Source organism: Paramormyrops kingsleyae, chromosome 14 (assembly GCF_048594095.1).
Source record: "Paramormyrops kingsleyae isolate MSU_618 chromosome 14, PKINGS_0.4, whole genome shotgun sequence".
Taxonomy (NCBI): Eukaryota; Metazoa; Chordata; class Actinopteri; order Osteoglossiformes; family Mormyridae; genus Paramormyrops; species Paramormyrops kingsleyae.
The window spans coordinates 15426725-15494747 of NC_132810.1; the positions used below are offsets into that span (position 1 = coordinate 15426725).

Consider the following 68023-nt stretch of genomic DNA (forward strand, 5'->3'; position numbering starts at 1 on the left):
CTGAGGCTGTGGGTGTTTAGGACCCGGCCGCTATTGCATGCGGGGGGGGGCTGACCATGAAGCCAGTGGTCTTCCTCCTCTGGCTTTGGATGACTCGTCTGAGGAAGTGGCACAGACCCTAAATAAACAAGCTGTATCATCCCTCCCCCCAGTTGACCCCATCACCTCCCCAGCTGTCTGCCGCCGGTCCCATTGCTGGCTGGGAACTCCGAGCCCATGAACCTCGCAGAGTGTCAGCTCTTGGAAGGCTCCGTAGGAGTGGCCCCCACCCCGCCCAGCTTGGTGGATAAATGGCCCACGGCCTTGGGCTGAGAAGTGGGAGGGGCTGAGGGTTTCAGAGCCTGCTTCTGCTTGTCTCTGACTTAGACACTGTCAGTATCAGTGGCCTATTTGGCTTGGGTGGCCTTGAAGGACCTGCCCATCTTTCCATGCGACTCGTAAGCAGCTGGGAGCGTCTGTGGCTTAGACGCCTCGTTAAGCTGCGTTCTCACGTACAGCCGTTTGAACCAAAAAGCTGCTTCTGGCTCTGATTTTCTCCAAACATACCTGTTAACACAGTGGAATATTGTACTAGAGCAGGTTGGCTTGCAGAGCAAAATGGGCCTTGTACCAACAGTCTGGTTCTGTTTGAAAACTTCTACCCCGCGGTGTTGAAATGTTACATATGACCTCAAGGATATTACACCACAGGCTGGGGTTCCAGTAATCTGACTTATGGACATAGCAAATGCTTTTGAGCGTGGGGTTGGGGTTATAGCCCCCCCAGTGAAACAGTGAAATCACTGACCCTGAAATGCAAGAAATGCGAGAGAGAAAGGCGAGTGCGATGATCTCGCTGGCCAGGATTAGGGATGATCATCACGGGTTACGGGGCAGTTATTCATCCTCAGGTGGGGCCAGGAGAAGAGGCCTCCCCGCAGATTTCTGTCAGTGCGGCCTGATCTATGCTCTGCGTGTTTATAGGACTTGGGGGCGGGGGGGGGGGGCATTTACTAAACATGACACTGTTGGCAACGACAACGTTTCAGGGCAGGATTCAGGTTTGCGTCAGCCTGGGCGCCCCTACACGCCGAGACAGGAAGTGATGCGTGAGTAAACTAGGGCAGCTCAGAGTGTGTGTGTGTGTGTGTGTGTGTGTGTGTGTGTGTGTGTGTGTGTGTGTGTGTGTTTAGGAGTGTGTGCTCAGCTGAATGTAAGCAGGAAGCTGCTGCAGTTTAAGCCATCTGGCACCGGTGGTCATGGGTACCACAGACAGACAACTCGTTTCTGCTTCGGGCCGGACCTCAGCCGGGGTGGTGACCGGCGGCCCATCCGAGCGTTGGCTGGCCATGACCGAACTGGCAAAGCCGGCTGTTTATTCCATGGAAGGGTCCTGCTATTTTAAATAAACCACTTTCATTCCCTTGGATTTCCCAATCGTGGGAACATCAGCCAGCCTTCCGATAAATCAACACTGAATCACACAACATCGCTTTCATCAATAACAACCTTACTGTTGGTTCTTCTGTGACTCGGAACCTCAGACCAGTTAATGATTTGAAAGGTGATTGTTAGTTGATCTCCTCACACTAAGACACGTCCATTTCCATTGCCCTGCATTCTTTTTGATTCTCTCTTCTGAAGCTGACTTATGGAGATGCATTGATACGTGCTGGTGACTTTCTGACCTGAGCATCCGCCAAACCGTGCTCCGTCGCCCCGAGTGACATTCCGTGCGACTGATGCAGCCGGGGATCGTATGGTGAAAATGGCTGCAGATATACATTTTCTGTGACACCTGATCTGCAGGCGTGTCTCACCTCACTGACTGTCCTACTTAGACACCGTGAGCTAAGGCAGCCTCGGGAAGGGGCCCAAGGATGTTTGGGTAGCCCGTTAATGCGACCACATCTAATGAGGACTTCTTGGTTTTTTCCCTCCCTCATCCTGAATGTGACTCATGTTTTGATTAATTGTGTAGCTGCTTTGTGGCCAGTGGCATGATTGTGACAATGACAGGTCCCTTCTTGCCCTGGAAGGTAACAGCAGGCTAATGATCCCATCATCTTCCAAACCCTAATCCTTAGCAGTCTTAGTTAATCTTCTGTAATATTTTGGCTGATTCATTTGAAGCATCAGCATCTATTAAACTCCAGCTGCTTCCCTGGTCGCCATGGCACTGAGTGGGTGCAGTTGGCATGGTCTGTTGCCCTGTGGTGCCGGTGGTGCCTGACCTGTCTTTGATCCAGAGCTCCACCTCTACAGCTGGATGGATTCAGGTATGGGACATTAATGGGTCTGTCACCCCCCCAGAAACTCAATCCACTGATATCCAGCTCGCGGGTAGCTGTCATGTGAATTTCTACTGGTTCAAAAGCACGTTCCCTGCCCCGGGGGGGGGGGGGGGGTCCGCTCACGCTCCGCACATCCAGATATGTGGTGTTTTTGTCCTTCAGACAGAGTACTGGCCAGGGTGTGTCTGTGTGGTGTCTATGGGGCGTGTGGGATGTGTGCAGTGTCTGTGGTGTGTTTATGGGATGTGAATGGTGCCTGTAGGGCATAGCTGGGATGTGTGCGGTGTCTGGAGGGTTTTTGTGGGATGTGTGTGGTGTCTGTGGGGCATGTGTGGGATGTATGCAGTGTGTTTGTGGGATGTGGGTGGTGCCTGTAGGGCATAGCTGGGATGTATGCGGTGTCTGCAGGGTTTTTTGTGGGATGTGTGTGGGATGTGTGCAGTGTCTGTGGTGTGTTTATGGGATGTGAATGGTGCCTGTGGTGCATAGCTGGGATGTGTGCGGTGTCTGGAGGGTTTTTGTGGGATGTGTGTGGTGTCTGTGGGGCATGTGTGGGATGTATGCAGTGTGTTTGTGGGATGTGGGTGGTGCCTGTAGGGCATAGCTGGGATGTATGCGGTGTCTGCAGGGTTTTTGTGGGATGTGTGTGTTTGTGGGATGTGGGTGGTGCCTGTAGGGCATAGCTGGGATGTGGGTGGTGTCTGCAGGGTTTTTTGTGGGATGTGTGTGGGATGTGTGCAGTGTCTGCGGTGTGTTTGCGGGATGTGGGTGGTGCCTGTGGGGCATAGCTGGGATGTGTGTGGTGCCTGTGGGGCATAGCTGGGATGTGTGCGGTGTCTGCAGGGTTTTTTGTGGGATGTGTGTAGGGTGTGTGCAGTGTCTGCGGTGTGTTTGCGGGATGTGGGTGGTGCCTGTGGGGCATAGCTGGGATGTGTGCGGTGTCTGGAAGGTTATTGTGGGATATGTGTGGTGTCTGTGGGACATAGCTGGGATGTGTGTGGTGTCTGCAGGGTTTTTGTGGGATGTGTGTGGTGTGTTTGTGGGATGTTTGCGGCCTGTCCAGCCTGTGAGTGCACAGGCAAGGTTGGGGTTGCTCCTCTGTTCATCTCCTGTTGCACTGTCTGCCAAAATTAATATATTGATGTATATAATACACATAAATGCTTGGTTGTGTAAAAGCATCTTGTATATCCAATTTCGTTTATCTGGTTTTTAACGCCCTATCCCACCTCTCTGCAAGGGCACAGCGTTTTATGCCATATCGATGGAAAAAAGCTGATGGAGTGAAGCTGGATCTGAGCTTTTAATGTACTAAACAACGAAAGCATAACCCCTGCAGATAGTGACTGTGAATCAGAACCGGCATGGCGATAGCTGGCTAGCCACACAGAGATGCTTCCTGCTTTAAAAAGGCTATTTATTCCATTTCACATCTTGTTCAGGCACCACCGGTGTCCAGCAGCCCAGTGTGTAGCGACACCCCGATTAACAGTTTCCATGACAAGCTATGGTGAGAAGACAACTTGAGCACTCAGTGGATTATAATGCTGTGGCTGAGTGGAAGGTTGCTGGTTCAAATCCCAGAGTTAATGGGGTGGTTTTACATGGGTCTCTGAAGAAGGCTATCGACTACTTTTGGTACTTTTTTTTGGATAAAATGACTGCTAAATAAATTAAATAATTTAAAAAATATATAAAAGTGAAAGTGTTGTCTCCCCTAACTGAAAACGGACGTGCCCGTTTTGCATGGGCAGTAATTACACCGTTCTCTCCCTCATTTTCAATTTAAAAAAATTGTAAAAAATAAAAAATCCCTTTTACATTTTGGGGGGTTTGCACCCGTTCCTTCGTAGGTTAACATTTTCCACGTTAAATGATTCATTTACATTTTACACGTTGTGAATAAGTGGAAGCGCCGGCTTTGATTACCAAAGAGCGGCTGAGGTCGGCGCACATGAAACTTAGACTCAAATCCGCCGCAAAGCGCGGACAGGGCAGCCCTGCAGAGTTCTCCCAAAGCCTTTCTGGGCGGATGTTTCCAAATTTGGGCGGAGGGTGGATCCTGTTAATCTACCTTGGCTAATTTCACGCCGATCGGGTAGAAGGAGGGGCCACCAGGGCCGCGGAGCTCATCTTTATTGCAGTCGCCGCCGATGCGCGGCTATTATATCGCGGCGAGGAGTCGTAGTCGATGCTGTGTGGATAAAAACGGATAAAAGCCTTATTTTTTAAATTAACTAAACGATAAAAGAATGCGATTTCTGCTGGCGTTGCTGCTCGCTGCTGTCTGGATCCCCGGCACACTTTCGGTGAGTTTAGACTTTCATTAAGTGCTTTTTCTGCGCCGGGGAGTCGCGACACAGTCCGATGAGACGAAGGGGAAAGTGCGCTCCGGTGCGGCGACTCCGGGATCCGGACCGAGAGCGGATCTGAGACTCTGGAATTATGCCTCCCTATTCACGATAATCTTCTAAATGATCGAAAGCGCTTTTAAATACATGTGCTGTGGTGTGTAAAACTGCCTTGTGCCCAGAGCGTAAAGTAGACACTAGAAGCGCACGGAAAGACACGATCCTGTAGTTCCGCCATATCCTTCGCGCTGGGAACTGGGCGAAGTTAGTTTTTCCTGGCTGTATGTATATCTGTGTAACTTCTTATGCCAGTTCTCTCTTCTTTTCAGCGGAAGGTCTGTCTTTTATTGCCTACTTATTGCCTTTCAAAAGCCACCCCTTAATTAAAGTTTTAAGTGCGGCACCCTGCCAGCGGCCAGTGCGTTTTTTATAACCCTTTAAATGCAATGACTATGAAAGTCTTCGTAACGATTCCTGGATGTAATTATCTGTAGCTTAACGTTAAAGCACATGCCTACATTAATTTAATTTTCAGTTTTTTTTAATGTTAGATCTTCTTAGTCTTGGTTTTCCGTCCCTATATGCGCGCCCGTAGCCATAATGAACTCGTCATAATGAGCTCGCCGTAATTAGCGCACGGTTTAAGCTTCTGGGCCATCCGCTGGACGCTTCCCGGAGCCGCAGCCGCAGTGTCATCGCTCAGGCATAGCCCCTTTGGACGCGAAGCGCGCTATAACCTTGGCTGGGAAGTTTATTTTAAAAAGGCAACTCGGCTACTGTGATTTCATAAATAATGGTTTGAATCGGCCAGGCCTTTTATAGGATTTCTGAAGCTCTCTGGCCGTTTCTTTCCGTCTCCAGCTGCCGTGAATGTTTGTTTTCAGTCTAGACTCAAGCCGCTGGAGTGGAAATTTGCTGCCTTCCTGCGATTTGTAAACGTCCAAATGTGCAGATCCCATCCACCTTCAATGCCGGGATAAGTGAGGTTCCTCTTCCTATCGTGCCGCCGACCAGGTCTCCGGACTGGCGGTGTCACTCTAAGGCAGGGGTGTCAGTCTCCATTCTTGGGGGGCCGTAGCCCTGTGTATCTTAGTTCTTTCCCTGTTCCTCCATAAATGATTCGGCTCAAGAGTTGTGTGGTAAATGGCACAAGCAGTTGAATCAGGTGTGTTAAATGCGGGAAAACCCAAAAACGTGCAGGGCTCTGGCCCCCCAGGACTGGAGTTTGACACACTTGCTCTAAGGACGTGGACCGGTGCCCGAAAGGACGGAGTGCATTTCCAGCAGTGAACTGGGGGGAGGCAGGCAAGCACAGAATCATCCTGTTAGGCTTTTCGTGTGAGGAAATCAGGCTGTGAGCTATGGGAGGGTGAGAGGAACAGCCGAACTGCACCCAGCTCACCTGAACCTGGCGGGTAGCCAGGATAGAGTGTTTGGGGGTGGGGGGCGGTTAGTGGTTGCTGTTTGGTAACAGATTTAAGGAATTAGACTCTCCAGACTTCTTGATTTAACAAACATCTTTTATGGGGTGTAGGTCCACTTGGCGATCGGGCTGCACAGGTTTTTCGCGATTTAGGAAGCTTGCTTGTTGCTCTTGTTTGTCTCTTGCCAGCTTTGGTTGGTTTGGTTGCTCTGTGTGGGTATCGGGTGCCAACTGCCACCTAACAACAAAGTGCCTCTCGGAAAGGTCTACACGTGTCCAGGGTGCTGGAGGGGCACCTGGTGACCATCTGGCCAGGTGTGCAGTCGGGGTGTAAAGCAGGTCACCTTCACGGCTTGATCTAGTGACAGGCTGAGCTTCTGTGGGTCTGACAGCTGGGTGACTTGGATTTTTTTATTATTTTTTGCCTTTCGCCACGTTTCCTTCAGTAACTAGATCAGACCAGCAAAGTACCACTTCAGCGTTCCGCTCGTGTGTCTGCTGGTTCTACCTGCTCTTGTGGGTCAGCAGAGCTTCCTGTATTTGTGAGTTTGTTGTTCCCATCTGAAATATCCGGCAGCAGACAGAAATGGCTCAGTGCCCCTCTCTGGGTTAGTCTGCCGGTGGCACCACTGGGAATGAAGTGGTCTTGGTGGGCCGCTGGTTAGGGTGGAGGAGGTTGCTCTGTGCAAGGAACGCCATGGTTCTGGTTCCACCATAAACCTCTCTGCCCTGATTTCTTTGCATGGACTTACTTTCCATTTTGCAACCTTCTGTATTTCACATTGTACCCAACGGTGAGAGATTCCGCACTCAGACGATCTCTGGTAACAGAGCAGTTTTTTTTGGCATCATATGGTGTTTGCTTAGGATTGGTTCCAAAGAAACGCGTAAACTGTGGAAGCCTCAATCTCATCATGTGACCATATTTAAAAATATATATATTTTTATTAGCATGAAGTTCATGAATATTTTTGATGTATTATGTCTGAACCTAGTTGGGCTTGGGACGGGTCGTGTGGGGGGGAGGACATGCTGGCCCTGTGTGTTAAGGCCCCGGTGCTGGCGGACTCTGTTCCGAGCACCATCTGCACTACTGGCTCGGTTGCTTGGCGATCAGCGCTCCATGCGGATTCCTAATTAACACTATTTAATTAATTGGTAAATTCACAGCTGTTAAAGGAGATTGGACAGGCAAGGGAGTTTTGCTTTGCTCACTTTCAGTCATATTGTGGCATTTCTGATGAGAACCTGCAGCGATGTATAATTTAAGGTAACCCCCCCCCCCCCCTGCTGTGAAGGAGGTTGCTTTGTTTGTGGTTCAGGCTTGGACATTAAGCCTGATTGGTTCATGTAGCTGTTGATCGTAATGAGGGCAATGGCCTGAGTTGGACTTGAGTATAACATGCCTCCATGTTTTCTTGTCCAATCAGAGCCCAGCAGGGTGTGGTCCCCCCTGCCAATGCGCTGTGAGTCATGACTCCTGGCAATGGTGTCCCCGCCCACCCCAGGTTACTGCTGGTTGTTTATCCCCCTTGTCTAAATTGAACAAAGGGGAGGGGGGGGGGGGTCATTCCAGTGAGCTACACGTGTACAGGGCTGACATGCCTGAGCTTGTGTACGTTCATGGGAATGCTGGCTTAGATCTGACTAATTTAAATGTCACATTGCCTAGATCAGAGTTATTTCACCTTTTGGTAGGGCTGCGTAAAAGAGCATGATTGGGTTTTAGAGGAATGCTGCTTCTGTCAATCTAGCTGCTTTGTAGCGATTAACACCGCTCCACCCCCCCCCCCTTTTCGCCTCGGGATGGAATGGAGGTATTTCGGATCTGTTTCTCGTCGGGTGGTCCCATTTTTAATTTGACAGCCTGTCCAAAATGTTTGGCTGTCTAAAGTGCTGTTTTATGAGCTGTACAGCACGGGATTCTTGTGTGATGAAGCCTTTCGCATTTTACCCATGTGTGGGTTGGGCTGGTCCGGCACTCACTCCCCCAGACGGAGGATGTCCTTCGGCGCCGAGGCCTCTCTGCCCCCCCCCCCCCAACCCCCCCACCCCCGCTTGCTGAGCTCTGTACCGGATGCTGATGGCTTTGGCTGCCGGTTGGTTGGCCTTCAAAGATGGTCCTCCAGATGCTGTAGGGGCTGGGATTTCCCCCCAATGTCTCACACCCCCCTCCCCCCCAAGGTGATGAGTTTGGTCTGTCGGCGCTTTCAGGATAATCAAAGCCCTCCGCCCACATTCCAGGGCTTCCAGCAGTTAATAAGGGCCTTTTATCAGAGAGTCTTGGCTGGATAGAGAGAGGAGCTCAGGTAGCTGCTGTGGAGGACCTGGGAGAGACCAGGGAGATGGATGGACCCCCCCCCCCCCCAGGCATAAAGACACAGCCTCTTATCTGTCACAGGAGCCTCTGCTTCCCCAAAGACTGGATGCTGATACCAGGATGTGTCTGGGCACCGTCATCTAATCTGCTCTGTGCTCCCAAAAGCACATTTTGGAGGGAAAACGCTGCAGCTGGTTTGGTCCCATTCTCAGATCTGTTTTGGTCTCCTGTTTCCACTCAACCAAAGGGGCAGAGGGACCGCGAGTTCCACTCTGCCCAGTGTCCCATCCACTTAGATTGCTAATTGGTCGATAAGTAACAACCAAACAGGAAATCTGCTCCTGACCATGGTCAGTGATCAGGATAGGTTCATGGATCATTGGGAGCTGGGGGCCAGTAATCTGTCTCTGCCCAGTGTGGAAGTGTGTCCCAGCTGTCCCCAGGGTGTCCTCTGCAGGCGCCCGGCTGCCGTGTCTTCCGGGGAAGCTAGGATGAGGGACGGCGCACGTTTTCGGGTAACACCTGGGAACGGTCCCCTGTAATTCAGTCCAACACTTTGACACTAGTGAGGCCTTCCGTCCTTAACAGCTGCCTGTTGTTTACAGTGACAGTATCAGCAGAAGAATGAATAATATTTACCCGGGTCCCAACGGCATCCTTGGTCAGACTATTTTTGCTACCAGTGTGAATATTTTAACATCACGCAGCGGAGGGGCAGAGGAAGCCGGAAATGGCGATCAGGAAGCATGTTTAGATGTCTGTGATATGAACTGTTGACGTAAGAATGGTGAATTTAAGCATGCGACCCGCCCTGCTTCAGCTCCAGCAAGGGGGTGGGGGGTGTAATTGTTTCCACACCTGCAGAGGAAAGTGTTTTAGTCTTCATGGGAACAGTGGTACACTTCCTTGCTTTGTAGCAGTGCATCTTGGGAGTAAGGGTTGGGGGTGTACTTGAGCTGAGATGTTGGGGGGGTGTGTGGTATATGACAGGGGTATCCGCTCCCCCTCTCGCCATGTTCTTGTCATGGGATAGATACAGGCAGCCGTAGCCTCCTTGAATGGACATCATGGGACTCTCTCACTCTGCCTGAGGACCCTGACGTGCTGACCCCCTGTCTGCCTGCTGGGGGCGCCTTCACCAGGCCTGGGAAGAGCAGCCCTGTAATGCATGAGCCCCCTGCCCCAAGCCGAGGGTGTGTGGCTGGCTGTGGTGGCGCCTTGAGGACCGACGGATGGACTGAGACTCCAGCTGGCCACACCCCTTCCTTGCCTTTCTCTGATTGGCTGCCAGACTGCATGAATGGCTGAAGGAGAGCCGCCTTTCGGCCGAGATGAAATGTGACTTTTGCTCGTCTTCTATCCTTTGTCGTCGTTCCTAATGAGATTTTTAGCCTCTTTCCGGCCTTTTTTTGGTGTTCCCTGTATTCCTGTGGCTTTGGATGCCGATTTTGGGGTCCTGGTAGCTGTATATGAGTGTCTCATCAAAATGGGGGGAGGGGGACTGGGGTCATGCTTTGGGTTTTTTGCCCCTTCCATGCCCCCTCATACTTCTTGATGGTGATTTATTTATTTTTTCTTTATATAAACCCTTCATCTCTTATGTTAAATTATTGTTTCCGAAGCAGCATTTCCGTGACTGAGGGTCCAAACGTCCTCCTCGGCTAGGACAGTGTTGGACCAACTGTTCTGGCTGAACCTCACTGTGGTCCAGCCCCTATAGTGGGGCTCTGTTGGTTCGTACCAGTTGTTTCTGTCACTGGGGAAAGTGCGTACCTACCAGGCAGCCAGGCTTGGCAGCGTGGGGATTTTTGCTGCTCCGTGAGGGTCCCCGGCGCCATGGAAGGCCGGCCTCCTGGCCGGGCCGTAAGCTGTGAGGTCCCCGGCGCCATGGAAGGCCGGCCTCCTGGCCGGGCCGTAAGCTGTGAGGTCCCCGGCGCCATGGAAGGCCGGCCTCCTGGCCGGGCCGTAAGCTGTGAGGTCCCCGGCCCCATGGAAGGCCGGCCTCCTCGCCGGGCCGTAAGCTGTGAGGTCCCCGGCCCCATGGAAGGCCGGCCTCCTGGCCGGGCCGTAAGCTGTGAGGTCCCCGGCGCCATGGAAGGCCGGCCTCCTGGCCGGGCCGTAAGCTGTGAGGTCCCCGGCGCCATGGAAGGCCGGCCTCCTGGCCGGGCCGTAAGCTGTGAGGTCCGAGTTTAAACAAACTGGAGGAGGTTTGCTCCCAGCCCACCACCTAGGCCTTACCTTAGATGGCTAGGAATGTGCCCCCCTCCCGCCAGCAGTGGCTGCATCTTGGAACACTTTGCCTGGAAACATACCAACTATTAGCAACATGGAGATTCATGTTAAAGATTTTCACCCTTTGCTGTTCAGTTGGGTGACTTTGAGGGTGCTGCAGGTACCATCTGAGAAGTTCTGGCAGATGTCCTTCAGAGTTGGGGTGTGTCTGTGTGGGACAGTAGTGGGGGAATGAGTGACCTTGTGCTGAAGCTGAATGACTGGCAGGTATGTGCCCTATGCCGAGAGGCTAGGAGACCTTCTACATAACATTTTTCATGCCGGAGATGTCTGCTGGCGCAGGGTTTACACGCTGCTGCACACGACACCACAAAGGACCTTTGTTTAGGAGTCGGGAACTCGTCTAGCCTTCGTCTTTTTATCCTGCTGTTTTGTTCCTTTGTTCGGTCACTTTTTTCCCCCTCCCCAGGTTTGTAGACGGCAACACAATATTTATCAAGCAAACATCTCGCTCTACAAAGTCCAAGCCTTGCTGGAGCTCAGTATTGTGAAGCTGGGTTTTCAAAATGGGGGCAGTGTGCGGCTCGGCGGGTCAGGAGGGTGTCGAGAGATGTCATGCCTGAGGTCAGAAGGTCGCCGGATCAAATCCCCATCAGGCATCAGAATAAGACCTTTAATCCCCAATTGCTCCAGGGACTGTCTTACTCTGCCTTATGTCACTTTGGCCAAAAGAATCTCCTAAATCAGGGTTCTTCAAATCTGGACCATGATTCCAAATCCAGGCCTTGTTTTCAATTCTCCCAGGTAGTTTGTTTAATACGTACTGTTTCTGATTGGTCAGAGGCTTCACACCTGACTGACAGGTAAAGGAAGGCTGGAAAATCAGCAGGGCTCGGACCTCGAGGGCCGTGATTTGAATAATAGGGTCCTAAATAAATAAATGCGGCTGTGGCGGTGTCCGTGTGGGGGCTCCTCATGTGGGAGTAGGCCACCCTTCTGTTTGGGTGGCGTCTGCAATGGTCTGGGCCCGTTTATCCTGTGAGTCAACTGTCAGGGATGCGATAAACCGCACGCCAACGCCGCGTCGTCTCCCACCGTGGGAACGTGAGATGTGTGAATTGCCTCTGCTTCCTTTGAACGGGAGTGCAAGCCCAGACCTTCACGCCGGAGTCGATTTTAGTTATCTAACAGGGCGGCTCTGTGGGCCAAAATTTTAAATGTTCTTTCCCTCTCAAAGAGAACCGCATTTTTTTTCTAAGAGATAAAACCGACTTCTGCTTGTCCAGACGGCTCCCTGATTCAGTAGTATCGCTTTTCACCGACTGGCATTACTTTTGTAGAGCTCTGATCCTGCTCATTGTCCCTGGTGTTCCTTCATGTGCCCCTACAACGGACCCTGCACCCGGGATCCGACCACACTGCCCTCGGGCCACAGAGCTGATGGTCTCCCTTTCTTTCAGCAGGACTTGAGTCCTCCAGACGACCAGGATGCATCAGGAGATGACCTGGAAATCTCCGGCTCGGGCTCCGGCGACGATGGTATGGACACCACCCCCCCACCCACTCCTGTCATTGTGTGACCTAACCGTTTAGTTTTAGGCTGTGTGGCAGGACTGAGCAGCCTGGGTTGTGAAGCCCTTTCAGGAGAGATGCTGTGAAGGCAAATTTTGAGCCATTAAGTGTTTTATAAATGGTTCTCCTTTTTAGTGCAGCAAATTACCGCGGTGGTATAGTAATATAAAGACTTCTTATCCTTCTTTGTAAAGAGGGATGATCTGTTAAGCATCTTGCAGTTAATCAGTGCTCTGCTGGATATGGGGGCTGACCCTCCTCTAAACTCTGGCCCCTGCCTGACTTGCCATAGCACATTGTTTTTTTGCGGGCAGGTGTGGGGAAGCAGCTGTAAGGGCGCCATTTTCTTCTGGTAGACTGAAAGCCTCATGTGCTCAAGCTCTATTTTTGACTAAACCTTGTTTCCTTTTAGATCTCATGGACTTAGGTTTTGTTCCCTCATCAACACCCTCCTTGGACACCACACGCGTTTCTACGACAACGAAGCGGAATCAAGTCCTCATGCGTGATCCAGAAAGGGCAGTGACCTCCCAGGCTTCACCCACCACTGCAGCTGGTGCTGTGGTAACCACCCCCCGGACTGCAGGAGCTCCAGAAGAGGGGGGTGTGGTGACTGAACACCGCCTTCATGGGCAGACCACTTCAGCCAGTCCCGATGCCCCCGAAGAACATTCCACGTCCCGCCCCACGAAGACCCAGCCTCAAGCTGGTGTTGGCATCCTTAATAAGACTGCCGCTACTCCATCCCACTCGACGACCATCCCAACCACGACCGTTGTGATGCACGTCAACACCACAGCGGTGATGCTGAAGCTTCCAGTCGTGCCTGAATCTGAGCACACTCCCACCAAGAAGACCCAGCCAGCCCCGACTCCAGTGCCGCCTTCTCAGGATAAGATCCCCAGCTTCACTGGGCACGTCCCTACGTTGGGCTCTCTGGCCACCACTCCGACTTTGCTCCCGACAGTGCCTGAGGAGCTGATTGTAAGGGGGGGCAGGATCCACGTTGTGGGCAGTGAGCCAGAGGTGAGAGAGGTCTACCTTGCCTGATCAAACCTAAACAGAAAAGCACATTACTGACAGCAGCAGTGTTGCTAAGCCCTAGCAGTGGTAGGAGGTAGCATGAGTTAGATGCCTTTTCGTCTAACAAGGGTGTTGCCTTGCAATCATTGTACACAAGTCACATTTTAACTTGAAATAGACGTATAGATGTTTCTATGATGATGAATTCAACTTAAAGGTATGATGTTGATGTTTAGGAATTCATTTGAGGCTTCTTAACGCTGTCTTCCAGAGAGATACTGACATCGTCATCGAGGACGATCTTGGGCAGCAGTTCCACGAGACAGCAGGGCAGAGCCAGTCGCTGCTGGACAGGAAGGAGGTCCTTGCTGGTAGGTCTCTCCTGGCCGGCACGCTGATTTGGGAGCGGTCCGTCTGGGCGGAAGCGGCCGTTTAGCTGGTCTTCCTTGGTCAGGTCTGCTTCTTCTGGGGCAGCCTAACATCCTTAATGGCTTTCCTCTTTGCTTGGCTTGAGGGCTGAGTTCATCCCCTTGAGATGAAGGGCTGTGTGTGATAACAAAATCCAGCCTTTGGACCAGTGTTCATGTTCTCTGCCAAACATGTCGACTTGGTACCAAACTGTTCTTGTGTTTGAGCACCACAGTGAACCAGATCTCGCCTCCTTGCTTTGGGAATCCCACCATGCAAGCTGCAGGCTCCCAGAAATGCAAGCTGGGGGTTCCACGCAATTATATAGCTAACTCCATCTCTGGTTCTGCCCCCCCCAGGTGTGATTTCCGGAGGCGTGGTGGGCTTGGCCTTCGCCGTCCTCTTGGTATCCCTCATGGTCTACCGCATGAAGAAGAAGGACGAGGGCAGTTATTCTCTGGATGAACACAACCACCCCAACGTCAGCTACCAGCGGCCGCAGGCCCAGGAGGAGTTCCTGGCGTAGGCCCCAGTGTAGCTTGCCTCGCCCCCACCCATGCCCCCCCAGTCCTACGTACGCCCCCATAATGTCACACTTTTGCCTTTTCTCGTGGTGGGGTTCCTCACTTAAGAGATGTTGGTTGGGTTCCTCACTTAAGAGATGTTGGTTGGGTTCCTCATTTAAGAGGTGTTGGTTGTTTTGCCTTTTTGACAGGTGGGGGGAAGGGGTCCATTTCTCTTTGGCTGTGTAGAACTTCTCTGAGCCTTGTCCTACATTCACTGACGATCAGACTGCATTTCTGTACCAACTTCTCCTTATGTTTTCTGCAAAGTGTCATGCAGTACTGGAGGTTGAACTGTGTATCCCCCCCCCCCCCCCCCAAAGTGCTGGACAAGATCAAACACTGATAGCAGTTCTGTTTGTGATTGTGCCTGCTGCTGATAATTATTATTATTTTTTTCCTTCCTTTCTTTTTTGGGGGGGTGGTTAATCGCAAAGATGTAGGTTTGATGTTCGTCCTTCGTTGCCGCCGCGTTGGGTTCCTCTCGCCAAACTTGCTCTGGCTTTTAGCACAGACTCGTCTATGCTTATCTTCCATGCCCACATGGGAATGTCTGTGGCAGACATTGTGTCTAAGCTCATCCCTAGATGGCCTTGGTATGGCCGTCTTGAGGATCATGCTGGTGTTCTGGGTGGGGGGTGTCCATGTGCTCTGTGAGACGCTAACCTGTATGTTCGTCTGCTGAGCGGCTTCTCTTCAGCTGGGGCTTTGTTCTTTTAAGAATGAAGAGGTTGCCTGTCTGTCTCTCTGCCTGTCTGTCTCTCTGCCTGTCTGTCTCTCTGCCTGTCTGTCTCTCTGCCTGTCTGTCTCTCTGCCTGTCTGTCTCTCTGCCTGTCTGTCTCTCTGCCTGTCTGTCTCTCTGCCTGTTTCTTGTACAGCTAAATACTATCTGATTATCTCAAGCTTTTGGGTTTGCCCCCCCCCCCCCGCCCCAGGCTGTCTGCTGATGTCTTTTGCTTTGCAGTCGCTATGACCTGAAGCTGGATCCATGTCTCTGGGACGTCACAAAGCGCACTTTGTCTGAATAACAACGCGACTTCGCCCCCCGCGCCTCTTCCGGGGGAGTGGAATAGTTGCTGCTCTTGTTCGTTCTGCATTCGGTGATGAATGGCGGCGGACCAAACGGAACGGAACCGCTCCTAGCCAGAACGTCACAGAAACCGCAGATTGGTAGACAGATGTTGTGGAGTGTGCTGTTCTCACGGCAACAAGCTGCCAGTCTGTCACTGGCACACAGTCGGCCCCTATAAGAATCAGTCAGCAAGTCTGACACTAAGTCTGTTTTTTTTTTTTTTTTCTTTTTTTTTTCTCTATTATCATTTGCGAATGATATAGAGTATAGAGGACCTATGGTCCTCTATACTCAGTAACGTGAACTGACCCTGTCACGATCCACCAATCACGGTCTGCACCATCATCAGTGACGTCAGCTGTGGCACACTTGGGCTGTGAGCACGTAGCGATGGTATTGTGAATCGTGAAGAGTGTTAGCACAGCTATGTCAGTCGCTCTGCCGGAACGTTAAGTGTTGTTGCGGGGTGTAAAGGAGCCGTGCAGAAAGACAGCGTGTCCTGCCCCTCATTCACTGCAGGCCTGCAGGCCCCTGTGAGTCATCAAGCATCTTTTTAATTCAGAATTGTGTGTGTGTTTTGATTATTTCAGTCAAGTTATTTGATATTTGTGGCCCATTTCTTAAGCGCTGGGAAATCGCTGACATCCACACCCCCTGGGGACTGTACCCGAGTGTCTGGGGACCTTTGTGTTCTATAGATGAGGTATGGGACAGGAGTCCAGGTCTGTTTTTCTGCAGCGGTCTCCCAGACTCCCAAAAATTTGGTGTCTGCTGTACAATGGAGGAAATCAATATGTTTATACATTTATTTTTTTATTTTTTATTTTTTTTCCTTCTTTGGGGAATTTGTACCATTTTTTTTTTTTCTATTTATTTACCCTTGAGTTTGTTGGTCAACTTGCAATAAATATGAACTTTATCACCAAGAAACAGCAGCTCTGTGTTTTTGTCTTTGGAAAGCGCGTCTGTTTCCTTAGCCGCTGACTTTGGGTCCATCAGCAGTACGGTATCTTGTGATGTATGAAAGCAGCGGAGAACCAGAGCATGTATCTTGGGGACTTGGATTCCAAGGAAAGGTTTTGTTTGGCCGCAGCTGGTCTCGCTTCAGACACCGGCGGGCAGCATCGCCTCGATACTCGGTTAGTATGAAATTACAGGGGCCGGTGGGGATGGCCAGAGGCGCTCTGTCCAACGCGGCCTTCATCTCTGCCGCTGATTTTTCCTCAGGCTGCTCATCCCAAGAGCTACAAAAACAGAGAGGGTTCTATTTTCAGCCTTGGAGGTGGTCGTCAAGGAGGTAAGACTCCCGGCTTCTGGCCCAGAAAGCTCTTCGGAGGAATGCTGAAATTCATTTGCCTGGAATTTCTGCTAGAGAACAAAGGATTTGGGTGGGAATTCATGAGCTTTGGTAGATGCCGATTTCAGAGTGCTGCGGATCAGTGGTGATTCCGACTTTAGTCACATTACCACTCTCCAGTGACTCAAATGATTTTTTTTTTTTTGCCTTAATGTGACAGATCTGATGCTTTCAGGGCTGTTTGGACACAGAAATACAGTCTTTTCAGATCAGAAAAGAACATCTTTTGTCAGTTTTAATACCATGACTCTCACAGGTATGATGTTTATTTTGCTGTTGGAGATGCAGTTTTGCGGCGGTGTGTCAGTGTGCGCGTCCGGGCCGTTTTGGGGGACCGATGCATTTATATTAAAGCTACATACTGGTCACCTCTATGAATGTGAACCGTCAAGAGAGGCAAATTTAATCTAAGACATAAAATTGCAATTGAACAATGAGGCTTGTAATATGAGAGCCAGTTTGGGGAGCCATTGGATTTGTTCTGGGGGGAAGAAGCCTGAATTGGTATTAAGAGCTGATGTTTGGGGAGGTCCATGGATGTTTGTTTCGCCTGACTTCCCGGGAGAGCATTGAATGCTGATCACATGACCTTTTAGGCAATCCACAACAAAACTGATTAGGAAGGTTAGGACTGTAACATACAGAGCGCCAAGCCATCTACCAGTTCTCCAAAACCTCAATTACAAAGAGATGGCCTGCAGCTCCCGTCTGCCGTCATTTGGTTCAGTCTAGATTTAATGGCTGAAGTTGCAGAACCGGCAGGGTGGGTCCTTGAGGTTCCTGCCACTGTCTCTGTGTTCGGTATGTTGCTGGTTCCCCAGTACTAGGCAGGTTCTCCCGCTCGTTGCCTCCAGAAGTCCGACAGAGGTCTGGGCAGAACCCGGCTCCCTGGACCCCTCTGCATGGCAGCGGTTTGAGCACAGGAAGCGCGGGAAGGGGGAACACCCAGGACAGCCTGTAATTGGCTGTTTATTTTCAGCGGGCTGTGGTGATGTGGACAGAAGATGCCCCCCTCTAGGGGCATGAAGCAGAGCCATCCATTTTGAGGGTGTGTGTGTGTAATTTTCACACTGCCATTATATTACCTTTGTGTGTGTGTGTGTGTCCCGCTTCCTCCTTTCTCACCCAGTTCGAGCCGGATGCACCCTGCCCTGCGGGGGTTGGCTCTGGAGCACAAAGGAAGGATTCTATTCGCCTTCAGACATGAAGCTACTCGCCAGCCCCGCCCACCAGCCTGATCTGGGAGGAGTCTCACTCAGAGGGCAAAGATTGCAGCTCAACACCAGCTCCCAGCCCCAGCCATACTGGCTGTTTAGTGGTATAGGAAGTCATCGACCTGATTTACTTATAATAGTGTGTGTGTGGGTACCCGTACATACATAGACACAGGCATACATACATACATGCATACATGCATGCATGCATACATACATACATACATGCATGCGTGTGTACACGAGCACAGCAGACTGGTGCAGACAGCTTATGGTGGGGGGGGGGGGGTGTATTGTTCTAGTTTGCTGGGCATTTCTGTGTGTACTGTAAGGCAGCCATGGGGTGTGCATGCACACACACAAACACACACACAAGTTTGTATTCATAACTTTGTGGGGACCACAATTCATTCGTTTCTATGGGCATAACTCTAATCCCAGCAATGACATCCTTAACCCCAACCCAGCCCTAACCTGAACCATAAATAACCAAAGTAAATACAAGACTTTTGGCATTTTTAGTTTTTGATTAGAGTCACTAATTTTTATAAAACTGAGTTTCCCCTTGTGGGGACCAAAAAAATGGTCCCCACAATGTCAAAATAGCAGGTTTTTATCACATAGCGGGGACATTTGGTCCTCACAATGTAATGCATACGTAACCCATACACAGAAACACACACGCCCAGACACACAATCCAGGTAAACATGTCATTATCTTTCACGGCACTCCCCTGCTCCCAGTCCTACGCTCTACCCCCAGCGGCCCCAGAAGGTCCAAATGTCTGACAGAAAGTGGGACGGCCTCCCTGTCGTTTGGCTTGTGTTTAGGCCCCTGCCGCCTGGCCGGAGATGGCGCCCTGTGAAGTGGGGCCTTCTGACTCACGTGTGAGAAGAATGGCCCACATGTAGGCCGCAGCCCTACACAGGACGTGACGTCAGCATAAACACAGATGTCGTTCCCGTGACAAGGCAGAGCTGCATCTGCCTCAGCTGCCTCTTGGGGCTCCTCAGGGTCCTCGCGTTGTCTTCTAGTCTCCCCTGACAACATGCCGCAGCCCCTGCCAGACCAAACGGTACCCAGAACCGAACCTCTGGCCAGCAGGCTTGGGGAGTCCCCTGCCAAAAGGAAGTGACCCCTTGACCCAAATGACCGTTGCCCAGAGGGCGCCTAGATGGTAATGAGTCTCGGAGGGCTGTAAAGAGGCTTTGTAACAGCTCTGTATTACCTCCCTGCAGCCAACAAGGCTGTTATCTCATGGAGTCCACTTCCAGGTGTAACCTTGGCAACAGCCCCCCCCCCCCCCCCCCCCCCCCAGGTGTGAGTGTTATCACAGGATGGCCTGAGGCATGCGGGCATGCCACTGTCACCCTCCCCAACCCCGGCTGACTGAGGTAAACACGGCTGTTGCCCGGCGATGAGCGGTGCAGTGCGCAGTGAGGCCGGAGCAGGCTGCACCCTGAGCCGATCCCAGGCTCGCCGTGCGTAGCTATGTGGTCTGTCGCTAAATGTCCGTAATTATGACTCATTTTGCCTCCAGGCTCTTTAATGATCAAGAAATGTTTCCTTAACTGTTTCTTTGCAGATCATAAGCCGTAGCCAGAGATGATCTTAAATCTACTCCTTGACTACTGCTCTCATAATTGTTAACATGAGTGTCCAATAGTTGTTTTACTATTAACCTTTTCACCCTGTGCTGGTTTTCTGGGATGTCGCTTTTAGTGATACTGTGGTTCTTTTGTTTTTGTGTTTTTTTTTTCTGAAGGTGTTCTTGAGGCTTGGATCTAAACTAAAGTTCTAAAGTGTAGCACTTGACGGCTTACGGGTCACTCCGGAGAAAGTAACCCTAACCCGAAACGAGAGGGAAATGGTGCAATGCATCATGGGTAGTCTGGGTCTCACAACCACAGAGCACAACGGGGAAATATAAAGAGAGTAACCACGCTTCCGACACACTGCCCGAGACCTGAGACAGGTGACCGCAGATCGCAATGCACCCAAACCCAGCTGGTCAAGCCGACCACACACTGGGTCTGTGCTTCAGAGTCGGGGTTTTGCTACTGCCAGCACTCCTGTGGCTGTCGTGACCGCAGGCAGGGAACCGTAGCCAGCCGGGTGGATGGAAGAGGAAGCGTTCGATCTGGGCGGACCGTGCGGGTGCCTGCGGCGCGTAACCCAGCGGAGCCGTGGGTGAGGGTGTTAGCCTTTATTCATCAGCTCCCAGGTGTGTCAGATGGACAAATCCATGCCTGTGCGCAGCAAAGCATACGGCAAGGCTGCCAGCTGGCTCCCACTCTGGGCCCGGTCACGGTAATGGCAAAGCCTGCAGGCAGCGGCGAGGGGCGGAGCCTCGTCTCCAGCCAATCGGGTGGAGCGCCCTGGGTCAGCTGATCACGGATGATTTGTTCATCTCAGGTGAGTAGGTGCCTAGGCAGCACAATTTATCAGCCCCGGTCGTTTCCTCATTCCACCTGTGTGTGTGTGTGCATGTGTCTTACCTGTTGTTTCCTTTCCACTTGCGTAACTTTGCACGATAACACATTTGCATAGCAGTGCTGACGTATGTATCTGCTGATTGGGAGGCCCGGCGCAGCAGTATGTCTTCCACGTGCTTCGGATCTATGGCGTGCAGATCGTTTTTTGTGCAGCAATGGAACTCTCTAGTGTTCCAGGTGCAAATCCAGCATTGACTGAGGGCATAGATTCTGCCACGGGTTGGAGCGGATGGCCACATAGTGTGTAAGGAGCTAAAAGCTGCTGGTTCGAGTATCATAGCACTCAACCCAGTACTCAAGCAGTAAAATATCCAGCAGAAAATGCAGGCTGCTTTGGAATGAAGTATGACAGAAGTGTGCTAAGCTAATGTAAATGTATAAGCCTGGAGCAATTTGAGAGTGACAGCCGCACAAAATAACCTACTCGATGCTAATGATCTAGCCAATGAAAGTGGGAGCCCCATCTTTCCCCAGGAGAAAACACATTTGGGTAAGATGCCTCTGGCTACCTCTGCACAGATTACGAATACGACTTACCCAACAACACATTTCCCGACCACTCACCGCAAGTCCCATCAAGTCTTCAGTTATATGGCGATCTGTATTCTCAGTCACATGATTAGGTTAAGTTTAGGTTTAGGTTTAGATTCAGTTAGGTTTAGGTTAGGTTAGGTGGGGTAGGGTGGAGTGAGGTGCGGTGTATTGATCCTAGGGGGAAATTATTGTACAGCAGCAAGCATGCAGATCACAGACGAACATACATTTAGTACAAAAATCAAGGTGCAAAGACAATACACACAGTGCCAACAAGTAATGAATAATAAAATATGACAATAATGAAAAATATTGACAAGTAAACAAAGTGCACAAATAAACAAATAAAAACTAGAAAAATGGAATTTTATGGAATATCAAGGAAAATAAAACAAATAACAATAAAGCAGCGGATGGTATATATGAAATTAAAAAACATCTACTATAGCAATGAAGAGATGCTTTCTGAGGTGTTGGGGTGAAGCACTGAGAGGAGGCACAATGCTATCTCAAGGCAGTGGAGCTTCTTAACATACCATGGTGGAACAGGGCCGTCATTTTCCTGAAAGATCTGTTCTTTGCACATGTTTCTCTTGGCTGAATTTGTTTCTGGTGACACTGTGGTTTTCATACGTGACCCTCTATACCTGACTGCTACATGTTTAAGTCTGCAGCCACGGTTCTAGTCGCATGGGCATTCTACGTGCTGCAGTGCCTCATGGGAGATGTGAACATGTGCCTTTCTTTCTTTACGTGTGATTGCTTCATGGTCGTCAAACCGGCCCTCATCACAATTTGTAGGGAATTATCTCCTACACAGAAGACACACCAGTCAGGACCTTCCTGCCTGGCCACGTCTGAAATCACTGCCCTTGTTTCACCACTGACTAATGAGGAAGTGACTTTCCTTTGAATGAAAAAAAAAATTATCCGCTTATGTGTGTGGACATGCCAGCTCAAACACCGTTTGCATTGAGCTGAGTTCTGGAAGCATGTCAACAGAGGTTGATTAATGTATCTGGGAGCCCCAGGCTGACATGGGTAGGAGAAACGAGAGAGATGGTAAAGCTTGCCAAAGGGGGGTGGGGATCGATTCACCACATTTAATAAGCTTGACTGTTGCATTTTTCCCGAGGCGAAGTGGCCCCTGATGTTTGGTGGAACCCTAAGCGACAGCCTCTGCATTTATCTTTGTCAGTTGAGCCTCACTTGTCGCATTTGCTGGGACGTTTTAGGATTCTGGCTTCACCCACTCAGTGATTGGTAGAGGAAAGCAAGGAACTGAAATGTATTGTGGGTCTCAAACACTTGGCTTGAAGGGGCTACATACAGCCGGTTACTGGCTTTCTGGAAAGCGGTTTGACAGTAGACAGATTTCCCACAATCCTTCACTCCTGCACATGTTGATCAATGTCCTTGTGTTTTGCTGCCACACTTCCTGTTTTCCCAGAGGCCTTTGGTGTGGCTCGGCTTTGTCTGGAAGCAGCCGCATGTCCCACAGAGGGGCACGTGCAGAGGAAGCCACTTCATGTGGCGTAAGGGGGGTTGCGGCAGGGGGGAGCATTTCGTCTGAGAGTCGCCTTCCTGCCCAGCGCCTCTTGCTGTGCCTTTTGGACCCCCCCACAAATGCCTTTCATTTTGCAGACTGCTGTGGGGGGGGGGGGGGGGGGGGGGCGCTCGTACTGCTCAGTTGCTCACAAACACTTTTAGATGAAATGAGACAGATTACCGGGACACATTGCGTGTCTATGGCTTTTGCTGTCTTTGTGAGGACAAATTTGAAGGAAAGTGCCCAAAACAGCTTGTGACTCCTGAAAAGCAGGCTCACAAAGTACCTTTAGGGAATGTTAGGAAATTAACTGGTAGTGTAATCTCCTGTGTGTATGTGCATGCGTGCGTGTGTGTGTGTGTGTGTGTGTGTGTGTCTGTCCCTGCATTCCTTCTTTCCTCCCAACATTCCCCCCTCTCCTTCTGGCATTCCCCCTCTCCACCTGGCATTTCCTCCTCTCCTTCTGGCATTTCCTCCTCTCCTTCCGGCATTTCCTTCTCTCCTTCCGGCATTTCCTCCTCTCCTTCCGGCATTTCCTCCTCTGCTGCCACGGGGGACACGAGTTAGTGCTGTGGACTCTCCATTTGGGCCGGCTGGACCCTGGCATTGGTTCTTCATACCACCTGGGAGGATTCACATGTGAAGTCCAAATCTGCCCTTGTTCCAGTACCTGCAACACAAAGAAACCAGCCAGTCGGATTTAATATTTCAGCTTAAATACAGCTGCATTGGGGACCCCCCTCCCCATAACTGACTAAAATACACGCCACCCAGTTCCCGCTCTCCCCCACCAAAGGTTGGAGGGACCAGGATGGCACCCTTCGCGGTGTTGAGGGCTTTACAGGCTGAGAGCTGTCTACCACAACGCCCTCCAAAGGGTCACCCCAAAAATGGGGTGGGGGGGGGGGGTCGTTCAAGGGCTGAGCTACTGCCGGCTCATGTTTTATAGGGTGTTGGCTTCCACAAAAGAGTGGCAGCTAAGATATAATCACTTTCGCCCCATTTTTACGAGAAACCCCACACTGTGACTCGCCCTCCATGCTCTGGAATAAGCTAAGTGGGGGAGGGTGGGATGGACACACCGTCTGGCTGCTGAGAAAAGGGGGCATGCATGCTGGGGTTCTCAGTACCCCCCCCCCCCCAGGCTGGCAGTGGTCCGGTCTGCCCCCTCGTCTGCCCCCGTACCTCTGCCGCTGATTTACAGCCGACTGTAAACACTTCCTTAATTGAGGATCCATAACAAATGCTGCAGTACGTCCCTTTTAACAGGGGAGACGGGGGGGGCCTTTAAAGGCTCGCTGCTCTCCAGATGGTACCGGGGGTGGGGTGGGACCATGAAGGGGCTGGTGGTGGTGATGGGGGGGGGTGTAATGGGCTTTGTTTCATCTCTTGCTGGAATTTCTGAGGGTTAAGTGGGGGTTTTATTCATTCCACATGTTTTTTCTCTGTGGCGTTTGCAGACGCCTTCTTCAGCAATCAGACACTCTCTTCAGCAATCAGACTACCTCCTCAGCAATCAGATGCCACCTTCAGCAAACACCATCTTCAGCAGACACCCTGTTCAGCAATCAGATGCCCTCCTCAGCAATCAGACGCCATCTTCTGCAATCAGATACTCTCTTCAGCAATCAGATGCCATCTTCAGCAGATGCCCTCCTCAGCAATCACATGCCCTCCTCAGCATTCAGATGCTGTCTTCAGCAATCAGATGCCATCTTCAGCAGATGCCCTCTTCAGCAATCAGAAGCCATCTTCAGCAGATGCCCTCTTCAGCAAGCAGACACCCTCTTCAGCCATCAGATACCTTCCTCAGCAGTCAGACACCCTCTTCAGCCATCAGACAGATCCACCTCACGTCCCCTTGAGCAACTGGTATTCCTAAGTGTGTGCATGTTGCCGTAGGAATGTACTTATCGGTCAGATTTCCATCTCCTGTCTGTGCCTGAGGAATCTCCATCATGCCAGGCAGGTCCTGCATGCAGAAGGTGCCAGAAGGAAAATAATGCGGATGGGAGTGTGTCGGAGTTGCCCAGTCAAGGCCAAGGATGCCAGCCTGCTGCCTGCATCCTGTCCAGGTCTGCTGACCTTTGACCTTTGAGCAGGAAGCTGGGTTCAGAGTAGAGTTATGGGGGGTGGAGCTGGACTACAAACCCACACCCTCCCCCCCTTGCCCCCACCAAGTACTCCATTCCTACTTGACACAGCAAGGTACAACACACAGACAGACAACTAAATCTATAGCTCTGTCTGAATATTATGGGATATGTGGACAGTTCTGCCCAAATCCACCTCCCAAGACCTTGGGAGCGTCGTCTTATTCCTAAAATCTGTGCCCACATGTGGGTTTGAGGATTAAACTCTACTGTGTGGATTGTAGGCCCTGGAGGCTTACTCCATCATCATGGCTGCCAGTGTTGGCTCGCGATGCATGACGCTGGGCATGTCCCTCTTGGGTGGGGGCTGTTGTTCCCCCCCATCACAAAGCGCAGGGTGCGGCCACTCCTCTGGGCCAGCGAAGCAAGGCAGGTCTAAACATGAGCACACTTCTCCAGTAGCAGTCCCCCCTGACTCAGCACCCCAAATCCGTCTTGTGACAACTCACCTGAATCATGTGTCATGTCCTTGCCTCGCCCCTGTGTGCCCCACCTCAGCGGGGGAGGGGGCTATATATTGTGGTCACTACCCCCAAACATGCAACATTCAGCTTGTGCTGCTGGCATCCCTGTTCAGTGTCTCATTCCGGACTTGCTGGGGTCTAAATGCAAACACATTCTGCCCATTTTGTATGTCCTCCCACTGTGTTTCCATCTGTGGTCACCAAAAAATGCCAAGGACAGATGTACTTCTGTTCACACTGAGCCGCGGCCCTTCATGTCGCCCCCTGCTGGACGTGATGAAGCTAATTCCTGCGGATGCCAGGCCACTGGGGCTCAGCTGTAATGTGGGACCCAGAGAGATGTAGGCAGATCAGCCATAGCCGACATTAAGTGGCTACCTCATGTGAGTCATCTCCGGCCTTGTTCTGAGTGAGACTGTCATCTCCGGCTTTGTTCTGAGTTCACACAGCTCTTCCCTTCGGTCCCGTTGCCTGATAAGAGCTGCCTGTACTGGGGTTGAACGAGGGAGGGGGGCCCTATACCTACCCCCGCAGACCACCAGCAAGAGCATGGGAAGCAGACCTCACATTTCTTAAGCACTTGACAGCTCAGTTTTGAGGCTTTTTCTTTTTTTTCCCTTGTCATCCATCAGTTTTGTTTTTTTTAATCGTCTTCTGTTATTTCCAGATGCACTGGTGTGGTTTTCAAGTGGGGGGGTTCATATGGGGGTGTCTCTCTTGCACCCTTCGATAATAAAGGAGAGATGAAACACCCAGGATGGCTGCCTCCCGACATGTGCTTTCATCTGGGGGGGGGGACTGGTGGTTCACAAAGGGCTGTAAAATACCGTTTCACAGTCTTCCTGGCACCAGAGAGTTAACTGTAAAGCTTGGTCAAGTACATTTATGCACAAATAGATGACAGACACAGGGTGAACAGCCATCCCACCCCGTCCTCATATGTACCCCCACATACACAGACACGTGCACACACACGGGTTTGTAATTATATCTTTGTGGGGACTCTTCATTCATTTCTTATCACCTACCCGGCACTATCCTTAACCGTAAGTAATCAAGTAAAATATAAGGCTTTAAATATGAGGCATTTTTACTTTTTTGATTGCATTCACCGATCTTTGTGAGGACCTGCAAAATGGTCCCCACAATGTAAAAAAAAAAAAAACCAAAACAGGTTCTTATTACATTGTGGGGACATTTGGTCCCCACAATGTAATATAAACATTAATCCCCACACACAGACACACACACGCAGTCTGGGTAATGGCACCGGCGTTCCTATACCGCTTCCCCAGCAGATCCGAAGCAGGCAGTGATTATAGTGAGAGTTTTCCCGCGTCTCATATCACGACACGCTCCACTGGCCAGTGACTGTTTTTGATTTCTCTTTTGTTTCAACTTGAGACAAAACCTAGCAGGGTTTTTTGGATAACTAGTTCCTTAAGAACTAACCCCGAGCCCCGCCTGGAATTTACTGCCCAGAACACAAGATGGGGGCATGTGTGTGAGATCAGTGTGATTTAGAGGGGGCTGGAGCTCAGCAGTTTGCTGGTGACAGAAGATAAAACACAGTGACGGGGAGTGGGGGGAGCGTGAGCTGCCAGTCAGGGCTTTTGCTTGATGTCAAAGCTCCTGAGTCTCTTGCTGTGGGACATCAGAAGCCATGATCCTCATAGCCGCAAACATCTGGAACAAGAGGCTGCTGCTCGCTCCTGGCTTCCTGTCACCCACGGTCTGCGCCAATCATTTTACGTATGCTGGCATGGCGATGATGGTGATTGCTGGTTTGAATCCCATCTCCTGGAATAATCATGTCTCTGTTGGGCCCTTGATCAAGGCCTTCAACCCCGATAAATGGCTGACGCTGAGCTTAGACCTCAAGCTTTCTCTCAGCTACATTGGTACGTATGTCTTAGAGGAGAGCAAGATGGGATATGCAAAAAAACTAAAGAATTCCGGTGTACTCATGCAAACGGCGAATAAAAACATCGCTTCATTTCATCAGCCAGAGTGCAGATAAGGACAAGACGGCCAGACGGCCGCTAGCAGGAACCTGCTGTGTGCTGATGTGCCCATTTTCTTGCGTGATCTCCACCGGTGCAGATCTGATCTGCAGGCCCCCCAGCACATACAGATCTTAGTGCTGAGGTGCTCCCGTCCAGACATGCCCGGAGCTGGCCACACCCCCCGCACTGACTGGGACGAGGAGTGCATCCGAGGCTTGGGAAGTGCTTCTGGAAGTCTGGGGACAGCCTCTGAATCCCTTTGAGGGAACAAATAATATCGGGTGAATCTGACGTCTCTGAGCTGGTCGCAGAAAAGCTATTTTTCAGAAAGAGCTGAGATGTTAGTAAACAAGGAGGAGGAAATATGGAGGGTTTTAAGATGCACATATTTGGGAAATAATGCCTTTTGTGGTTGATATCGTGGAGCACTTCATCCCACTGGCTGAGGTCGTTTCTCCCTAGAAACCCACCTTCCTCCACAGCCAGGGGACACCACTCTCCATCCTGCAACCCACAGCCTTCAGTCCATCACAGCCGGTATGGCCGGGTCTGAGCTGGCCTCCAAACGGGTGTATCAGACCCAGAGCAGCTGGCTCTCCAGATTCTGTCAAAACTTCAGTTCACAGCGATCCAACTGCACCAAAGAAGTGTGATTAAGGCTGCGGCTGGACAAAGACGCCTTTCCACCCCCGTCTCCTTAGGGCGTGTGGCTCGGTCTTCATACTTCACGTGTGAGTCAGAGGAACATGCCGATGCAGCCTTGTGGGGTGGGGGTGGGAATTGGGGTGGCCTCTTAGAGCCCCTTGAATTACCTTTGCAGGAGAACACTTCCTTCAAGGATAATGAATTCCATTATCTCAGGAATGCACAGAATCCAAGAGTGGAGAAAAAGTGGGAGGGGTGAGGGAGGGGTGCTGTAGGAATCGCTGGTCGGGTGTCTGTCGTCACTGCCCCCCATCGCCCCTTACCGTGGCTGCTGTCAACCTTTCATAACACACAACCTGGTGAAACACACACCTGGACTTTCTGCTGGGGGGGAGGGGGCATACATGCAATGCATTCTGGGATTACATTTTTCAGTCTGCACTCCTGTGTGTGTCTGGCACAGCCGATCCGTCTGTTTTTTCTTCTGGATTTCATACCCCCCCCCCCCCAGCACAAAAGCCCCATTCTTTGCCCACCCACAGGATCTGGAGCTCAAAGATGGGAAAGTGAAGTGAAGTGGGGCAGACTTTAATGTTAACATCAAGTTTAACGTTACAGAAAAGCAAGACGTGCCCTCCTTCTACGAGCCAGCGGTATCTGTCACCGAATAACACCTCATAATTACAAAACACTAAAAACAAGAAAGACAATGAGGAAAACAACATTTAGAATGGCCTGTAGTGAGAGCCAAGCAGCCTTATGTGTTTTCCAGCAGAATGCCAGAATTTCATTGTTGTTGCTAATGGACTTGGTGCTCTGTTCCAGTCCTCTGTGATGGCCAGCTTTGATTGAATCCAACCCCCCAGGATCATGGTGTGTGTGGGGGGGTATCTTTCAGGACCATTTTGCATTCTCCTCAAGTATTCATTCAGTAACTGTGATGCTGATTTTATTACACACAAACTCTACACACTGAGTAGTAGTGGGATTCGACCCATTAGGGGGTAACTGTCTCAGGACTGACCCAGATTTCATTTCCGTGCCCCTGGGCTGTTCCTCAGACCTGAACAATACACTTTGGTCCCTGATCAGAGATGAAGTATTCATTAATCATTGATTTCCTCTGTCTGAAGGCTTGGGGGAGGGGGGGCGGCTGATGTGCCCCACAGCTGCCTTGCTGGACATTCCCTCCCTCCCTTATTTACTCAAACGACAGGCGATGACGGGAGAGGCGTGTTTAACAAGCGTTCGCCTAACATGAAGAGCAAGTTTCTTCCAGGGAAGGGTGAGGAATTACTGAGATGCTCCTTGAGACACCAGCTGGGTCTCCACCCTACCATACACTCTCCTTCTTTTGTGGGAAATGAGGACATCGCAGAGAGCCAGGTTAGCATTGTGTGGATCACACGGTCGTGTGGATGAAACGGTCGTATGGATCATACGGTCGTGTGGATTAGGTTTATATTGCACGAGGTTGCAAGAAGGGAACAATTAAACAGACAATCAAGACAAAAAGTATAAATCAGTACATAGAACAAAAGTAAAGTAGAGGCAGGAATATACATAAAATTGTACAAATAATAGCTATAGATGTAGGTGATATAACAAGCAGCTTTGCAGAGGAGACATACAGTGTAGTTTTGATGAGCTTACAGTTAGATGCTCTGCAGGCTTCCAGCAGCAGGTCCTGCCTCGTCCTGCATCATCACACGCAGGACTGCGGTGTCTCCCGGTGACACCGGCTCCACCACATGTGGGTCTTTTGGCACGGTCATCGATACGGGCTGCTGGGCACTTTGAGGGCCCGCTAATCTTGTTCCCAGCGCTGGCGCTGTCATCGTGTGGCAGAGAGGGGATGTCCAGCATGTCACCGGTGTGTGGGGAGGCCAGGACCGCAGTCTGTTGGTTTGTCAGCACCAGGACGCGTCATGATAAGGAGCAGATAGCGACCACCCAGTCCCAGCCAGCATCAGAGAGCCGCCTGGCGCAGGGTCAATGCAAGTCAGGCCTGCTTCCCTGTGCTCCTCTCGTCATACTTTTCACAAAGAGGCAGTGACTTTCTGTCCTCTATTTTGCTGAAGCCCTTCAATGTGGGGGCACCACTGATTAGTGGCAGAATTGTCTGTTATGACTCACATTTCTGATACAGTGGGGCTGCGGTACACGGCACAGGAAGTGACATCATACCGTGGGTGAAGAAGAGCAAACAAGAACAAACTCCCACTAATCAAGAGCAAACCTGTTTTTTTCCAGTCCTGAAACTTTTATCCAGCTTTTACCCAGAATCCTCTGGAAAAGTAAAACAAACACAGAGACTGAGGAATGTCTGTTATACATACGTTATTCTGCTTAACCTTTATGGATAAATTAACATCCTCTGCTGTTTCAGAGAAGAAAACTGTGTGAAGGTCATAAATGTTTATAAATAGCATGTTATGGGCGGTGGACATCAACAGTAAGCACAATTCGTCAGAGTAACTATAAACATATGGGGCAGTTTCAATGTGAACGTCTAATTATTTTTCCAGGCATACATGATGAAATCAGCCTCAAAGTAAATGAAAAGGAAGAAAAGAGCTGAGTGAACAAACCTCACGAAGCAGAACTTCCTCATTATTCCTCAGAAAAACAGCACTGGACTCTCACAAGGTCTGTCATTAATAAACTGTAATTGCCGATTAAGTTGCTGTTGCATTTTAAGAAGCCGGCATGAAGGGCATAATGTTTCTCTTCTGTGGCTGTGAAAATCGGCCCAAAGGTCAAAACTCATCAAGATGTGATTGAGGTCAAAAGTATCACTTTACTGGCCTGCTGTAAGATGTAAGAAAGGTTACTGAAAGGGGGGAGGGGGGTCCCATGTGGACAGCAGGTGACACAGTCGTTAAGGACCTCGATTTGTGGACAGACTGCTGGAGACCAAAAGCACAGGAGAGATGTTCCTCCTCTACTCTCAGGACACCACCCGAAATTTCCAAACAAGCACCTAATCCTGCTGCCCACCTGACGTCAAGGCGTTCATTCTGGACATGTTTGCAGCCTTAGTGTGTGTGAGGGCTGAAATTGCAAAATATTCTCCCCACAAAAGGCAGGTGTGTGTGTCGTGTTTATTGCACTGCTAATGAACCTGCAGCGCTGTTGCTTTTGCGATGCTCACAAAAGCGCTATTGCACAATTCTGCCGGGAAGAGAAATCTGAACTTTGGTTTGGTGTGACTGTGGGTCAGGCCTCAGGGCCGAATTCTCCTGTCCTGTCACACCTTCAGGTCTGTGCTGCTCAGGTGTTTTTGTCCATGGGGAACAGAACTGCCCCAGCAGGATGAGAACCGGCTGGGATACACTTTCCGGGATGCAGTCGGCCCTTCAGGCAAACAGCCACACCTGCCAAGTGGGAACTCCTGGCTTTCCTCTGAAGCCGGCCCTGCTCAGTCCGTTCGCGGCACTCCTAACCTTTTCACGGCCTGTGCTCTCACCGCCCTAGTGGGAACCAGCCTGAAGGACCCCTCTACCGAGATGCTCACTCAATTGGTCTTTTTGCAGCCGTCTAGAGAGCTGCCTGAAGGGGCCGCTATCAGGCAGGAATTAAAGTCCAAAAGGAGAACTACTTTTTGTTGGTGCTGGTGTGACTTTATCTTTCATGTGTAACAGACCACAGTAGTCAACCTCATCGTTCACAATCATGACACGTATGTTACGTGTCTTTTAGTTCACACCCTGTAGGGAATATGTTTTACTCAAAGCACATTGTTTGAAATTGGTAAATTCATAAAAGAAGACTTTTTCTCAGCTACCCGAAGTACAGTAGCCTCAAATCATTATTAATTCAAGTGAACAGGATTATTGCGTCGATCCATATTCGTCCACACTGGCCTGCAGGTCAAAAGGCCTCATATTCATAATTACGGGCACCTATTGGACCACACGGCGTTTTCGCGTCTCTCCTGCCACCTAGCGGCGGTGGCGGTACTCGCACCCGGGATGAGATGTAATCAGCCGGACAAAGGAAGGATGCGCTGCTTGAATCTGGACCAAAGGCGGCGGCGCTGAGAGAACGAGCTCCCCAAAGCATCACACGGAAAGAAAACGGCCTTCGACTCCTTATTTGTACTATTTAGGACATTTTCAGGAAACGAGGTTTATTCTCCGAAATTAATTATTTGATTTGCAAATCCAGTGCGTTTTTCCCTTGGTGACCCGGTGAAAACTAGGAGCCCGGGGCATTAATCGCTGGAAATCAAAGCAATGGAGGAGAGGAGATTGGGAAGGCGACACCAGAGCTGACTTTGATGGCCATCGTCATCTTCTCGGTTGTATCTGCGCACTTCTCTCTTCTAGCGCGCGTCACACGCCCTTTATTATAGGTGAAAGTCTGTTGATTTGGACGTGAAATAATACCGGGGGAAAATAGAAAAAAAAATATTTAAAAGAGTATTCGATTTTAAGGTTTTTAAGCGCAAGAGGACGTGAGAGACGCGCTTGTGCCTGGAGCATGCCGGAGCTGACGGTGCGTTCGCTGGCCGCTGCCTGCCTGCAGCTGGCCGACCTGCCGCGGCTGCTGTCGGCGCTGCTCGGCGGCGCGCTTCTTCTCGGCGTGCTCTGGATCGGCACCAGAAAGCTGCGTGGAGGCCCCACGGACAAAGTCCCAGTCGGGGACAGCTGGCAAATATCCACTTTCCCAGTGTCTGGGAGAAGAGACGGACAGGAGCCGACGAAGAGAAAGAGGAAAGAGAAGGACGCAGTACGTCACATCTGTTATTTACGTGCCTGTAATTTACCAGTTTGCTTACTGGATCCTGCATGGGAAACAACAGCAGGAAATCACACTGACTGGGGCTTACAACTAAAACTGATGTCCTTAATGTTTATTAGCGTACGAGAAACGCGTTTTCAGGCAGATTTCCGTTTGCTGCTAGTTCATTACTTTCTGCATTTACCTGGGGCTTGTGGGGGCGGGACACCGCGTGTGACATGCTGACGGGCAAATAGGCCGCTTCCCGGTGGGTCCCTGCCGCGGCCCCGGGCTCCGCCGGCCGCTGTTAGCCAGCAGAGGGGGGGCAGGTCTCTGTGAACGCTAACGCTCTTTGTGCTCTTGTTAACCCGCCAGTTGCCCTCAGTCTGACCCCACCTTCTCGAAATAGAAGAAACCTGTCCGCTATATAAATATGCTATTGTTAGACATGCATCTTCTTATCCCGGTTAGGTGCGACAGGGGGCGCCCCACTGAGTCTCGGTGAGCTCCCGACAAGTTAACGTGTGTGAAATGATGGCTGTTTTTTGTGGTGTCCCCATGTCACTGTCCGTTAGCCGGACCAGCTGAACGGAGCGGCCCGCATGGCCTCACCTGAGGACGCCGACGCGGAGAGCAGCAGGATGCAGGACAGCAGGATGCAGGACAGCAGGGCATTTAGGGTATATGCAGACGCCCCAGGTTTGTTTCCAACCGCGTTTACATCGTCTGTATTAATCTGTGTCAATGTTTTGTTTGTCCGTAGCCTAAGAAAAAGAAGGTGAAGACTGATGATGAGGAGAGGAGCACTTTTCTGCCAAAGGATCGCTCTTCCTCCATGGAGCTCAGTGAGGAGGAAGACTCTGGTATGTGTGGCTGCGAGGAAAATGGCCCCGGGGGGGCTGCCGAGATCCTGTCAGATTTGTGCCTTTCTGTTTAAAGGGAAGTGGGAGAGGAAGATGAGCAGCAAGGAGAAGAGGCAGCTGAGGAAGGAGCGGATGAAGAGGAAGGGTGAGGGACTGGAAATGTGCTGATCTGCATATTTGTGTGCTGGAGGGCTGAGCTGTGAATGAACGAGGGATGTGTGAGCAGGGGGCGTGTCCCATGAAACAGGGGGCGTGTCCTGTAAGTTGGTTTGTGTGTATATGTTTGAGTGGGGGGGTGCCCTGGGAGCAGGAGGCATGCCCCTTGAGCAGGGGCATGTCCTCTAAGCAGGGGGCATGTCCAGCTTCAGTCACTGAAGTCTCTGTCATGGTTTATATCTGAACCTCTGTCTGCTTCCCAAGGAAGCAGCAGGCCGGACCCAACTGTGTCAGAGGCCCCTGGACTGCAGAGCAGGAAAGCCCGCCCCCTGGTGGACAGTGTGAACTCCCTAAGCACTGGGCCTCGCAGGGACTCCAGACCCCATGAGTTGGGGAAGACGGGCCGGCAGGCAGTGGAATGGGCACCCCCTGCTGGGCTGGAGGATGACATCTTCTCCCACGTAGGTCAGTGGTAGTGCCCTGGAGAGAACGAAAGACGCTAAGACACATGTAGCCTGGTGAGCTGATTGCACCATCCTGACTGTTCGTCTGGTGCCTCCGTCAGGCACATGGAACCTGAAGGATGTAGTGACAGAGCGGGTCACCTTTGGGACCGTCCCCGACATCAGCTGTGAGAGATCGGGGGTGGAGAGCTTCTCTCTACACAGAAACGCTCAGGCTGCCGTGCTAACGCTCATCACATAGATATTGAGCAGCTGCTGTTTAACGGCACCAAGGTCCAGAGCACTGCTTATGAAGCTAAGAATATATCAGCACATACAGTCATTTTATCAATCAATGATAGAGTGGGACTGTGTACATAACATCACACATCCTAAAACTTTCCTGTTTTTGAAGCACTGTATGGGTGAGAAACGTAGTTAAGGACATATTTCTACTTTGTTCCCTGCTCAACAGTAGCGATGTTTCTGCTCTGGTTACCTAGACAACAGCTCCCCACAGCCCAGTCCGTCCAGCAGGAAGTGGCGCATGCAGATGACATCACTGAACATGGAGCAGGCCTGGCTAGGCTTAGGTAATGGCCTGCAAAGTGACACAATCCCTGGTGCCCTTCCTTTACTCCTTTGTGAGGCAAGCATGTTCCCAGAGTGCCGCAGAGAAGCGTCTTCCGCCCATGACTATCCTTCTCATCCAGCAGACATGTCAGCACAGCTGCTGAGCATCTCAACCAAGCAGCGGGTGCCAGATGCCAATGCTTCTTTTAAACTGTTCTATTCTGGTTTTGTCCTAATCCTACCGCCCAGTGTCTTCAGCATGGAGTACCATCATTTCCCAGCAGGGGTCAGCGTTGCTGTGTGGTCAGATACAAAACAGTGTGACACTTAAACTGACACATCTCTGCGGGATCTGAGTGAACTCCAGCAGTGTCCTTTGCTTGAATGCCAGGCTGGTAAAGGACATGCCAGCTATCTGCTGCCGCTGCTCAGTGGCTCCAACACCACTACGAAATGGACTTTGTGGAGCTTTCAGGGTTACTGTCTGCAAGGATGGCAGCAACAATTAGTGATTAGTGGCACAGTGTGCTGACCCAGTGCATTTCGGCACTTTATGAGTTTGCTCTGCTAAAGGTATACTTTTTGGTCTCGGATCTTCTCAGATTACGCCCGATACCCTGTTGGTTCGATATGGACCCTCTTGAGGGGATGTCATCTGCTCTGCATAGCGCTGTGTAATCTAACGTCACCTTGGTGGCAAACTGTTAGCTACCTTTGTTTTAGATGTAATTCTAAGGAGGCACTGGCAGGGGGCACCACTGTCACACTTGTCTTGGTTGCTTGTCTGTCATTAGAAGCCCGTTTGGGGGAACCCGTGTCCCTCAAGACACTGATATCATTGTGAGAGGAGTGTAGATGGTTTGTGTTTCTTGACAGAAGACCCCCTGGACATGGATCAGGCCTCGGATTGGAAACCCCCCAGGGAGGAGTGGGGTAACTGGCAGGGGGACAGCATGACGCTGCCTCACAATGGGGTCCAGGTGGGTGTGAGTCACCGGCATGTGGGCTGCTCTCCTCAGACGTCCCCCGTCATTATCTATGGCTACATAGTACAAGTCCTTATCCTTAGAAATAAATTACAGGACAGGATGTAATGAGGGCCTGGAACCTATCCTATGAACACACAAGGACAAGGCAGGGTACAGGGCAGGTCACAGGGCTGGGTACAGGGCAGGTTACAGGGCTGGGTACAGGGCAGGTTACAGGGCAGGTCACAGGGCTGGGTACAGGGCAGGTCACAGGGCTGGGTACAGGGCAGGTCACAGGGCTGGGTACAGGGCTGGGTACAGGGCAGGGCACAGGGCTGGGTACAGGGCAGGTCACAGGGCATGCCAGTCTATTACAGGACTGGGTACACCCTGCATGGCATGCCAGTCTATTACAGGGCACAGGGACACCTTTGACACATACAGCACCTAGACTAGGTTCAAGTTAAATCATTCCTTTTTATGGAAAATTATATAAAAGAATAATTTTACATGTGAGGAAAAACCATCTCATTAATGTCAAGCTATATCTGTCACTTCAGCAAACCTTGTTCTCTGTAAAGTTACATGTGTTCTGGTGGCTGCTGGTTGTCGTGGTCTGACCGCCTTCTAGCTGGATGGAGGAGCCTCCCTCTCTCGGCACTTCAGAGTCTCTTTGTTTATTGAGTCACTTTAAGCCCTTTCCCCCCGACTTCTAAAGAAACTCCTTAATCTCTTGGCTCTCTGGTGTCCGACATGGGCTTCTAGTTGAATTTTAAGCCCGCGTGGCAGACAGTGATCCCTTTGAGAAACTCTGCTTGGGCTGTTGCAGAGTCCAGGAGCTGGGAGGAAGCAGAAGGATCGCATGGAGGTCTGGGTGCCGCCGGAGAGCAAGGTCACGCCAGACCAGCTGCTTACCGATGGTGAGTTCACCAACCATACATCCACACGTTACACAAACATCAGACACCGTATTGACAGGATGGCTCTTCTTTTTACATGAGGTAAGTTGCTGTGGATTAAGGTGTCTGCAAATAAACTGGATAAAAACATGAACACAATTCATTCAGATGAGTAAAGGGGCAAGGGAGGAGAGAGGGAGGGCTGGCGGGGCAGAGGGGTGAAGGAGGAGAGAGAGGGAGGAGCGAGGGAGGAGAGAGGGAGGGCCGGCGGGGCAGAGGGGTGAAGGAGGAGAGAGAGGGAGGAGCAGAGGAGCGAGGGAAGAGAGAGGGAGGGGCGAGGGAGGAGAGAGGGAGGGTCGGTGGGGCAGAGGGGTGAAGGACGAGAGAGAGGGAGGAGCAGAGGGGCGAGGGAGGAGAGAGGGAGGGGCGACGGGGCAGAGGGGCGAGGGAGGAGAGAGGGAGGGCCGGCGGGGCAGAGGGGTGAAGGAGGAGAGAGAGGGAGGAGCAGAGGAGCGAGGGAGGAGAGAGGGAGGGCTGGCGGGGCAGAGGGGTGAAGGAGGAGAGAGAGGGAGGAGCAGAGGAGCGAGGGAAGAGAGAGGGAGGGGCGAGGGAGGAGAGAGGGAGGGTCGGTGGGGCAGAGGGGTGAAGGATGAGAGAGAGGGAGGAGCAGAGGGGTGAGGGAGGAGAGAGGGAGGGCCGGCGGGGCAGAGGGGTGAAAGAGGAGAGAGAGGGAGGAGCAGAGGAGAGAGGGAGGGCCGGCGGGGCAGAGGGGTGAAGGAGGAGAGAGAGGGAGGAGCAGAGGAGCGAGGGAGGAGAGAGGGAGGGGCGGCGGGGCAGAGGGGTGAAGGAGGAGAGAGAGGGAGGAGCAGAGGAGCGAGGGAGGGACGGCGGGGCAGAGGGGTGAGGGAGGAAAGAGAGGGAGGAGCAGAGGAGCGAGGGAGGAGAGAGGGAGGGGCGGCGGGGCAGAGGGGTGAGGGAGGAGCAGCTGCAAATTTCTCCACCCAGCTGGTGGCCTGTTACTGGATTCATGCTGCTGCCAGTTACCTTGCTGGCTGTGAGTCTCCTGCCCGCGTCTGTGTCTGCATTTCCACCTTGTTTTCTTGGGGTGTGACATTACCTCTGTCTAACTCTCCAGACAGTAACACTAAGAAGCACCGGAGGAAGAAGAGGGGCGTGAGGAAGACGACCTGACGTCATTGCAGTGCCACACAGAGAGGAGCGTGAGCCAAAAATGACAATGCTGTCCTGGGGTGTGTGCACAACACTGTCACGGATTGTCACAATGTGAGAGAGAGAGTGAGAGAGAGAGAGAGAGACAAAGAGAGAGAGGGAGAGAGAGGAGGTGAAGCAGAGGTAGAGAGTGGAGCATCCCTGGCCTACATACTGAACTCGGGGCCAACATGTAAACGACGTTCAGGCTCGAGACCCGCAGAGAGAGAAGCAGTGCAGTGTGGGTAATGTTCTCTGAGACCACAAACTAGAATCTCATAGCCAGCATGTGCTGGGATCTGACAGACGCCTGGGTGAGGGTAGGACACCACGCCCCCCCCACCACCATCCATCATCCTCATTCCCTCACATAAACATCCATATATATTTTTCATTTTTAAATAAAATTTAAATTTGTTGTTAGAGATGGGTGAACCTGTTACTCTTTACGACTTTTTGTATCAAGTTTCCCCCATGAATAACTTTGTGGCACAATTTCAAGTTTTTTTTAAATGCTTGGAACCACGGGACAGAGACATGGATCCACACGGCCCCCAGGCAGCGGTGCTGCCGCCCAGGGTTATCTGGGTCTGTGCGCTGTGCACATGGCATGCTGTGAGGATGACTCATCCCGGCAAAGGCAGTGAGCACATGGAACTGAAGAAGAAACAGTTTGCAGTGTGATTTCTGCCTGTGGTACGAGATATCCATGCAGATGTTTTAAGAGCCTCTACTGACATGCCAGACTGCAGTCAGTGTTTTTCCCATGTTGCCCTCAGCTTTTGGAGGTCATGCATCTGACTTTGGCTCGCTCTCATTTCCCACGTTCTCCTGGACTGTCATTTCCTCCTGGGGGTGGGTGTGTTTCATATTCTCCCGCTCAGATTTTGTGTCTTGACTTTAAATTCACCATCATTTACATTCTGCTTATCAACATAAACTGCATGAATTTCCATCTAATGACCCGCCACCAGTTGTGTTGGTCTGAGGTCAGTGTTTAAACATTGTAGTCTAATGGAACGTGTTGATGCTGCAGATACGCGTACAGGAAGGAGGAAGGTCTCTTCCTGCCGCTGCGGGCACAGCCACTGAATCATCACTCTCTCACATGTCCAAAGGACCTTTCTGGGAAAACTTGCATAATCCCACATTTCTTAAAACCTGGCCTCCATTTGTAAAGTTTATGTACAAAAAACATCTGCTCTTAAAATCCACTACATTTAGTCGAGACCCGTTCAGCAGTCAGCTGTCTTAATAATAGGGATGAATCCGCAGCTACTTTTTCTTGCTCTGGCAGTTAAAATCGTTCTTACATATGGAGTGCAGTCACAGTTTGAAGTCACGACGCACACGGCGTTGTCAGTAAATGACAACCTTGCTGTAAAATGCAGTAGATAAGGAGACCTAAAATAGCTCTTTAGATGAAAGTCCCACAGTGCGGTTCATCGCTGGATTCAGCCTTCAATGAAGTTTGATGGAAACTCTAACAGGGGTTGAAGTCCCTTTAAGTCCATCCTGATAACAGGTCCAGTCCACAGCTGTTTGCTTTCATGCAGATGCAGAACAAATCAAAGGAAGTGGATTTATCAAGCTTTCTGCTGACTGCATGTTCACTAGCAAAGTTTTGTACCACTGGGAAAATTGGACATAGGACAATACATTAACATTATCATCGGTGTTCATTCAGACTGAAAGGCATATTTATGTCATCTAACATTTACCTTTGATGAGAATTTAGTGTTTATTTTACGTTTGACCTTTCTCGTGAATAAAGAAGTAGTTTCCATTATTTCTGTTATTTTAGGCATTCGGCACTATAAAAGAGTATTTTGTAGAAGCTATTATTATACTAAGTTACTACTTGTACCAAGTTTTAGAAAGTTTAAAAATGTTATTGGTGCTACGTTTATTTAAATAAAACGTCTTTTCATCACAATGGCTGAGCGGATAGCACTGTCGTGAATCCTGCATGCTCTCCTTGTGTTGTACAGTTTTCCCTGGAAACTCCGGTGTCCCCCCACAGTCGAAGGACATAATCTGGCTGACTGGTGTCTCTGCATTGCAATGTGTTTGCGTCCTGCGCCCTATGCTACCTGAATCTACACGCGCTGATAGAAGGAAGGATGGCATGTATAACAGAGAACGATAATATTTCGTCTTGGGTGAATATATATCCCAGATAGCATCATGTTATTGTTTCAACGTTCAATTATAGTTAAATGCCTTGAATTATGGTCATTTGATTTTTGGTCAGATTTTCAAATATTGAGAACCTGATGGTGGCAAAACCTTGATTCAATGTTGATATAAAACGAAAGATTGAAGATCAACGTTGTTTCAACCTTTTTGTCTTATATTGAATCAATGTCATTTCAACATATGTGTGCTATCTGGGATATATACACATGAATCTACCGAAATGTCACTATTTTTATTGCAATATGATATATTAGTAAACTGTGTGTGAACTGGCGGAAATGGGATTATTTAAACGTAGGAAACTAAGCTCTGAAACTGGGTTCTTCTCACTGGTCACCGTTAAGTACAGCGCTCATTTTCAGTTTTGCTTGCAGTATGTAGGTCAAACGCTGTGCCCATTTTAAAGTAAAGCTGAGGCCAGTGTGCGCATTAAAATCTGACAGACAGTCGTACCAAGGCGCCATCCCAGTTCTGCATTCTGCACAAGAATATCTCTGACGATCGAAAATACATTTACATTTTCTAGCAGCCTAGCTTCTGTTTTTTATATACGGCGGTAGTAAAGTGTGACTGGTATAAAAATATTACAGTCAACGTGTCACTAGGATGGAAATAAATAATTACCCACAACAACACATGATGAAGACACAAAGTAATGTAACAGCCATATAAGCGCTATATATAAGGAACACCAATGGTAAGAAATGCTGCATATTTCGTTTTCCAGGTTTGACAGTCGGCTTTATGCCCAGTGTTAAAACACTAGATGACAATAACTGGTGTACCACTAAAACCTTTTTCCATATAATTTCCAATCGACGACCAAAAACAAGGGCGTAAGAAAATTCCTTTGTTATTCGAAAGTATTCATTCGCGTCTCTTTAGGTCAATCAACACTAACCTAGGGCCCAGCCTTTATTCTTAGGCGTCTATTGGCCACCGGAGCTGTTTGTCGAGCGTAGACCATTTCCGTGATTTATTTATTTATCTATGAGAAATTGCTCATTTGCGCATATACTTGTCAATCAATATTAAGCGTACGCCCACCCCACCCCAGCTGTTCTACCATTGGCTATCTTTGCCGCCTGTCGCTGACATCAGCCGGAGGGGCGTACGACTTTTTTATTGCGCAGCGGCCGGTAGGGGCGCAGCAGACTTGGCCAGCCGTCGGTAGTCGGCGCTTGGCGAGGTCGGGCGCGATGTTTCTCCCGCAGATTGACAGTGGTGCGCACTACAAGCCGAGTCGCAGCCGCTTTTATTCGACACGATGCTGCGGCTGCTGCCACGTTCGGACCGGGACCATCATTCTTGGCACTTGGTACATGGTACGTGCGCAGCCGAGGGGCGGGCGGCTTCGGAGCCGTTGGCGGCTTGGGCGAATGTGCTGGAAGCCGCCCGCAGCGTAACGCTAAACTAAACATAGTAATGCTAAAGTTGCCCTTTTTAATACGATAAAGGCGACACTGCGGGGTGGATAGATGCTTTTTAGTGAGCCGTGTGACATCTTATGCGTTTACAGAAATACAAACCTGTTTCTGCCTGCGGCCGGATGTCCCTGTCAGCGCCCCGACCCTGTGCTGTATGCCTGTCTATTATCTTGGTTAATGTTGCTGTAATTTACGCAGCGCCGGTCACTGTCCGCTCCCGCTGTGTCCCGCGTTTCTAGGCGTTTCTCCTGCCATTAGTTACATAACGTTTATCAGTTTCCGTTAAACGTACCGTCTCCTCCCCAGACGCGTGATGCAGCGCGCGGAGCTTGTCCTCCTCTCCGCATCGCAGTCTCTTTCCTTTCGTCTTTCACTGAGCCTGTCCTCCTCTCCGCGTCGCAGTCTTTTTCCTTTCGTCTTTCACTGAGCCTGTCCTCCTCTCCGCGTCGCAGTCTTTTTCCTTTCGTCTTTCACTGAGCCTGTCCTCCTCTCCACATCGCAGTCTCCTTTTTCTTTCCTCTTTCACTGAGCCTGTCCTCCTCTCCACATCGCAGTCTCCTTTTTCTTTCCTCTTTCACTGAGCCTGTCCTCCTCTCCACATCGCAGTCTCCTTTTTCTTTCCTCTTTCACTGAGCCTGTCCTCCTCTCCGCATCAGTCTCTTTCCTTTCGTCTTTCACTAATCCTGTCCTCCTCTCCGCATCGCAGTCTCTTTCCTTTCCTCTTTCACTGAGCCTGTCCTCCTCTCCGCATCGCAGTCTCTTTCCTTTCCTCTTTCACTGAGCCTGTCCTCTCCATATCGCAGTCTCTTTCCTTTCCTCTTTCACTGAGCCTGTCCTCCTCTCCACATCGCAGTCTCCTTTTTCTTTCCTCTTTCTCTGAGCCTGTCCTCCTCTCCGCATCAGTCTCTTTCCTTTCGTCTTTCACTGAGCCTGTCCTCCTCTCCGCATCGCAGTCTCTTTCCTTTCCTCTTTCACTGAGCCTGTCCTCCTCTCCGCATCGCAGTCTCTTTCCTTTCCTCTTTCACTGAGCCTGTCCTCCTCTCCGCATCGCAGTCTCTTTCCTTTCCTCTTTCACTGAGCCTGTCCTCCTCTCCACATCGCAGTCTCTCTTTCCTTTTCATCTTATTACTGTCGTTTTTTATCGAGAGCCTCGATGACCTAGAGGACCCGATCCCCCATGAAAAGGGCAGAGTCAGTCAGTTTGCATTCTGTAGCCTGGATAGGGTGTTGTTCTGCATTAATGACTCCCAGAGAAAGGGACAGCCAGAGGAGCAGGCGCTCGCACTGTGCTGCAGAAGTGTCCTCTGGGCTCTGAGCGCAGGGACCTGGCTATGACTGAGTCCAGCTCTGCACCGTGTCAGCAGTGTGTAATCCAAAGAGCGCCAAGCTGGCACAAGATCTGTGCCCCCCCCCCGTGAAACGAGGTCCCGTTCGTCACGCGGCCCGCGGCTCTGTGATGTAGGCACAGACGGTGCAGATGAGGACTCTGCGATAAATGCATGATGCTGCCAGCTCCTGGGGGTCTGTAATGTGTTGGCAAAATATTAAGCGTGTGCAGCTGAGAGGAAGTGGGCTGAGGAATCCCTCTTCTTGGGCACGCTGGGCCTGAACACTGTGCTTGCTGATGGCACAGTCAGAAACGCCAGAGAGACCCGTTTAGTCACAGTTAGGGTGCAAGTCTGTTGCTGCCTGTTTGTAGTGTGAGCAGACGCTTTGTAAAATTTTGCTTGGGTGTGAGTTATTTCCACTGCCCACCCCCGGGACAGCGGTGTTATGTGTCTGAGACTAAGGGGGGACGTGATCCAGGTATATAAGATTCTAACAGGTCTGGATGCTGTTCAGCCAAATGGCTATTTCAATATTAGTTTAAGTACTAGAACTTGTGGCCATAAGTGGAAATTAGCGGGAGAACAGCATGTAGTTTGAGTATGGAATAGTCTTCCTGCTAGTGTAGCGGAAGCTAAAACCCTGGGTTCCTTTAAGTCAGAGCTAGATGAGATTTTAATAGCTCTGAGCTATTAGTTAAGTTCTCCCCAAACGAGCTTGATGGGCCGAATGGCCTCCTCTCGTTTGTAAGTTTCTTATATTCTTATGATTTGGGGGGTGTAGCCCTGTCATCGATAGTAAAAAGAGGCTCCTTTTCTCAGGGAGATGCATACAGGGTGACTTATACCCAGAGCTCAGGTGCACTTACTGCATCCGTGTCACATTGTCCCTCCGAGGTGGTTGTGTAGTCTGCCTGCTGAGAGTTAACAGCACCGGCTGTGCATTTAGGAACACTACTGTAAGAAATGCGACAGTGTTCGCTCTGCCCTGTGAGCTTAATGAGGGCTTCTGCGTAGTGTGTTCCATTGCAGCTTTAAAATCACTCCAGAGCCATTTTTCAGGCGACTCTCGGCTCAGTCGTTACCAGCTTTGCCGATCCCAAGGGAGGGACCACCCAAATTTAGTCAGAGCCACGGTGGGAATGACACCACCCGGCCGGCTGCACCTGGCAAACTCGTCCCGGCATGTTTGGTCGTCATGGAGATGTGACTCGTGGCTCCGCAGGTTACAGAGCCGATCGTTCCAACGGTGCCGGGTCGCTGTCATCATGGGACATTTGGAGGTGCGGATGCTCGGGTCCAGGAAACATGAACAGCTGTGCTGGGAAGGCACAGGTTATGAGTGGGGTCGCATTCTCTGTGCGCTGACTGAAGGGCGATCACGTAACCGGGTGCGTGTCAGTCGCCACTGAAGCGTGGCCAAGGCACTTCATGGCTTGGGCTCCCAGGCACTCATCTCGTATACCTGATAGGGCTTTGCACTGGAATTGGCTCCAGTTCAGATCTGGACACTCGCAGAGTGAAATCCAGCCATCGTCGGGCAGCCTGTTGGGTCTCGCGTTTCATCCCTGCTCTCTGTCTTGTGCCCCCTGCAGGTGGTGAACCTCCTGATGGGCATCCTGCTGACCGTGGCCGTCACCCACCCTGACAATGTTCCCACCGTGGACCTGCAGTATGAGGTCATCGAGCACTACTTTGCTTCTGACAGAATGGCAGGTATGACATCCCCATCTCCTCCGGCTGGGTTGTTATGGTAACAGTTGCTCTGATGCCTTAGCTTGTGATGTTGGAGGCCCCTGGGTATCCTGAATGCTCTTGGTAGGTTAGAGCAGTGTAGCTGGGTGTCATGTTGATCTTTTCACTGAGATACAGTTGCAGGGGGCAGTGCCTGCTGCAGTGGGTTACGATGCTGTTTCTGTACTTAGGTCGCAGGTTCTAATCCTAGAGTCCGGAGAGCTTTGTTTGTAAGACGTTCTGTAGCTCCTGCTCTGATGCCGTTTCACTGGCAGCTCAGCCTGGCTGCACTTATGCCCAGTTAACACATTGGCTGTGTTATGTGCTGTTCTCCTCACTTGTACGTTGCTTCGGATGAAAGATAAATAACATAAATTTTTCTGACTCGGCGTTCTCCAAAATGTACACCGCTTAGGATAAATACCATTAAGCAGGATCGGGAAATCAGGTTCCCAGATTTTCAGACAGAATCTTTTGCATCCCAGGAAAATAGCCACGCCTCCCTGTGAAATCTGAGGACTCTGCAAGCTGTGGGTGTCAGACCCCCCCCCCCCCCCGCCTCAGTTCTGTGTGTGGAGTCTGCATCTTCCCCCAGTGTTATGCAGTTAGCCTAGTTGGTATCTCTGAATTGTCTGCGTGGTATGATTGTGTGTGTGCCCTGTGACGGCCTGGCATCTTGTCCTGGTTGTACCACAGCCTCGTGCCCTATGCTGACTGGGGTAAGCTACAGCCCCCCACCCTGACCAGGATAAATGGTTGGTAGGTAGATGGGTAGTTGTGTGATCCATCGTGTTTTATTCTAGCCCTGAGAATTGGGGATTAAGCCGACCTGTATGTACTGAAACTCATGTACTAGTATCTGCCCGAGGTCATAAAATATATTGGCTTTTCCAGCAAATCCTCTTTGCAGGCCCCCCGCCCCTCCCCAGCCCCCTGCACATTTGGCAGAAATGCGGCCCCATCGCTGACAGGACTGGGTGCGGAGAGCGGCTGGTGTTCGATTGAGGGCGCGTGTTGGCGGGAGCCGCAGCAGGTCGTTAGTGTCGCCGATAAGTGGAGGAGAGTCCTGGGAGCCCGTTAGACAGCAAATCGATGCGGCCCGTGGCCACTTAATTACGCCCTGCTAGTGCCTACACGCCCCCCAACCCCCCCCCCCCCCCGAGCTCCGGCCGAGCACGCAGACAGAGGCCGCCCGCTGCCAGAGCTGTGAGCAGCCTGGAAGCCGTCCAGCTGTGGACAAAAGCATCTCCCGCTGGAGCCAGCAGACTTGTGCGAGGTGCTTGATGGACTCTGGTCGATTGATCGGCTTCTTGAGTGACTCCCAGCTGACCGCGGCTGCCTCACGGCGTATGAATAGGAACAGATGAGGATCGTTCATGAAGCCTGAAGCGCTTGTGGTGTGTAGTGTGGCTATTTCTGGAGACGTCCGCGTTTGTTGTTCTATTTAATATACAGATTTTAGGGTAGTAACCTTGTGTTATAAATTGCGTGTGTGTGTGTGCGCACATGCATGTGTGTGAGTGCTGTCCTCTAAAGCAGCTTCTCTCCTCTCTCCCCTGTTTAGAAAACGCCTGCGTGGGCTTCACCATCTCGCTGCTGATGTTCACCATCAGTGCCATGATGGTGTACGGGGCCATCACGGTAAGTGGCCCTGCTGCCCTGTTCAGGGGGCAGTGCGAAGCCAGCAGATCACAGGTTGATCATGTGACCTCGCAGCTTGTCAGTGTGTTTACGCGCGTCTCTGTTGAGCAGAAGAACGTTGCTCTCAGCCAGTGTTGCAGGGCCGGTGAGATGATTGCCCCGCTTGCCTTGTACGTGACTGTGGGCCGGGTCAGCGTCGGCCATACTGGCCGTGCCACGGCAGCCGATTTTACTGGTCCCTGTCATGCCTTCCCAGTGCGATGCTGCTGCCGTTTAGATGATCCTGTCGCCCTTATGCCATGATTCCCTGGATGTCAGCTGCTCTCACTTTGGTGGCTGACTGCTCTGCCTGTGGGTGTGTGTCTAGCCTCGAATGAAGGCTACCGTGTCCTGTGACCTGGCAGATTATTACCCAGCCCCCCCCCCCAGCCCTTTACTGCCTCTGCTTCCTGTGCGATTATCAGGCCTCGGGCCCCTGCCTGCTAACCCTCAGCTTCAGTCCATTGACTGTGTGTTCATAAAGCAGGCAGCCATGTTTATCTCTATGGCAACACCTGTCCACATGAACCCCTTCTCTCTCTTCCATTTATTTGCCGGATGTTTTTCTCCGAAGATGCACAGGTCAGTATGCCAAGTATCCCTGGGTTACAGTGGATTTATGTTACGAGAGACTGTAAGGTGGAAATATCGTAATTAATACAGCACACCTAACCTAACAAATAGTTGGGCAAAATCATTAACACAAAGTCTAATTTAATTTTTTTTTTAAAAGTGTTGAATATCTCATGTAATTTATTGAATAGTGTATCGAAAGTTAAACATTTATCCAAGTCAAAATATCGTAACACGGGCCATCGTAACCCGGGGAGTGTCTGTATTTTGTTTGGTTACTTATGGTTAAGGTTGTCATTGTCGGGATTAGGGTTACGCCCATAAAAATGAATGGACAGTCCCCAAATCGACAGGAATATAAGTGTGTGTGTGTGTGTGTGTGTGTGCGTGCCGTGTGTAATTATCATTCATAACCGCATCATCTGCTGCTCCAGGCCCAGCGTAGCGTTTCTTTAAGGCATTAGCTGGCGTGTGTTTGGTGGAGGGCCCGGCCCATGGCTAGGAAGGGCGTCTGTCCCCGGGGGCCGGTGCGGAGCCTGACGTGCTGCCCTTCTCGCCCCGCAGCACCGCGATGGATGGCTGATTCCCTTCTTCTGCTACCAGCTGTTTGACTTTGCGCTGAGCTGCTTGGTGGCCATCAGCTCTCTCACCTACCTGCCCCGGATCAAGGACTACCTGGAGCAGCTGGTACGTCTTCTTTTTCTCTCTCTCTTCCTGCCTGAGCGCCGGTCCTCGGCTCTCTAGGCCTGTGCCTGCTGGCTCTCTCTCCCTTCGGTTGGCCTGGTGTTGCTGACCCATCCACATCCTCCCGCAGCCTGACTTCCCGTACAAAGACAGCTTGATGTCCCTGGAGTCCAGCTGCCTGCTGCTCATCGTCCTCATCTTCTTCGCTTTCCTCATCTTCCTCAAGGTGACCCACGCGCCCACCAGCACAGACACACAGACCCAGTATCTAAACGGCCTCCGAGCTGATGTCACACTCGCTGACTCGAGGCTGCAGTTCACCCGGCTGCCCATGGCAGAGGCTGACTGCGCAGTGGTTAAGCCCTGTTACCTCCCGGGTGTTAAAACGAGATTAAACTGTGAATCCTCCGTCAGCCTGCCCGCTGCCCGCTGAGTTTCCCCTCTCACTCGCCTCCAGCGTGAGTCACGGGATGGCGTGTGACTCTGAGATGTGAGGTATTTATCTTTATGTGTGCTGGGGGGGTCTGCTGTCTGCCCACAGGCCTATCTGATCAGCTGTGTGTGGAACTGCTACAAATACATCAATAACCGGAACCTTCCGGAGATCGCGGTGTACCCCGCCTTTGAAGCTCCACCCCAGGTATTGTGACCTTCCTGTGGAATCCTCTGGAGCCTCCACCGAGCGTGTGATCACACCTCCCCCTCCTTGTCGTCCTCTCTCTCCACAGTACGTCCTGCCCACCTATGAGATGGCAGTGAAGATGCCCGAGAAAGAGCCGCCGCCCCCCTACGTACCAGCCTGAGGCTCCGCCCACTCAGAAGCCTGTAAATAGTCAGAAACAAGCTTATCCCTCTAACTCCGCTGCTCTTTCCTAGAGATGAGGGTGCAAAGTGACATCCTGTGATCGCAGGGGCTTGTGTTGGGTTGGGGGGGGGGCTTCAGCTTTCTTCTCTCTCTTCCTTCATTCTTCTCCTGATAGGATCTCTGTGCCATAAAATGCTAATTATTAATCTGTTTTTAGGACCACTCTTCTTGTGAAGTGAATATTTATAGGTATTTAAGACAAACTCTTTAGACGATCTGCTCTCATCAATACTGTCACCAGTTTCCTGCTTTTAAATGCAGCTTAATCATTGTGAAGGTGTGATGCCATGAGGAGCCCTTTTTAGTTTCTGAAGGTTGTTTTTGCACTTCTTTCCTCCTCCCTGCCGGGGTGTCTGTCTCTGAGGGTGGGGGTGCGGTGGGGGTGGGGAGTGAGCCAGGGCCGCAGCAGACAGCAAGGATTTTGATGTTGGAGGCTCTGCTGCAGACTGTGATATGTTCCTTTTGGACACAGCTTCAATAAACATTTAGAGAAGTTTGTAATCGACCAGAAATTGTGTGACCTTTTTGTGTGTGTGTGTGTGTGTGTGTGTCTGTGTGTGTGCGTGAGCGCGCCTGTGCCTGGGTTAACCTGTCATGACCAAAATACTGGCCGACATGGGTGGTGAGACCTGTGAACCTGGGTGACAGAATGGGAGATGTTCTGGAGATGTTTCATGTCACACCCTGCAGAGGTCTTCTTTGAGCAGAGTCCTCTTCTGCCCCTTAGCCGTTCTCATCTTATGTTTCTACATTTGACTATTGGGGTTTGGCTTTTTTTGGGTGAGTGTTTGAAATCATCCCTGAATATTAAATCCCCCAAAATCCCAAGTGGCATGTGAGGTGACACAGAGACAGTAAATCTGTGGCCCTTTGACGCTTGTCAGTGATCGTTCCCGCCTGGGATTACCTGCTGTGTAGGAGGAGCCCCAGTTTCCGCCGACCTCAGTGCCTTGAATCCTGCTCCTCTGCTCCTGGGTTCCGTGCACCAGAATAGGTGTCTAAATGGACCTTGTTAACGTCAGGCTGGCTTTACACCCACTCTGTCAGCAGCCCAGCTACTGACAGTCTCACGGAGAAGTTCTTAGAGGGGCTGTCAGTGGTCTCACTAAGGGTTTGGCTCCCCTCCCTCCCAGGAGATGTGACTAAGTGAGTTATTCTTAATTCCTGCTTTTTTCCCTGTCTCATATTCTGATGCTGATCCTGCCTCAGAGTCAGTCCACCTTCCTCCGCCATGTGGTATTTGTGTGTGGGTTTAACTCGCTCTGTGAGCGGCCCGTGATGTGAATGCGATAGGGGCTGTGGGTACAGACCTTGCAGTGTCGCGTGCGTTTCTGCAGTGCGTTTCTGCAGTGCGTTTCTGCAGTGCGTTTCTCCAGTGCGCTTCTCCAGTGCGCTTACAACTGGAGGGGAAGCCTCGCGGGGTCCTGGGGGTGTGGTGGTTCTGTGCGGCTTTTTAGGTCTTGATCAAGGCTTGATTGAACTAGTCTTGCTCCAAAATTACAATCTTAGCTGGAGGGGCTCATACACATTTTGGCCCCCCAGAAAGAAGACAGGATGGCCTGTGCACAAACATTACATCTGTCCAGTTTAACAGATGCATTTTGCTGGAGCTACTGGTGTTTGTTTTACACTAAAACATTTTGAAACACTGATGCTCTAGAAGCATTTAAAGGTTCATTATACATATGAATGCATATGGATTTATGAGGTTTTATCCTTATTAGGCCATTACTGGGTTAAGGGGCTTTTGCACTGTGGTTATAAGAAATTCTGCGTTCAGTTAGCTTGAAATTGAAGCAGATGTGTTTTGGTTGGAAATGAGAGCTGCTGGTCCCCAGCGGAGGGGGGCAGCGGGAGCCTTGCTGTCTGCTCCTCGAACGGGACCGGCTGCCCTTCATCGTGACAAACGGGAAACGGGGCATTAAATCACGGGCAGTGTATCGTTGGCTCTCTGCTTACTCAGCAGTTCAGTTTGCCGACAGAGGTACGTATACGCATAAACTCCTTCCTCCGAAAGGGCTGAGCGTGTGTGATTCGCCGGTTTTCCTTTAAACAAACCATGTGACTGCCAAACACTCACACAAAAGCCGGTGTTGTCCTCTACACTGCCCCCCTCCCGCCAATCCGCTGCGGGGCATGTTACTGCCAGCGCTATCCAGCAGGTATGGAACGTGATGGGATGGGATGCGAAGGGACGTGAATTGGTAGCGATGACATTAATTTAAGTGGCTAACTAAAGAGCATGGTTAGCATACTGTAGATGTTTAACAGGTGATCTTCCAGTAACGGCCTTGACCACAATATGCGTCTGGAATTTGCGCAAATAACTTCAAACTTAATTGAACTGCTTAAGTTTGCTTTTTCATCTTAGGTCCCAGGAGATGCCAATTTCGTACACGCTGTTTGGTGAGTTCCCTGATAGAAACTGATATGAATACAGTGGCTGATTCATAGTCCGGTGACTACTGTCGGGGGCTTTTTAAACACCCCTAATTTCAAGTGGTGCCTACAGTGGACTGGTGAGTATCCTGGGACAGGAGGCACAAGATGCGAAAAGTCTTAGCTTTTCGCACCAGTAATACAAAGGCAGTTCCCAGGACGGGCCATGCTATAGTCTTCTGTTTTAAATAAATTATACAGCTTTAAAAATATCACAATTACAAATGTCGCTGGATAGAACATTCAGCCATGCCGCCATTTGTAATGTACTGCAGACTTGGGCGTTTCTTTTAATTGCTTTCTTACGTAACAGATAATTCAGAAGTTTTTACAGACGTGCGGAAATCTAACGCAGATGCTTTAGTGCCCGCTTACCCATATGCATCACCTCGATGTTAATTACCACCCCTTTTTCTCTATCCGTGCACATACATGCATTAGTCTGCAGTCTTGAGGTCTGCGGTTGAGAAATATGCGAGTCACTGATGTCTTTCAGCTAAAAAAAACTGCCCACATGACGGACTAATGGCATTCTTGTTTTCAGAAAATATTTTTGAAAATGCTGGAGGTACTTTTAACATGTGTGCGCCGGCTGCGGCTTTTGCCTAAAGAAAGAGCGCCATCTAGTGCAGAAATAGTGAATGGGCCGTATAATCCGAGTTTCCTGTCATTTCCACTATTTTTTTTTAACAATTTACAATATTTTTAATGTCCGAAATTTCAGGAAGCACTTCTTTACACAGCATGTAGTTTGACTTTGAGTATGGAATAGTCTTCCTGCTAGTGTAGCGGAAGCTAAAACCCTGGGTTCCTTTAAATCAGAGCTAGATAAGATTTTAACAACTATGAGCTATTAGTTAAGTTCTCCCCAAACGAGCTTGATGGGCCGAATGGCCCCCTCTCGTTTGTAAATTTCTTATGTTCTTAAGATATTCTTTCTTAAACCGAACCTGCAAAGCCGTCGATTTTTGTAGGTTTTTAATCATTCTTAATAATTAACCTACGAATAAATCTAAAGACGTCACAATTTACCCCTGAAATCAGCTCTGAAAAGGGCTGTTGTTGCTGTAATCGTTGTATGGATTAGACCTGCGACCGAGGTACTGAACTAAAAGGGTACCTTATTCAAAATAGACAAACGCCAATCGTTTCTGCTTTGCAAGCATTTGCTTTGAAATAAAAACCCAAATGATTATCTTGTTTTATTTTCTGTCAATGGACTTTAGGCCACATATTGCTTACAAAAGTCGTATTCAATTAATGAAACAGCTTTTGGTAATAGTTTTGTCTAACTTCCCTGCCATTTATTTATATAAAAGCAACTGTATGCTGCTTTTATCATATGAATCTGTTTCGTGGCTCGTGTAGTTGCGACTGGCACTGCAGACCTGCGCGGTCTTCTTGAATAGACGGTATTTCTTCCCAGATTCTTTCTTTGGATTGGATCAGATCGTCACATGTGGCCCCTTCGCTGGTCTTTAAATCTGACCCCTCCGTTTCCTTCAGGCCGTATTTTTCACCCATCGAGAGAGGGCAGGGACGAAGGACCATCTGTAGCGAAAGCATGAACGCCGTAGGCAGATGTCTGGCACTGTACCTCTCTGCCCTGGTGCTGGAGGTGCAGGGAACCTACCGGTTTTACGGGTATCATCCGGGACGCTACGCCGATCGACCTGCGGCAAGGTCCAGTTACCTGCAAAACATCCAGCCCGCGCAAAATGGCCTCAGTGCAGGGGGTAGGTGACAATTTTCTTTAGCCGCCACTCTTCCACCTAATTCATAATGATGATTATCATAATCGGAAGAATTAAAACACGAATCGTGAGGATTAAGGCATTGATTTGTAGTGTTATATATATATATATATATATATATATATATATATATATATATATATATATATATATATATATATATATATATATATATATACTTTCAAAACTAGTTGATGAGGCTTCAGAAATGTGGCTACGCAACAGATCTGAAATACACACACATACACACAATTAGCCTAATTAAGATTTAATCTATACATCTTTCAGCGCAATTTATCAAATTTCAATCAATATCACATTTGCATGGACCCATGAACAGCGCAGGTTCATTGCAGCCTTACAGCAGAGTGTGATTTTTGCGCACTTTTTTACTTGTGAAAGTCCGCAGTGCCGTGCCATCCTCACCTCTGCAGCCGTGTCCTCCCCTCACACTTTAAGCGAAATGCCTTTTGCTCGCTTTACAGTCCATACAGGGTATATTATTATACTGTCATATATTTATGGAAAAATGTGCTATGACAATCGGTAATTTTTCTGTCGCTTTGTGCTTGTTTCGTACATTCTGTTTGTATATTATGAGAACTTTGGTGATATTATTAGTAGGATTTACAGATGTCTGTTAGCATTTTTGTATTTGTTTATTTGTTTAGATGACATGCTTTAAGCTTCTACTAGCTCTTTCATACTTTATTAAATACATTTCGTGATTTTTATCATGTAGGCTAATATTTGCCGAAACTGAGAAATTATCTGAAATGCTAGATTGACCGGCATTTACACCGAGAGACGCCGTAGCCTCGGGCGAGCTTCTGTACTGACGCATCTCCATCCGAAATGACCGTTCCGCTGGCCCATTAATCACTGCTCTACCGCTTCTCCCCTCTGGTGGCCCAAAGTACACGGCAATAATCACAGGTTGTATGGCTATCACTACTATCACCAACCACCAAGGATCGCTCCGCCTGTCACGTACCGCTGGCCTCCGGCCCCCGTTGTACCGGCGCCGCCGGTCAAGTACTACCGGCCCGCCGCACCCCCTCCTGCGGCGCCGCCGGTCATTTACCGTCACCCCATCGCATTCCCTCTACCAACGCTGCCGGTCAGGTACCACCGGCCCACCGCGGCCCCTCCGACAACGGAGCCGGTCAGGTACCACCCGTCCACCGCGGCCCCTCCGACAAAGGAGCCGGTCAGGTACCACCCGTCCACCGCGGCCCCTCCGACAACGGAGCCGGTCAGGTACCACCGGTCCACCGCGGCCACTCCTACAACGCAGCCGGTCAGTACCCAAAGTGTCATCACCACCACCATCATTGCTGATTCAGGTAGTAGATGTTTCGATGAAACAAAAGGTTTTTCTTGCCCGAAACATATCAAACATGCCGGTACAGCAGTTATTTATAGATGTTGTTTACAGTCTTTTATTACATTGAAACAGAAGGAAATATTCAGCGGTAATACAGAATTTGCTGTATAATCGGGTTGGCAGGTCTTGGTGGGGTTTGAACGCATGTCATCTCTGCACTGTAGAATGAAAACGGTGCACTGCATGTGTTCTTTGTGTCCAGAGTCAGTCAATGTAGATCTGTTCGTCAATATTCTAACCATATATCTTGGTAATTGTGGCTGGGAGTGCATGCACATTTAAGATACATTTTACATGTGATCTAGATTTAAACTGACAGCATTCCTGTGTCTGTTCCACTGTGGTCAAACCCACTGCGTCCTCTGTGTGATCCACTGCGGTCAAACCCACTGCGTCCTCTGTGTGATCCACTGCGGTCAAACCCACTGCGTCCTCTGTGTGATCCATGGTCAAACCCTCTGTCTTTTGTGCGATCCACGGGGAAACCCACTGTGTCCTCTCTGTGATCCACTGTGGTCAAACCCACTGTGCCTTCTGTGTGATCCACTGTGGTGAAACCCACTGTGTCCTCTCTGTGATCCACTGTGGTCAAACCCACTGTGCCTTCTGTGTGATCCACTGTGGTGAAACCCACTGTGGTGAAACCCACTGTGTCTTCTGTGTGATCCACTGTGGTCAAACCCACTGTGTCCTCTGTGTGATCCACTGTGGTCAAACCCACTGTGTCTTCTGTGTGATCCACTGTGGTGAAACCCACTGTGTCTTCTGTGTGATCCACTGTGGTGAAACCCACTGCGTCCTCTGTGTGATCCACTGTGGTGAAACCCACTGCGTCCTCTGTGTGATCCACTGTGGTGAAACCCACTGCGTCCTCTGTGTGATCCACTGTGGTCAAACCCACTGTGTCCTCTGTGTGATCCATGGTCAAACCCTCTGTGTCTTCTGTGTGATCCACTGTGGTCAAACCCACTGTGTGATCCACTGTGGTCAAACCCACTGTGTGATCCACTGTGGTCAAACCCACTGTGTCCTCTGTGTGATCCACTGTGGTCAAACCCACTGTGCTTTCTGTGTTGTCCAAATCAGTCTTACTTGTGTGTACTCTGGAGTGAAACTAATCATGTCTTGTCTGTCTTTCTATTATCTTCATGGATTCCTTGACTGGATGGCTTGAGCCCATCCATATGTCTTTTGAAGTTTTACATGTAAGAAGACCCAGCTGGACTTTTCCAACTTTTTCTTGGTTTTTCCGACACTTACACTTCTAAGAAGACCATTGTTCTGCCTCATTAATTTCATACGTTTGATTTGTCAGAGTAGCAAAAAGTGAACCTTAGGGACATGGCCGGTTCGGAAATGTGTTTAGTTTGTTTAGGATTTTCATACTCCTGTTTACTCACCAGGAGGATCTCACTGTAAAAGTCGGCCTTTGGACTTGGTCTTCATCATCGACAGCTCCCGGAGTGTGCGCCCTGCTGAATTTGAGAAAGTCAAGACCTTCATAAGTGACATGGTAGATACGCTGGAGATAGGCCGAGATGCCACCCGGGTGGCTGTAGTCAACTATGCCAGCACGGTCCAGATCGAGTTCCTTTTGAAGAGCCACTTCAACAAGGCGGACCTGAAGCGGGCCATGTCCCAGATCGAGCCACTCTCCACAGGCACCATGACTGGCCTGGCCATCAAGACGGCCATGGAGAAAGTCTTTACTGAAGAGTCGGGCGCCCGGCCTCGCTCCACCAACATCTCCAAGGTGGCTATCATCGTGACGGATGGGCGGCCGCAAGATGGGGTGGAGGAGGTGTCCGCTACAGCCCGCGCTGCACAGATTGAGATCTATGCCATCGGGGTGGATCGCGCGGACCTGCAGTCCCTGCGGCTCATGGCCAGTCAGCCCCTAGACGACCACGTCTTCTACGTGGAGACATACGGTGTCATCGAGAAGCTCACCTCTAAGTTCCGGGAGACACTTTGCGGTAAATACACAGGCATGTGGTGTGACTGTACACGTAAGCGCACAGGCGTGTGGTGTGACTGTACACACAGGCGTGTGGTGTGACTGTACCGGTAAGCGCACAGGCGTGTGGTGTGACTGTACACGTAAGCGCACAGGCGTGTGGTGTGACTGTACACATAAGCGCACAGGCGTGTGCCGAGACTGTACCAATGAACGCGAAGGTATATGCTGTGACCTGCCGTGCAGATATATTAGCATTCTGACCCAAACTGAACTACAGTCTGTTACCACATTTTCAGGTACAATTGGTGATGGCTTGGTGCTGAACACCAGCCACGGTAAATGAGATGGTGCGCTCTCTCTCTCTCTCTCTCTCTCTTTCTCTTTCTCTTTCTCTTTCTCTTTCTCTTTCTCTTTCTCTTTCTCTCTCTTTCTCTTTCTCTCTCTTTCTCTCGATGCCTTGTCTTCTGATTCACTGGCCCCATTTTTCTTGTTCCTCCTGTCTGTTCCAGGTCTAGACTCCTGTACACTTGGACACGACTGCGAGCAAATTTGTGTCAACAGCAACACCTCCTATTACTGCAGGTGTCACGAAGGGTACACCCTGAATGAGGACAGGAGAACCTGTTTGCGTAAGAGGTTCCATGTCAAACGATGGGCGTAGCTGTGAACCCGTTGGTGTGAAACTACTCGCAGGTTTTAACAGGGAGGAGGAGATTTGACAGGAGGCTGTCAATCTCTTCTAGAAAGCAAGGATTTGAGGGCAGACACTGAATTTTCAAACGTATATTAACAGACCTGTGTGGTGCAATCCGGGCCATACAGCGCGAATATGCATTTCAGTCCAGATCAGTCAAGATGTAGTGATTTTGTCCCTGTGTAAGCAGACCTGCACTGAGGCTGTATGCAGTAGCACTTGCTAACTACACATGATAACATGCATACACCTCATTTACTGCTGGAATTTGTACAGCACAACTGGAATGTCTGCTGCCCAGAGTATATACTGTGGCACTGAAACAAAAGTAACAATGGGCATCAGAAAGACCAAATTGCGGAGTTACTGATCCCTTTGATGCCACGGCGTAACGCACCGTGCCGTCCTCTGAACATGCTCCCTCCAGGTGTGGATGGCTGCGCTCCCGGACAAGACTGCGAGCCGGTTTGCACGGAGCGCGAAGGCTTGCAGGTCTGCTCGTGTCCAGTGGGGTATGTCTTAAACGAGGACAGGAGGACATGTTCACGTAAGAGCCTGTGGATCTGCCATGCTCGTGCATGCTGGATTGGCTGAATTTTTGGATAATTTACAGATATATAAACTTTCAGCGGGCTTCTGCATCACAGCGATGATGCGGTGTTAAATGGTGATCTGCACCGTGTATAGAACATGACAGCAAATGCCATCGCAGCCCATTTAACTTCTCCGCTTAAAAATGGTGCTTTTCGAATCCCTACAGATTATTGCTGCAGGTTTCCCTGTTATAGTAGTTCTCCACACAAACCCAAATTCACTGTTCCTCCCCAATCAGGAAGGATCCATGAAACCGCACTAACGCTACCATATTGGTTGTTTCGTCACATGACCAGGTCTGGACGGATGTGCCCTCGGACACGACTGCGAGCACATTTGCATCGACAGCCGCGGCTCACAACGCTGCAGGTGTCGGAATGGGTATTTCCTGAATGAAGACAAGAAAACGTGTTCGCGTAAGAGCCCCTGGGGCCTGCCGTGGATGCTGGGGGCTGACGGACTCTTTTCTTGGTGCCAAATGTGTCCATATGGGAGCAAAAGTTTTCCAGTGGGAATGGGGAGACCCTGCAGACGCATACATGTGGCCTGCACCATGCATGTGGCAGGGGTCCCAGTTTCACCTCCCTTCAGACCATCCGCAAAGTCATTTCATAACCTTAAGCTGAGCACAAAAGACCTTTAAGAGTTCTGCATAACTCACAATGGCACATTTTAAGGTGATCAGACATTAACAGTTAGGGTGGGGCTCCGGTGTCACGGTAATGGCTATGGGTTAGCGTGGCTGTGGTTTAGCCAGGCTGTGCCATTGCCTGACTGGGATAGAGTGGCTGTGGGTTAGGGCGTTTTTCCACTGCCCCATTTCTTCCAAGCGACTTAATTGGTATTACGGTGTTCCGGGCTATTCAGTTTCCCTATGTTTCTCCTGTCTATCAGGAAATAATGTTTCCCCTAATATTAAAGCAAAGAGGTATGTCAAATGTCTGAAAATCACTCATGTATATTATTACATGTGAATACAGTAGATCGTCACGCATAATATAGTCTAATAAGCAATACTATACCGTTTTCATCAAGAAATATCTCTATCCAGCAAATTAAGTAATTTCATTTATTATCTGTAAAAACATAGTAAAGGCATGTGATGTTTTAAAATTAATATATGGCTTGTTTACCTCAAGAGCTTCGTAAAAAGACATGAAAACAGCGAAACTGTGTACAAATCAGCGCGCGACAGGGGAAACATAGGGAAACTTGATTGCCCGGAACGGCAAAAATTTTTTTATTTCCAGTCGTGCCATCCAAATCCCACTGGATCTGTTCATCCGACCATATAGCGATTAAAGCCTGTGTTTCCTCGTTTGTCCATCCTTCCATTTTACTTTTTTATATTTTTGTTTCTACTGCTTTTTATTTTGTTTCTCACTGTGATCGCTCTGTTCGCTGTGTGTTTCAAAAGATGGCGGTTGTATTTTGTGTTTCAGCGGCAGGCTATTTGCATAACCAATCGACAGCAAATACGTTTGCAAGTCCCACCCCAAAGTACCGAAGTACCAAAGAAGTACCCCAACTGGTTTGGCACTTTCGGTACTCGAGATCTCGGTACTGGTACTCAACCGGAAGTCAATGGAAAAGCGAAAGTACCGTACCTGAAGTACCGTACTTTGTGCGGTGGAAAGGCGCCCTAAATAGTGTAGTTGCAACATTCGGTTGGATAAATAAATAAGAAAAAGCTAACATGTCATTATTTCTGGCTCCTTTCATTGAATATGTAGCAACTGTCGTGTATGAATGAGCCATTGACACCTGGCCCTTAGTGTGGCTGTGGGATAGCGCTGCGGTGGGTTAGCGTGGCTATGGGATAGCGCTGCGGTGGGTTAGCGTGGCTATGGGATAGCACTGTGGTGGGTTAGCCTGGCTATGGGATAGCGTTGAGGTGGGTTAACGTGGCTATGGGATAGCGCTGCGGTGGGTTAGCGTGGCTATGGGATAGCGCTGCGGTGGGTTAGCGTGGCTATGGGATAGCGCTGCGGTGGGTTTGCGTGGCTATGGGATAGCGCTGTGGTGGGTTAGCGTGGCTATGGATTAGTGTGGCTGTGCAGTAACATGGCTGTGGGATAGCATTTTGGTAACAGTGCTGCAGGAATGCAGTACCCTGGCACCAGGGGCGGATTAACGCACAGGCTAGATATGGCTTAAGCCTAGGGGCCCCACGTGTGCCAGCCTGCAAGGGGGCCCCCATTGGCGCGGAGCGGGGCTGGGTTGGGGGGCCCACAGACTACTGTAGCCTAGGGGCCTCCGTACACCTTAATCCGCCCCTGCCTGGCACGCTAATGGCAATGTCCTTCTTGCAGAGGAAGCCAGGGCAACAGTGTTGCAAGACCCATGCAAGTGTGAGGCACAGGTGGCCTTCCAGCGGAAGATGCAGACAGTGCTGCAGGACCTCAACAGCAAGCATATCCTTCCACTTAAGGGCGCATTTTGCCAACATTTCCCTTTTCTATTTTGTAGGCTGTTATTTACCTCATTAGACACAGGTTTGTTCGGTAAAATGTCTTTAACAAAAGAATGGTCTGTTACATGTGTGTGGCTTGAAGGGATTAGTAATGTCCTTAACTGTCTCTCGTACTGGATGAGGTAACGAGGAAGCTTCAGCGGTTGGAGGCTGTGCCACGTCGTTTCTGATGAAGCAGCCTATCACGTGATGCCCCGCCTCTCCGGCTGGGTACACCTATCCAATCCGCCGATGCTTATGCACTCATCGCCCTGATCAGCCGGACCCCTCTTTGTCAGTCTCTAGGAGAGAGCCTCCATTCACCCTGGCATTTTCATGCTTATACCATTTAATGAATTTTGGTTGAAGAAACGTTTTTTTGTGCTTTGTTGTATAAGTTATATTTGCCCTTTTTTAAGTAAATGTTGCGCTGTTAAAATGCTTAATGTTATTTAAAGGAGATTGAAGTTAGCTGTGTATACATGGATATAATGCTACATTTTATTTTGGGTACAGATAAAAATGTACATGTGACACTTAAATCACTCATATCCCAGTTTATTCTTTTAACTAAGGATGCGATTCTGTGCGTATGCCAGCACCTGGCACTGAGTGACACTTATGCTACAGTTACAGTGTATGTATATGTGCATATGCCTCAAATAAACTGTCCCCAGACCTGAAAACACCCGCTTCTTCTGTCCGTAATTAACAAAATTCAGAGTGGTATGTTTAATACTGCTTGTAACTAGAGACGCATCGATACCGATATTCGGATCGGTATCGGCGCCGATCCAGATCTATTTGACGGATCGGGTATCGGCCATGCGTGACCGATCCACGTCCTATACTTACTTATTTAGTTTTTGGCAATAAATCGCAGGACAGCTCTTTCCCATTTTACATGTGTTTTTGCAGCATTCAAATCGAACGCTAACGCTGTCTTTTTTGCTACTCAGTGGGTGCTTCCGCCTGCTCTGACGTCATGCGCATACCCTTCGCAGTACGAGGAGCGTAAGATAAGACGCGACGATCTGGGAGTATTATACGCTTTTAACTGAAACCAGTAGCACAGCGATTTGTAGTCTATGTACAATTAAGTTTTGAGGTGCTAATAACGTTTAATGGACAATCCCATTTAACAAAGCGCACGCAACTGCGAGACAAAACAAAGCAATGGATTATTTGGGAGTCGCTAACTTAATTGGACTAATTAACTCGCTGCAGCTTTTGATACAAGACGGGCTGCCATCGCGACAAAGTGTAGGTATGTTACAAAAAAATCCAAACCCCGCATATAACAGAAAATCTAACTGAATTTGATAGAGAACTAGATAACAAACAGAATGACACCAAAATCATTGAAATATCTTGAAAAATAAGGAAGTTATAGCAATTATAGAGGCGGAAATAAGTGATCATTTTTTCCTTTTGTTCTTAATGTATTTTAAACAAAGGCTGTGATCGTAAGTTGAAGAGAATTTTAAAGAAATTGAGTAAATTATGTGATCTTCAAAAAAATTAATTTGTTTTATAAGCTGTTTTAGTGAAAAAAGCCCTGCAAGAATGCACAAAATATCAGTGAAAGATCTCTCATAACAAACACACTTGGTCATCTACATTGTAAACAAACGCGCTTGACGAATCAGGTTGCAGTATAGCAGTCACGTGACCTCTGGGGCACCTCATTACCGTGACCGCTCAGTTGGGAATGCTTTCGTTCGCAAGCAAAACCATTGACTTCGCAACTAACAATTGTCACGAAATTTCACACAGACATGGTTGAATAAATGATATATCAAATCTATAGGATTTTATTAAAAATCTATTTACCTCTAGTGATTTTGAAGCGATGCCTTTGAGAAGTAATTTATCGGTAATTTTGCAACGGGAAAACGAAACACTTCCGACCGGTCAAAAACAAAAATTCGAAAACGAGGTTGTGACGAAAAATGTGAACTATGTCATCTATAAGCGTGTGCTCCTGGAACTTTAAAGATAAACCCACCGTTCAACTTTTTCCGCGGCTATGCTATTCCCCGCATCCACCAAACTCGTGATGACGTAAACACACCTGCGCGGAAGAGCGGCGCAGCGGGAATCGGGAGATTGTAACATACCTACGCCAATGGGAGAAAAACTGTTAAAATTTTAAGCATTCGCCACTTGTGTATACTTCCTTTGAAGATATTCCTATTGAACTGCAAATGCCTCAAAAACGCTTAAAACAAACGAGGTAGAATAGTAAATTATGTATGTTTGTAGTAGCCTAATTAAATATTATTTGTCATACATTTTTTTCCCATCTGTATTTACTAGCTTAATATATATATATATATATATATATATATATATATATATATATATAGATATATATATATATATATAGATAGATAGATAGATAGATAGATACAAGATATATATATCTTGTATCGGAATCTGTATCGGTATCGGCAGTTGTGTATCGGAATCGGATCGGAACTGAAAAAATGTGGATCGCCCATCTCAAGTTGTAACCAGTGGACTAATACCAGGAAAAAAATCCTTGTGCATTTCAGGTAATGTGCTGGTTCAGTAAAAGTGATTCTGAGGCTCTGATTTTGTGTCTCGGGTCAGGGTACGTAGTCTGCTTTACTAATGTAAGCTTATAGCTATTACAAGGTTTTCTATTGTCTCTGGCTAAAAGGGCTCTGGTACTCGAATGTGTGCATTAATCATGATATATAAATGATGATTACATGGTATCATCGCACATACAATGAAGAGTAACGCTGACTGAACTGTAGTTTTAAAATGAATGTTGTTATGAAAAGTGTTCCCCATCCTCTTCAGACTCGCGTTAAGGTAAACATGCTGCGTTAAGCAGAACTCCATAAGCCGCAGTATTCCTACCGGAAGTGTGGGATTGTGTACTTCCGGTTTTCGGTTACCAGGAAACCGAGAAAAGCTTTCAGGAAACCCTGCGTACGTCCGAAGCGGCTAGCTAGTGCAAGGCTAATGAATGGTGCCTTTTAATGCATAGAAGAGCAATTTTACAGAAAGCAAAATGATTTTTCAGGAGAATGTTTAAATTAAAACTATGACTACATACAACCATTAGTAAATTTTGCCCGTTAGGTACCCCAGGGGGTAACTAGTTGAGCCTGCTAACTTCTCCAAACGTGTTCGTTCGGTGTGAAGCAGCAGCGATGTTTATTTACCTGAGTAAAAAGGTAAGATTTTAAAAAACGCGAAAGCCTATACGAATAATTTATAACGCGTTTCTAAACATCCTGTCGCAGACAGGCTCTTGCATGTGCACGAAGTTGCGAATCTCATAAACCCCTTTCTTTCCAACAGTTGTATATTTGCGTTTTCTGGTGATGGGTCTTTTGAAACATTTCAGTGTCTTTGATTCACCGTGTTTGTACTCGTTATTCATTCCGTTTGCAGATCGCCATCCCGAACAACGTCCGACTTAAATGCGTGTCCTGGAACAAGGAGCAGGGCTTCATCGCCTGCGGGGGGGAGGACGGTTTGCTCAAGGTGCTCAGGCTGGACTCACAGACAGGTGATGGCTGTTACAGGCCAAGCCACGCAGCAGGAATTAACACATCCTGCATCTTTTCTGTGTGCACCTCCCATAGTCCAGCCACTGTGGCCATTCGCTCTGTCTAAATAAACTTGAGCTGCTGGTATAGTATACGCAAAAAGGAAGATCTGTGCCGCTCATAGTATAATGCTCGTGTGTGTGATATAATGTAAATGTTTTAAGCATTTGAAGAGTTTCACTTGCACCAGAGACATCTATCCATCCGTATTCTCCTTGGAAGGGTGCAGGTGATTCCCCTCATTAATGGCATTTCCCTGTGCTTTTGTGCAGATGATGCCAAACTCAAAGGACTCGCAGCGCCTAGTAACCTGTCCATGAACCAGACTCTGGAGGGTCACAGTGGTGAGTCATTGTGCTGTTTGCGTCCCCTTAAATCCGGCATGCTTTGCTACATGAAGCTTTCAGGGTGCTCTCACTCCCCCGTCACATAGGTGCGGTTCAGGTGGTGACATGGAACGAGCAATACCAGAAGCTGACCACAAGCGACCAGAACGGCCTCATCATCGTCTGGATGCTGTACAAAGGTGTGGAGGGATTGGGTGTGTGGTGTAGAAGTGAACAATATTAACCACGGTTCAATAACATATAGTGGCACAAAATAATATTACCTCGTGACAACGGTGTGACATACAGACAGCGAGTGACAAGACGGTTTTCACAGGACTTGCAGTGCAAAACACAGGACAGTGCTTTGTGCTTTAAATAATGTGAAACCCTCCCCTGTCCCTTGCTGAAATGACAGCTGTGAAGCACGTGCATCGCGGAACTCCTTAGCCATCGTGTGATCCTCACTTCTGTTTACGATATGTCACGCTAATGCTACAAGTGTTTCCGTGATTTTTCGTGCTAGACCTCTCTGATGGAAAATCAGATCGATTTCTTACTCCCCCGCCTCCCGGTATCAGATCCAACATTTTTTGCTGGTATGGGGCCGGATTTCTAATTTTAAGGATATGCAAACTACCAATGGAATGTTCAATAACCCATCTGACCAAAAAGTGAATTATAACCAAAGTTTCAGTCCTGCACCCACCTAAGTGATTAACCCCCTGCTCGGCTTGCCAGGCTCCTGGTATGAAGAGATGATCAACAACAGGAACAAGTCAGTGGTGAGGAGTATGAGCTGGAATGCAGATGGGCAGAAGATCTGCATCGTGTACGAGGACGGGGCCGTCATCGTGGGGTCGGTCGATGGTAAGCTTGCTAGGGCGCCCCCTTTAGGCGAAAGAAGCAGAGAATAGCTGTTGTGAGCTCATGGGAGTTTTACTTGCACAAAAATTTTCTGAGGGCAGAATGAAAAATGATTGGTTCGGAGAGATAACCAATCAGATTGTAGAGGAGGTACATCCAAGCAACTAGAGGAGGCAAGACCAACCAATCAGATGCTGGTTGCCAGTTGATTGGCGGAGCCAGTTGATTGCTGGTTTGCATTACAGGTAACCGGATTTGGGGGAAGGAACTGAAAGGTATTCAGCTGGCGCATGTGGCCTGGTCACCTGACAGCAAGATCCTCCTGTTTGGGATGGCCAATGGCGAGATCCACATCTATGACAACCAGGGCAACTTCATCGTAAGGGGCCTGACTCCCGCACCAGCATCCCCGGTCCCTGAGGGGGAGCACTCTCTCACTGGCCCATTGCGTTTCGTGTCACAGGTGAAAATGACCGTCAGCTGCCTGGCCAATGTCACGGGTGCCGTCAGCATCGCCGGGATCCACTGGTATCCGGGGACGGAGGGCTATGTGGAGCCCGATTGCCCCTGCCTCGCCATCTGCTTCGACAACGGCCGCGTGCAGATCATGCGCTATGAGAATGATGAGAGTGAGTGTGCCCTGGGCTTGCCTCTCGTCCGTAATGTTAGCACTGCTGTTATTGTGGCTGGTTGTTTTCATATATATGCTCCTGGATTGTGATTGGCTGGTTTGAAAGTGAATAAATGGGAAATTACATCGCGGGTGATGCTGGCCCAATCAGAATATGCCTGTGGTGCTGTGCTCTTCGCCCTGGCTCAGACCCTGTGCTGATTGACACCGGCATGACCGTGGCCAGCATCCAGTGGAACCAGTGTGGTAGCGTACTGGCTGTCTCCGGCTGCCAGAGGGCTGCATCCCTGGATAAGGACGTCAATGTGGTGCAGTTCTACACTGCGTTTGGGGAGGTGAGGCCCGATGCGTCTCTGCTAACGGCGTCCGGGGAATACTAGGCTGGAGTACTAGTGCATTTTGGGATACAGGCCAGCACTGACAGTAACGGTGATGCAGGGTGGTGGTTTAGCAGTGGGGCTGCCTGGAGGCTCAGTCTGTAGCATGTCACCTCAGTCCTCCAGGGCTGGCTTTGTGTTTGTGGAGCTTGCATGCTCCCTCTTTCTCCTCAGCCTGTCCCCTGTAATGGACTGGCATCCCGTCCCCCCCCCCAGCCTCGTGCCCCGTTATGCCAGTGATAGGCTGCAGTCTCCCTTCCTCACCCTCATTTACTTCCTGTGCAGCATCTCCGGACCCTGAAGGTCCCTGGGAAACAGATCACAGCGGTATCCTGGGAAGGCGGAGGACTGAGGATTGCCCTGGCGGTGGACTCCTTCATTTACTTTGCCAACATCAGGCCGGATTACAAGGTCATTCAAAGTGATCAGTGTTGCTCTGGTCACTTAACATTCAGGTTATGTGTAAATATGCAGTTGCAAGTATGAACTTTTTGAGTCCTGAAATGCAGCCCTGGGCTCCCAGCTTCAGACCCTAAGGTCGCTTTTCCTGTAGGGGTCACGCGGCTTGCTGAAACACGTCAAAACAGAAGGAAATGAAATCTTATCCCGACGGCCAATTGTCACTCGTCCAAACCCGCCAGTCAGCGTATCAGTCCCGGGGCGGGGGGCTTTGGGGGACGGGTTGTGGGTGTGGCTGCGTGTCCCCATTTAGATGACGCCCTCAGAATTTTCTGCTCTCCTGGCCAGTTTGATCCTTGACTCCCCGTGATGCTGACACTGAGGGCTCTTCAGTTCAGCCTGGCCAACATCTCGCTTGCTGACCATGCGACGTCCGGCTTGCTAATGGCCCAGCATGCTGACACAGAGCAGCCGACACGCTGCAGAAAATAACCGTTTACCTTTCAGGATTCATGTTTCGCTGGCTTGGCTAATCAGGTGCAGTGGACAGGGGGGCCACACTGCGCCCCTGTGCGCCCCCTTGCAGGGCCCTGATTAGGACGCCCCTGAGTTGATCACATGACCATGCAGTACCGGTTCTAGCCAAGGTGGCGCCCTCAGTATTTGAGCATCGCTACCGGTGCCCCCATTAACGGCAAAGTGAAATCGACTGCTGAGTCAGTGGCCGCCTCAGAAGTTGATGCCCTAGGCGGCTGCCTATGTCGCCCATAGGATTGACCAGCACTGTGACCAGACATGGTTCTGCAAACCCTTTTTGGGCCTCTGAACGTTAGCACCTCGTAGAAGGTTTCACTCGGGAAGACGGTTTCAGGTGCACTCATGCCTTCCTGCTGTAATCTGTACCCTCTAATCTGTCTCCTGTCACTAAGAAGAAAGTGCTGCTTCATCACGTTTGAGGAGCTCTCTTGGGCTGTATGTTGTCTGCCTTCTAAAGCTTCCTGTTTCTCCTTCTCCCCTCCCACGATCTGGTGGACAGTGGGGTTACTGCTCCAACACAGTGGTCTATGCCTACACCCGGCCTGACCGCATGGAGTACTGCGTGGTCTTCTGGGACACCAAGAACAACGAGAAGTATGTCAAGTATGTCAAGAGCCTGCTGTCCATCAGCACTTGTGGGGACTTCTGCATCCTGGCCACCAAGGCAGACGACTCTCACCCTCAGGTATGCGCCCCCCCCATCAGCCCCCAGCCTCAGTCGTGTTTCTGAACCGAGAGAGAGAGTTAAACGAATGTCCTGATGCCCGAGGGGGTTTAGGTGAGGGTGCTGTGTCTCTCAGCGGGTGAAGGTTCTGTGTTCAAATCACAGTGTCAGCATGTGATTTGAGCAAGACCCTTAACCCCCCATTGGCTGTGTGACCCCGCCTTCTGAATGATGTATGTCTGCTAAATATAAATGCAAAAAATGCCCCCCCCCCTCTGACCCGTGTCTCTGTCTGCCACGCTCGCGGCGGCCAGGAGGATGCTGAGCCGGAATCGGCGAGCGCCATGGTACGCCCCCCGGCCTCGCGTTGTCCGCTGTGCCGGCTCGTGTTTGGTGTGATCCCGTTCCTGGAGGGTCGCGATGCTGGGGGGCGTCTTTCCTCTGCCCTCGCGTTCAGTCTTTGTTTGGCGGAGCGATGTTAGCTAACGCGGTTGCCAGTTTTGGGCCTCCAGGACCGGGCTGGTGTGAGGCATGCTGTCTGTCTGTGCCGGTGGTGATGTCATCTGTACCCTCTAATCTGTCTCCTGTCACTAAGAGGAAAGTGCTGCTTCATCACGTTGAGGAGCTCTCTTGGGCTGTATGCTCTCTACCTTCTAAAGCTTCCTGTTACAGCCCCTGCTACGCTCTGTCTGCTTTTCCAGTTCGTGCTGGTCCTGTGTAACTCGATTGGGACCCCACTGGACTCCAAATACATCGACATCGGTGAGTAGTGACCCCTGCTCCGTGCTCTCTGTCGGGGTGCTCTCAGTCTGGTGTGACGTGTTTGCTGCTTGGCCCCATCATCCCCGGGGGCCTCTCTGACATGCCAGAAGGGCCCCACCGCGGCGTCGCCGTCTGCGCTCACCAGCCTCAAAGGGCCGGCGGAGTTTGGCGGAGTCTAACCCCGTCACAGCCGGCCCTTCACAGCTTCTCGGCAAAGGCTCCCGCCTCTCCAGGCATGCCGCAAAATTCCTCTCCCTCTTGGGAAGCTGTGCCAGTGGCCGCGGTCAGGCGCCAGTGCGGTGGAAAGTACCAGAAGGTGTGGAAGTCCGAAGGCACAAAAAAGGCAGCGTTTAGTCGTATTATTAACGTTCTGTGTGCCTTCCGAGAATGTCCGTGCTACGTACACATTAGCTTATTCAATTCAGTTCAGTTCACTTTATTTTCATGTCGCTTCTTTCACAACAAAATCACTTTACATGGGTGTGTTGTGATACATTACAAGATCATTAAGACAGAATAATACGAAAACATGGAAAAGGGAGGACAAAGAAATGAAATAAAGAAAGATGACAACGGAGGAGAGGTTATGAATGAATGTTCAGCCTCGTGTTT

General features: G+C 49.9%; 5 protein-coding genes across 18 annotated transcripts in view; all 5 read left to right on the forward strand.

Moving 5' to 3' along the window:
• Positions 1 to 4299: 4299 nt before the first annotated feature.
• On the forward strand, positions 4300 to 16167 carry LOC111837668 (syndecan-1). 2 transcript variants are annotated; one of them, XM_072699398.1, is made up of 5 exons: positions 4300 to 4582; positions 12060 to 12138; positions 12584 to 13197; positions 13466 to 13565; positions 13962 to 16167. In XM_072699398.1, the coding sequence occupies exons 1-5, from the start codon at positions 4526 to 4528 to the stop codon at positions 14126 to 14128; spliced, it is 1017 nt and encodes a 338-aa protein (XP_072555499.1). In that variant the 5' UTR covers positions 4300 to 4525; the 3' UTR covers positions 14129 to 16167. The 2 variants fall into 2 exon arrangements, with proteins under 2 accessions (XP_072555499.1, XP_072555500.1); XM_072699399.1 differs by having other exon boundaries at positions 4307 to 4582; positions 12063 to 12138.
• Positions 16168 to 31551: 15384 nt separating this feature from the next.
• LOC111855559 (uncharacterized) lies at positions 31552 to 39427 on the forward strand. Of its 7 annotated transcripts, XM_023834705.2 has the most exons (11): positions 31556 to 32012; positions 32095 to 32389; positions 32956 to 33060; positions 33144 to 33243; positions 33320 to 33388; positions 33664 to 33864; positions 33965 to 34030; positions 34346 to 34435; positions 35292 to 35395; positions 36213 to 36303; positions 37418 to 39427. In XM_023834705.2, exons 2-11 carry the CDS (start codon positions 32141 to 32143, stop codon positions 37471 to 37473), a joined length of 1131 nt encoding a protein of 376 aa, XP_023690473.1. In that variant the 5' UTR covers positions 31556 to 32012; positions 32095 to 32140; the 3' UTR covers positions 37474 to 39427. The 7 variants fall into 7 exon arrangements, with proteins under 7 accessions (XP_023690477.1, XP_023690479.1, XP_023690474.1 ...); XM_023834706.2 differs by having other exon boundaries at positions 31554 to 32389; positions 35295 to 35395; XM_023834704.2 differs by having other exon boundaries at positions 31556 to 32389.
• Positions 39428 to 40814: 1387 nt separating this feature from the next.
• Positions 40815 to 48483, forward strand: LOC111855561 (lysosomal-associated transmembrane protein 4A). Its single transcript, XM_023834712.2, has 7 exons — positions 40815 to 41015; positions 44038 to 44158; positions 45741 to 45817; positions 46994 to 47116; positions 47244 to 47339; positions 47655 to 47753; positions 47842 to 48483. Exons 1-7 carry the CDS (start codon positions 40890 to 40892, stop codon positions 47914 to 47916), a joined length of 717 nt encoding a protein of 238 aa, XP_023690480.1. The 5' UTR covers positions 40815 to 40889; the 3' UTR covers positions 47917 to 48483.
• Positions 48484 to 49656: 1173 nt separating this feature from the next.
• LOC111855535 (uncharacterized) lies at positions 49657 to 59944 on the forward strand. Of its 4 annotated transcripts, none has more exons than XR_011982617.1 (11): positions 49657 to 50140; positions 50350 to 50384; positions 51924 to 52153; positions 53089 to 53517; positions 54962 to 55534; positions 55815 to 55853; positions 56028 to 56147; positions 56640 to 56724; positions 57103 to 57222; positions 59119 to 59219; positions 59393 to 59429. XR_011982617.1 is itself a non-coding variant. In XM_072699400.1 (11 exons), exons 3-11 carry the CDS (start codon positions 51982 to 51984, stop codon positions 59447 to 59449), a joined length of 1731 nt encoding a protein of 576 aa, XP_072555501.1. In that variant the 5' UTR covers positions 49662 to 50140; positions 50350 to 50384; positions 51924 to 51981; the 3' UTR covers positions 59450 to 59944. The 4 variants fall into 4 exon arrangements, 3 of the variants coding, with proteins under 3 accessions (XP_072555501.1, XP_072555503.1, XP_072555502.1); XM_072699400.1 differs by having other exon boundaries at positions 49662 to 50140; positions 56640 to 56759; positions 59393 to 59944; XM_072699402.1 differs by having other exon boundaries at positions 49664 to 50140; positions 53297 to 53517; positions 56640 to 56759; positions 59393 to 59944.
• A 402-nt stretch (positions 59945 to 60346) lies between these two features.
• The window catches only part of wdr35 (WD repeat domain 35), a 15144-nt gene continuing 7467 nt past the window's right edge, over positions 60347 to 68023 (forward strand). Inside the window, exons 1-12 of one of the 4 annotated variants that reach the window (XM_023834724.2) lie at positions 60347 to 60525; positions 62691 to 62808; positions 63121 to 63192; positions 63282 to 63374; positions 63916 to 64044; positions 64287 to 64420; positions 64505 to 64670; positions 64862 to 65007; positions 65335 to 65460; positions 66485 to 66670; positions 66964 to 66996; positions 67351 to 67411. In XM_023834724.2, coding sequence (XP_023690492.1) covers positions 63165 to 63192; positions 63282 to 63374; positions 63916 to 64044; positions 64287 to 64420; positions 64505 to 64670; positions 64862 to 65007; positions 65335 to 65460; positions 66485 to 66670; positions 66964 to 66996; positions 67351 to 67411 — 1102 coding nt within the window. In that variant the 5' untranslated portion in view covers positions 60347 to 60525; positions 62691 to 62808; positions 63121 to 63164. Of the gene's footprint in view, positions 60526 to 61746; positions 61817 to 62194; positions 62471 to 62690; positions 62809 to 63120; positions 63193 to 63281; positions 63375 to 63915; positions 64045 to 64286; positions 64421 to 64504; positions 64671 to 64861; positions 65008 to 65334; positions 65461 to 66484; positions 66671 to 66963; positions 66997 to 67350; positions 67412 to 68023 lie in introns of those variants that run through there. The other 3 variants (XM_023834725.2, XM_023834722.1, XM_023834723.2) reach the window with 3 other exon arrangements.

Excerpts from the sequence above, each read along its gene's own strand:
- LOC111855561 (XM_023834712.2), top strand. The coding sequence starts at position 40,890 with ATGTTTCTCCCGCAGATTGACAGTGGTGCGCACTACAAGCCGAGTCGC. Across the intron at positions 41,016-44,037 it reads TTCTTGGCACTTGGTACATG|GTGGTGAACCTCCTGATGGG; the intron begins GTACGTGCGCAG and ends TGCCCCCTGCAG. Across the intron at positions 47,754-47,841 it reads CCTTTGAAGCTCCACCCCAG|TACGTCCTGCCCACCTATGA; the intron begins GTATTGTGACCT and ends CTCTCTCCACAG.
- LOC111837668 (XM_072699398.1), top strand. The coding sequence starts at position 4,526 with ATGCGATTTCTGCTGGCGTTGCTGCTCGCTGCTGTCTGGATCCCCGGC. Across the intron at positions 4,583-12,059 it reads GGATCCCCGGCACACTTTCG|CAGGACTTGAGTCCTCCAGA; the intron begins GTGAGTTTAGAC and ends CCTTTCTTTCAG. Across the intron at positions 13,566-13,961 it reads CAGGAAGGAGGTCCTTGCTG|GTGTGATTTCCGGAGGCGTG; the intron begins GTAGGTCTCTCC and ends TGCCCCCCCCAG.
- LOC111855535 (XM_072699400.1), top strand. The coding sequence starts at position 51,982 with ATGAACGCCGTAGGCAGATGTCTGGCACTGTACCTCTCTGCCCTGGTG. Across the intron at positions 53,518-54,961 it reads CACCATCATTGCTGATTCAG|GAGGATCTCACTGTAAAAGT; the intron begins GTAGTAGATGTT and ends TTTACTCACCAG. Across the intron at positions 57,223-59,118 it reads AGACAAGAAAACGTGTTCGC|AGGAAGCCAGGGCAACAGTG; the intron begins GTAAGAGCCCCT and ends TCCTTCTTGCAG.
- LOC111855559 (XM_023834704.2), top strand. The coding sequence starts at position 32,141 with ATGCCGGAGCTGACGGTGCGTTCGCTGGCCGCTGCCTGCCTGCAGCTG. Across the intron at positions 33,389-33,663 it reads GGAGCGGATGAAGAGGAAGG|GAAGCAGCAGGCCGGACCCA; the intron begins GTGAGGGACTGG and ends CTGCTTCCCAAG. Across the intron at positions 34,436-35,291 it reads GCAGGCCTGGCTAGGCTTAG|AAGACCCCCTGGACATGGAT; the intron begins GTAATGGCCTGC and ends GTTTCTTGACAG.